The sequence below is a fragment of the Sorghum bicolor genome, chromosome 2 (genome assembly GCF_000003195.3).
Source record: "Sorghum bicolor cultivar BTx623 chromosome 2, Sorghum_bicolor_NCBIv3, whole genome shotgun sequence".
Taxonomy (NCBI): Eukaryota; Viridiplantae; Streptophyta; class Magnoliopsida; order Poales; family Poaceae; genus Sorghum; species Sorghum bicolor.
Window position 1 is genome coordinate 7,410,878 of NC_012871.2, and position 72,089 is coordinate 7,482,966.

At 40.5% G+C, this 72,089-nt stretch overlaps 3 long non-coding RNA genes across 9 annotated transcripts; 2 read left to right on the top strand and 1 right to left on the bottom strand.

Annotated features, from left to right (window-relative positions):
* On the top strand, positions 11,332–12,346 carry LOC110432245. The gene is made up of 2 exons (XR_002449655.1): positions 11,332–11,639; positions 11,810–12,346. It is a non-coding gene; the product is annotated as an uncharacterized LOC110432245 (long non-coding RNA).
* Positions 12,564–29,191, bottom strand: LOC110432244. 7 transcript variants are annotated; one of them, XR_002449650.1, is made up of 8 exons: positions 29,069–29,191; positions 22,803–22,845; positions 18,700–18,804; positions 17,626–17,763; positions 16,229–16,288; positions 16,028–16,086; positions 15,834–15,899; positions 12,564–12,792 (listed from the first exon to the last, which is right to left on the bottom strand). It is a non-coding gene; the product is annotated as an uncharacterized LOC110432244 (long non-coding RNA). The 7 variants fall into 7 exon arrangements; XR_002449654.1 differs by lacking the exon at positions 22,803–22,845; XR_002449651.1 differs by lacking the exon at positions 18,700–18,804 and having other exon boundaries at positions 17,626–17,752.
* LOC110433152 lies at positions 47,182–65,042 on the top strand. Its single transcript, XR_002450549.1, has 3 exons — positions 47,182–47,678; positions 48,923–48,975; positions 60,530–65,042. It is a non-coding gene; the product is annotated as an uncharacterized LOC110433152 (long non-coding RNA).

Below are 72,089 nucleotides of genomic sequence, written 5' to 3' on the forward strand. Positions count from 1 at the left end.
CACCAGCAGCTCCGCCTCGGCCTCGTGTGCACGCGTGCGAGCAACCGCTCAACCACGGCCTCGCTGGCGCGCGCGCGGAGCAGGCAGCCAGGCACAGGCTCGCGAGGAGCAGCTGCGAGGGTGGACCAGCAGTTTTTGACTTGGCGCCCTAGCCTGGGAGGTGAAGAAGAACCTGAGCCTGCGCAAGTCAACCAAGCAACTTCCGATGCCGATGCGTGGATGATGTGGAATCTGCTGGCGTGGTGGCCGGTGAAGCGTGGTCCACAGAAGCGTCGGGTGTCTCTCCTCAAGTCTTGACTGTTCCATGTTATATATGCCTTCTTTGAACGGAGGAGCACAGATACTAGATGCGCAAGGAGTCTAATACAATTTACAAACATGCTACTGCATAGGTCTTGCTGGCTTAAGAATGTTTCTTTTGCTATGCCTTTTACATCGCTGCTGGATCTAAAACTCCCGGTGCATCCCATCCCCACTAAGTTGTATGCTTTTGTGGCCGGGTCAGCACCAAATTCCCAGGGTCATGCTATATATATGCATGCCTATAATCTTGTGCTCATCAACACCTTCATCACTATTTTGGATACTGTGTTGAACCAGGAAGTATACAAGTGTGTTTTCGAACATACTCCCTTCGTAGGGTGTGCAGCTAGTTCTATATATATAGAGGCGTAAGAAGCAAGCTGAGATTCTACGCTCTCTTTTTGATTATTCTACCATCCACCAGCCAGTATATAACAATATTAAAGTGGGTACATCCTTTTTGATGATGCGAACAGGGCCATTTATCCTGTGCACATCTTTCTGTCGTTATTCTCATGCTCTGCTCAGCAGCACAACGTAGGGTAAAAAAATCTCCAAAAACTAAAATATCCACCTGTGATGATGATTCTCATGCTAGGTTCAGCAACACAATGAAAATCTCCAAAAACTAGAACATGTGGGGCTTTGAACACATAGGTCCCGTGAGCGAGAAAACAATTTGGAACCAGCATGGTAAGAGCATCTCCTGAATACTAATTAAGTAAAAAAGACTACCTATTGTCTGTTTAGGTACCTACTCATTTTAATACTACCCATATTTTGTTAGTTTCTCCAGCAAATCCATCTTAGTTGAGTATGAAGTGTGGGACCCACATGTCATCCTCTTTGTTCCCTTGTTGCCACTGAAAACTCGGCCATCGTCGGAGATGGGGAAGGAGATGCCCGGCCAAAGCCGGGGACGGGCTCCAGGGCACTGGTGAGCGTGGGAATGCTGCATCGGCCACTGGGGAACGCCTATAGCCCACCAAAGAATGTGGGAAAAAATCTCCAAAAACTAAAATCACCACCTGCAATGACGACTCTTATGCTATGTTCAGCAGCACAATGAGGCATAAAAATATCTCCTTTCTTCTCTTTCTATTGTACGATCGAACATCGCATGGATCTGCGGGATAGGCCTCGCTGCCACCTCCTGCCTACAAGGGCTCATTGGCGCCGGCTGCTTGTCCGAAGATCACCACCACCGTCTCCTCCCATCACTGATCTGCTGCTCCACCGAACTGTGACCTGCCTACCCTTCTTCAGCCATGCCATGCATAAATCCTAAGATGTGAAAATAGAAAATATTATTATACGATTCAAATTTTATTTTGAACTAGATCCTGGCCCCCAGATTTTAGTTTCGACCCACAACTTAAGTCCTCTGAATTGGCTCTTTACATTTTATAGCCAATAGATCTATATGAATGGATAACTGCTTCTTTTCAAACACCGTAAAGTTTCTCATGATATTATAGTTAAAACCTGATTAATCATGACATACTGTATTATAAAGTCTGACCATATTATTATTTTGCATATTAATAAAAATGTAGGATTAAACATTTACAATTACTATATATTTTTCAAATAGATCTAGCTCGAAGGCGAGATTGTGGGAGCGATCTGCCGCGGTGTTTAGACCCACTGGAGGAAGGATGACCTTGCAGAGGGGTTCGGTTCAGGGTTCTCCCAGAGAACTATGGCACAAGGAAATGGTGGATACCACAAGTAGTGCTGGGATGACATGTGCTCTCCATGCTAGTGGAGACATGTGCTCTCTATGCTGTTAAGGCTCAAGCTCCTGATGTATCACATTCCCAGCAGGAGCCGGCAATGTTGCTGTTCATCTGCTACTACAAAAATAATTATCATTCACTGTTTTTCTTTATCAATTCAATGGTGTAGTGCAGCTTTATTTATATATAGGCACATGTCTTGTATCGAACATTTATGCTCTCGCTGATTTACCCAACAAGAAATAGCTGCATTTAGAGCACACCACATGTGCACAAGAACTCTAGCTTTATAAAAAGAAACTTGGCATGCCTGGAACATTTTATTTGCTGCATCGATGACACTACTTTCTTTGTAGATGACAAGGAAAAGTTATTCACAATAATGCTACATGCATGATGAAGATCAGGCAAGCACCAGTGATCTCAGAAGTCAGTCACTAGTTCTCAAGCACTGTAATGTGACACAAAGCTACACATGTTTCAGGATCGAGGTCTGCAATGGTACAGTAAAATGACCGTCTCATATTATCTCGTATAGAAGGTAACGGAAAATTTGTATGTTTATATATTTTATAATATAAAAATTCAAAAAAATATGGAAGACCGTTGAAAAAAGTGATTACAGTTGCATCTACTAGATCTATCCTGCTGCATGCATGATGGCGTGAGTTTATTATGGATTGTTTTGGGCAACACGTAAGCATACAGCAGGTCGCCATGATGAACTATATCCTTCATGTTACGGTTAACGGTGATGGACGCACGGCATAAATTAAGTCCCAACCATACAACCAAGATATCAGAACCCAGCTAGAAGCTTCGACCATGTACATATCAAAGTAGTTCTCGGTGCGCGCGAGAGATCCACAACCGAGCGTGGGTATACAATCAAATGTGGGAAAATTCAGTTCAGGAAGCTGACACATCAATCCAGAGAAGTGGTCTGGGGGGTGATTCCATGCGACAAAGAGATCATACACATTTCTATGAGACGTGGGCGATTTGGGGCACATAGGCTTACCCCTGACTGGGGAATGAGTTAGAATGGACCCTAAACTCATTCTTCCGGTGGTGGTTGTTGTCACGGTGCCTGATTGGCCAAGCAGCCTATATGTCAGCAGGTGGGCGCTGAATGGCATGCTCCAGAGAACAGCGTGGGGATGATGAGGCGGGCCAAATAAGTAGAGGATTGGTCACGGACGGCGTGCTACCAGTGCTTGTGTTCAGCTTTCCAACCTTGAGGTGCAGATCATCGATGATGCCCTCATGATCAGTGAAAATTGTTAAAAGATCATATGCAACATAGATATGTATAGAATCAATTGTCAAATGTGCTGTTAGGATTGTTCTCCAGCCTCTCATAGGCTTCAAAATATGTAAAATTTAAGAATCGCTTCGCTGATATAATTCATGGCTGAAAGTATTGTTCGCTGATTTGTTGTGAGAGAAAAACATTGTTGACGTGCTGCTCCTCAAGTCTGACTGTTCCACTTTATGCATCCGTTAGATGGAGGAGCACCGAAACCAGGATGTGCAAGGGATCTGCTATGGAACAGGCCGGATACGGCAGAGGCCTTGCTGGCAGAAGGTGTAATTTTAGCTCTACCTTTTATCTCTCTCCTGTATCTAAAACTCCTGGTGCATCCCATCCCCACAAACTCAATCATCATAAGTGCGTTTTCACATACCCCCTTAGGGTGTGCGCACAGCTAGCTATATATAGAGGCATAAGAAGTAAACTGAGAGTTTACGCTCTCTTTGATTATTATATTCACCGGTCCATCAGGTAGTTACATTATTGAGCGCGTGTTGTATATCTATATACTCCATCCATACCTAAAAAACCTGGCGTTTAGACAGGAATTGTGGTAACCAAGAAGTGGTTAATTAGGAGTAATCTTCTAGCTTTACCCTTATTAAATAGCACTGCGAGTATCCTAAAATCAAGAAACTTTCATAGCTTGATTGGTTTGTCTTGAGTAGCAGGAGGCAGGTGGGCAGGGTTTGATTCCCCTGGCCTTCCATATTTTTTTCCTTCGCTCACGATTTTGCATGGCACACTGCGTTGAGGACGGTTGCCAGAGGTTAATGCGGAGAGAGAATCGAGGAGCCGCGCCGTATGGTCGCGAGAGGGAGGGGTAAATCCGTCCAAGACTTACCGGCATCGCGGTAGAACATCAGCTTTCGTAAAAAACGTGAAGAAGCCTAGAACATCCATTTTTATAGGTACGGAGGGAGTACCTGTTAAAAGAGCAAAAAATTCTCTCCCCCAGGTGTTAAAATTCACCCGTTCACATGTATAGCACTATATTGCTACCATAGCGCTCTGGTTTCAGCATCACTCTATTTTCATAAACATTCTTCTAGCCAGTATCTTCTGTGCATGTTTTTTACTACAAAACTGAAGGTGTTTGTGAAGTGCTTTCTACCATGCATACATGTCTTCCTATGCTTTGCGCTGGCTTCATCTCACATGGAGCATTGAAGTATCGATCCTATGTATTCCAAATTTGATGAACACACATACACAACATCCTACGGACATAGAACAACTAAACAGTGACTGGCCTGTCACATTTTGGACTAGAAGGTGATGGTCAGTGATGACCACACATTGGCTTGTTATTAGTTAAAATAATAAAAGGAGATGGAAACAGTATTAGCCCGGGACTATTTTCTAGCTAGTCTTTAGTGGCCTAGAAAGACCTTTGCCAAAAATTATAGCTACATTAGTGACTCACAATTCTCATAATCTAGTTGTTGTTGCACAATATAATATTTTATTGTATAAAGCTGGTAAAGAAAAGACACACTGCAGGAATGTGTGTTCGATTTATACTCGAGATTAACTCAGGAGTCATGTACAAGTTCAAGATTCAAGTCCTGAATTTTTGATGCAGATTTTGTGTCCATCAAAATCTCTTGCACACCGTCTCTTAATTGTTGTCTTTCTTACACTTGTACGGATTTTTGTTAGCTGCTTCATGTTTGGAGATATGAATTCTTCATGCCAAAATTGGCAAGCCAATGAATCGGGTCATTTGACTTGATCACGGTATCATCTTACAAATAAAAGATGTTGCAAATATGATGAATCAAATCTAATTCCTACATTTAAAGTCCAAATATTAGTTTTAGTACAAGAGAAATTTAATTATGGTTGGAGAAATGAGGACCATTGGGGATGAGTGATCGAGAGGCTAGAAAAATAGAGGTACTAAGAGGTACCAAGCTAGGGGAAAAGCACGGGTATATAGGAAATGCATACTAAATTAGTGGGATCAATACCAGTATTTTTTATAACTTCTATTATTTACTAAGGGTAAGATAGTAAATTCTTTTTTTTTGTGGCAGATATCCTGCCGTGTGCCATGTTGACAATCAACGCCAACACCACCTCCACGGCCAGCACGGCATCCCCGCTGCTCCCTGTAAGGCCGTACACGAACCATGACATGAACGGTCGGGCAGAACAATTCGGGCACAGATATCGCACGCATAACCATTTGGCCATGCAATCCAGCACCCGGCTAGAGGGATACAGTCACAATGTGCGCACATCCAGCCAGAACGTACCGTCGCAATATATCCCATGCGCTTGCTACGGACCATGACACCGACAGGACCCCAGGAAGCGGTTGACACCGCTGTACACATAGCTGTGACTCGCAGGAGGTATTTTGGCTCCTGATGCATCCGATCCCCACTAACTCAAATGCTTTCATGCATGTTATAGGCTTGCGCTCATCAACACCTTTCATGGCTATTTTGGATACTATTGTTTGAATCAGGAAGTATATATACAAGTTTGTTTTCACACACCCCCTTCGTAGGGTGTGCAGCTTGGAGGCAGAGAAGTAAACTGAGATTTTATGCTCTCTTTGATTATCCACCCATCCACCTGGTACTTATATTAATGTGAGCATCTTGTATATCTATATATCTATACCTAATATTTAGAGCAAAAATTTCTCTCCCACACCAGGTAGCTATATTATTCACCCGATCACTGGTACTGCTACTAGTGTGCCCTGGCTTCAGCATTGCTCTATCTTCATAAACATTCTTCTAATATCTTTGGTGCATCATTTTTACTACAAAACCGAAGGTGTATGTGGAGAGATTTCTCACACGGAGAACACATACTAAGACTCACTACTAGAAATACCCCCATAGTGTATGTGTGTATGCAAAATACTGATGTGGCAAGAGAGTAAGGCCTCCTTTGGAATGGAAGGAAAATTACAGAGTTGAACAATCCCAACGATTTTGTACTTTAGATATCTTTTTGAACACCAGGTCGCTCACACACTAAATATAGTCTAACACTCTAGTTAGAACAAGAACAAACATCGGATCGAAGAAAAAAGATCGATGCTGCGGATTTCTGGTCCACAGATAAGTGTCGTTCCTCTTTTTAATAATAAATATTAAATATACTTTTGTGCTTTTTTTCATTCAGAACGTAATAATAACACATTGTCCCACTATTATAGATCATATCCAAGAGTTTCCAAAATCCACTCAAGTTTAACAATGTGTTTTGAACCAAGAGCTTGATGAAATAAACTCCTTTTATCTAAAATCATCTCCTTGTTTAACAATGTGTTTTGGACCAGTTTTTGACATAGACATGTTCACGTCTATGAGTCCGCCGGATAGGTACATATGTGATAATGCTCATGTTCTGCTCCTTCCAATTGAATGATCTGGGGTCCTCTCCATGAAGCAACAGAACCTGCTCCCAATCTCAAAATTCCACACAGTGTGCCAAGATAGAAAACGGGCTCGCTAGCTTTCAGTACTCTCTGTGTTAATTGCCCATGTATTTTAGCTCCATCTTTCCATCACATTGATTCTCGCGCTAAAAGTCATCCTGATTAGAATCTCTCTCTAAGGCTCCCCACTGAACTACTAAAATGGTACTAGTCAGCAACTCAGCACACTCATTTGAGGTACCACACACAAGGCCTGACTTTTGGGTATGTGAGCAGATTAATGAAGGAACCCCATGAGGAGCATCTGGCAGCAGTGAAACATAATTTGAGGTTCATAGCTGGGACTAGAAGCTGGGGTCTCTTATTATAGCCCAGAAAGGAGGGAAGGTGCAGCACTACATGGGTTGAGTGATAGTCATCTTGGAAGGTACATTGATTACAGAAAGAGCACGAGTGGAGTACTCTTCTTCCTGAGACATCAATGCAAACGGTGGTGACGTTATCAAATTGTGACTTTTTGAGGATGAGTAATTGCTGCTGCTGCTACCTTTGCTTGTCAAGGAGTGTGGTTAGCATGTTACAAACGGACCCTACCAAGTCAGAACTAAGGGTGGACAACAAGTCCGCTATTTCCTTGATAAAAAAAGCCAGTGCATCATGACTAGAGTAAACACATAGACACAAGGTACCTCATCTGGGATTACACGCATGCATGATGGCCAAACCGAAGTTGTTCATTTTGACTGACTAAGAGTTGGGAGATATGCTGACAAAACCTCTATGCAAGGTCATGTTCCAGGAGCTTTTCAACAAGATCAGCCTCATCAAGATGATAAAGAAAATATTAAGAACAATAAAATTGGAGCTAGCAAAGAAAAGGGCGGGTGTGGTTTTGTTCGTGATCTGCGAAAACCGGCCTAGCTGGGTTCCGAAATCGGCTAGATTTTCTATGCATTGCCTGGTAAGCTGCCTGGCCACTAGAAAACTGGCCAGGCTGGTGTCCCTATCTTGGAAACTAGAAGATTGCATATTCAATAATATATTTTTTATTAGGATAAAACTACCGCTCTATAAAAAAGAGGATCATGGCCGATTGAGCCAGCTACCTTCACTCACCAAAAAACACATCTAATACGTCGTCTTATGTCCTCACTGTCTCTATCCTTGTTGTTTGTCACGTCTCTCGACTGCATTTGACAATCATTCTAGGTGGCCTTGCTAACCCTAGAGCAACCTCACTATGGTCCTCCCTCAAAGCATAAGTACAAAAATATTTTCATAAATGGAGCAGGTTAGCAAAACCGTTACCATACCATTGATTGTATAGATAAGTTATTTTCTCGGATAGTTTTAAAACTGTCCCTACTTTCATGGAACATTTTTTTATTAAATAAGTCCTTAAAAATGATTTTTAGGATCAGTTGACTTAAGTCAACTGTATGTAAAAATGATTTTAGACTTCTTTAAAGATCAATTAGGAGTCATAAAAATAAGAAATTCTTTTAATGTGGTGGGAAGCCCAGAGGAACAACCACCGCTCGTAAGATTTAATTTTTGCTAGTTCTGAACATATGAAGCCACCGAGATTGAGGCCTTGTTTAGTTCGCAAAAATTTTTGTTTTTAGCTACTGTAGCATTTCGTTTTTATTTAACAAACATTGTCCAATCACAGAGTAACTAGGTTCAAAAGATTCATCTCACAAATTACAGGTAAACTGTGCAGTTAGTTTTATTTTCATCTATATTTAATGCTTCATGCATGCGACCAAAGATTCGATGTGACGGGGAATCTTGAAAATTTTTGCGAACTAAACAAGCCCTGAAACCCACAACCTCATGCCTCGCACATTCTATCCCCTTCGACCACGCCATAGTCACTTTATGATTATATATATGATGGTACCTATTAATACCAATATGTAAAAGTCCATAAAATGACTCATAAGCAAACTTAAAATGTAAAACTTTAAACTTCAAAATTTTAGATCTCATCAACCACTATGACTTTGAAAAATAAAAAATGAAAATCTGAGAATTTAATATATATATATATATATATATATATATATATACGTACGGCAGCGCTATTCTACACCCTAGGTGTAGAATATTATTCTACACCGCAAGTCAAAACTGAGCAGAAAAAATACTGAGCAATACTAAACAGCGTTCAGTATCATCCAGTCGTACACCCAGGACCACTAAATACTGAACAATACTGAAACACGGGTACTGAACAATACTGAATTTTGTTCAGTATAACACTTTTGGTGTAGAATAGTATTCTACATCTAGGGTGTAGAATAGCACTTGTGTATATATATATATATATATATATATATATATATATATATATATGGTAAATTTTTCCTACTCCCTGAGAGTAGTTACTCCTATATGTAAGTATGCATCCTTCCAGCTAGTCCAGCGGATGTAAAGGTTAGCGGATATCGGAGGATCCAATTAGACATGCCGCATGAATCTAACAGATTTAGTTAATGAATAAATAAAATAATTTATACGGCTGTACAGTCATCGTAATTATCGCTGGCCGTGATTCACACCTATCTGTATTTAAACTTGCTGTTGTATGAGTACAGCTATAGATACTAATCCGTCAGGAATATGTATTTGTTATATCTAATGTAAGAGTACCTGTATATACTTTTTAGAATGGTGTACATACCTTTTTAGAATATTATTTATACATACTTTTTAAAATAAAGTATCTATACATACTTATTAGAATAAAGTATTTATACATACATTTTGAAATGGAGTATGCAGACATACGCCATAGTATAAGTGACCATACGATCAGAGTATATGTACATACATTCAAGTATGGAGTACATGTGTCATGAAAGTATATACATATACTCAATGCATATGGTCAGGAAAAGTACATAAATATACCCAGTATGAATGCATACGTCCTTCTAAAAACTAGTATGGACATATACATTAGTATGTATACATATACATACGACTCTAAAAGGTTATGTATATGAGCATACCCACTAGCGGTATTTGGAAGATGCAGAGCCACCAGCGGTATCTGGAAGATGCAGAGCCACAATGACGTATTTTTTAAGAAGTATTTGTCCATACTATTTTTATCATAAAGTATTGGCCATACTATTATGTTGGGCAAGTATTTGTTCATACTTTTTTAACAAGAGCATGTGTGCATACGTCTAGATTCTTTTTGTAGAAATATGCTAATGAGTGTCGCTAACCAAACCTGACCAGCTTGCATTGTTATTTAGATCAAACAAAGTATAAATAACATATCTATCCCTATATGAATTATCCATGCATACTTCTAAAATATTAGGTATATACACATACTAGTACTATTTAATGCACATATTTCTAAAAGATATATACCCAACTCCATACCAACCCAACGTCAAAACCTGATCCGTTTTTCACGTGAATTCATCAGCATGGGTCACGTACATATGCATGGTTCCCCGCACTGTCAACCCGTTAACCCGGCCGTTAGCTTCTCCTGATTGACCGGAGCCTGTACGGTGTGTATGTGGGAGACTGGGAGTAGCCATTTTAAGGGCACCTTTAAAAATCAACTTTAAGCCGTGGTTGACTTAAATTAACCGTCCATGGAAATAACCTATTCTCAGAGACGGTTGACATTAACAACCCTCCCTGAATTAAGCCAAACGTCCTTTAAAATAAATATATTGTCGGTGATAGTTTACTTATTAATAGAACCGTCCTTAAAATATTTTCAGGACCAGTTTATAAATTCCAAAGCTCCGGTAGCTAGTTACAATCCGTTTGCTAAGTAAACCATCCTTGAACCAAATAGAAGACATCAAAAAATCATTTCTATACTTGTCTTCTTGGGAGGTCGAGAAGACTATCTAGCAAGGAACAGATCCCGAGTCGGCCTTTTCGACATGCTAGTTGGTCTTGCTGGTTTTATCACATTCTTACAGCAGCATGTTAGGTCATATGCTACCTCGGGCGTGCTATTCCTTGTTGGTATGTAACCCGGTTCAACATAAAAAAAAATCATAGTTGCACAAAACTTAGGAAGAGATTCGTTGATTAATTCTTGTGCATTAGAAGCTTTATTTCTCCGTCCGTTATGTGTATATGGCCGAGTCTTCAGCTGTGCGCACATTGAGCTCTGGCATACACAACCTAGATTGTGGGGTCACACAACCAAGACTAAATAAAGCCCATCCTCAAGACAAGAAAATATTTATATCCTAGAAACCTCTCTAATGGTGCATAAGATTTGAACCTAGGACCTCTTGTCTTACGTGTAGCTTCCTTACCAACTCAATTGAATAACACATGTGACAAAGTCTTCGACACTCTCATTTTAAATTTACACGTGAGGGACCTTTATTCTCTAGTGAGAGACATTTAGTCTGTGTTGGTGACATCAACTAGGACTAATGTATACCCTTTAGTTCGGGTTGCTACCACCAACTAAGACTAAAGGTCTTATGACATGCTAATGCCCACAACCTGGAGAGTTTCTCAAATTCACTTGCTATCTCTATTTTTTGGGCAAAACATAAAATTCCTTCCTCCAACAGCTTGGTAAAAGAGGTTGCTATCTTTAGCAAGTTGCCAATTTTCTTTCTCGCACGCGCAAATATGCGCGCGCGGAGCTCGGTTGCCATCGCGAAAAGCTATATCGACGCTACTCTCGCACGCGCGAGAAGCCTTCCCCCGCGAGATTTCTATCGTTCGCGTGCAATAAAAGATCGGTCCAGTGCAAGCCGTCGTCCCTAGATAGCGACGTCGCCATTCCATTCATCTTCTTCAACGCGATTGGAGTCCAGGTCCAAAGAAGTTGCGCCGCCGTTGTTCGTCTCTTCGTCGCGAAGCCAGGAATCAGGTACGTTGGTCGCGGTGTCGTATTCCCCCGCCCCATCCTTGATCTTGAGACCTTCGTTCTTAATGCTCAGATAGGTAGGTAGACTGTAATTTGGTGATTTGGTATTTGCGATCAGGTAGCAATGACACCAATGTCGATCTCCATTAACAGCTTTCGATCTCCATGCACAGAATGTTATTTTCAAGTTGCTTGTGTGGTTTCATGCTCTTGTGAAGATGGGCGGCCAACTTGATGTCGCAGATGGGCGGCCGCAATGGAGGATGGCCACCAGCCGACGGAGACATGCACCAGCGGCCGAGAGTCGTGAGAAGACTCTTGCGCGACGGCACCGGCTATTCACGAGTTCGAGGACAGGAAAATTATCGGTCAAGTTGTGGGCCTAATATTTAATTTTAGCAAGTCTAAATAGCAAATATTGAAGAGACTCTATTTTTAAATTAACTTGTCATCTCTTTTAGCAAGTTGCCAAATCATAATATTTACCAAGTGGATTTTAGCAAACTCTTGGAGATGCTCGTCCCGGGTCTAATTCTAATCGGGACTAATATCGTAAACTGAAAGTCCTTTTTCTACTAGTGCCCATTCCATATTAAAGGAGGCGTGGAATTTCTGGTCCCGTATAGATGTCGTTCCTCTTTTTAGTAATTAATTGTTACATAAATAAACATGAGCTCTTTCACCATGGTTGGAAAAGTACCATGGATGCTTTCCAGGTACTTTTATTTTTTATTTACTGGCTATTTAATTAATAAAAAATATTTATAAAATTTAAAAATTATTCTTGAGGTTGTCGTGGTAATTGGGAGTAGAGATTTCATATAATCAAAGGAGTCGTTCGGCCTGCTGTACCCCTAAGAGGAATGAGAGAAGATTGTCATCCACACTGGGAAATCCAGAACTGGGGTGCACCGTGCACGGGAAAGATGGTCATGTCGAGGTGTCGCTAATTTTTTTCTGAACATAATAACACATTGTCATGCTATTACAAAGTATCTCCAAGAGTTTCCAATATCCACTCCTAATTTTGATTTTTTTTGGCAATATTGAAAGAAATCCAACCTCCAACAACTTCTTATCTTGACTCCCAATCTTTCTACACTCTGGAAAATCGATCCAGTCATATGGAAATATATGCACACGTCAACTAACCAATCTGGAGGTGGAAGGAATTGGAAAGAATAAAGAGTAAGGACAGGGTTCTCAATACAATTGTACAAGAGGACTGGGCATACATGTTGAAACAATGAACATAGTTTATTATTTGAACAACAGCTAGCTGTACGCTGTCCTGGTTGTTGCTACCCGTGCATCATACAATAGTCGTCACCAAGATAATTCCGATCCGCTCTCTATCCTTTCACGGCTGATAATCATAGAAACCAAGAGACACAAAGTGATGCAAATTATTAAAATTAAAGTTCATATGCAACAGAGATATGTATAAAATTAAGAGTCTTTTACCTATGTGCCATTATAAAAGACTGAAATGATCTGTATATTATTGGAAATTTTAAAAGTTCTCTTGTACCATCGTATAAAATTTCTTTTCCCTACGTGCCACTTCCTTCACTCTATCGTTTGATTTTAACAGAGCAGGGTGCCAACTAGATGCGAAATGACTTTTTTGCCCATCACTCAATCCTCATCTCGGGCTTCTTGTTCTGGTTAATTCCTGAGCTTTTTGTTCACCACCTAAAGGCAAACCCTAGAGCTAGTGGAGAAGGAAGGTGTGGGCGGCTAGGCGTGCGTGAAGGCAGATCCTCATCTCAGGTTTCAATTTTTTCTTTTATTATGTCTGTAATTGGTTCAAATTTTGAAAACCCATAACGAATAGTAGAAAAATACTAAAATAAAAAAGAGTAAATTGCACGGCCGGTCCTTAAAGTATTACGTGGTTTTCATCTAGGTCCCAAAACTATGAAATCGCTCGTCTGACTCCCTAATGTATTTAGGTGATCTCATCTAGGTCCCCAAACTACGAAATCGTACGTCTGACTCCCTAATGTATTTAAGTGATCTCATATAGGTCCAAAATACACATAAGGAGAGTTAGAAAGCTAACATGATCATCCACATGGATATGATTTAAGCACATGATCCCTGATTTAAGTCCACGGGTGCAGCCGCTGGCTCGTCCCTGCTCACCATCACAGCGCCCACGGCATACGATCTGGTCATGTAGACGGCAATGGTGGCTGGTCACACGAGTGAGCGTAACACCGGATAACCGCAAACCAAGCCCCTCTTCTCCCATATCTACCTTACCCCGCTCGGTAGTGTAACCGGCCGCCATTGCTGCCTATATGACCAGGTCGTATGCTGCGGGCGCTGTGATGGTGAGCAGGGACGAGCCAGTGGCCGCACACGTGGGCTTAAATCAGGGGTCGTGTGCTTAAATCATATCAATGTGGATGACCATGTCAGTTTCTAATCCTCTTTATGTATATTTTGGACCTATATGAGAGTACTTAAATATATTAGGGAGTCAGACGTGTGATTTCGTAGTTTGGGGACCTAGATGAGATCACTTAAATACATTAGGGAGTCAGACGTACGATTTTGTAGTTTGGGGACCTAGATGAAAACTATGTAATACTTTAAGGACCGGCCGTGTAATTTACTCAATAAAAAAAATCCAGTTTTGTTGAAAAATGAAAAAACTAGTTTTGGTAAAACAAAAAATGCATATCAATGATAAATTTGGACCTCTTTTATGTCTGAATGTATTTAATTTAAATACTTATTTTAGTTATCGCAATTGTTGATTTTTTTGGATGCATTGCAAATTTATTAGAACTTTTCATGTGTAGACATACAAAGCTGTTATGGTGATTGTTTAGTATATAGATGAAAAGTGATGTTTTTTGCAACACAATGGCTCTAGAGAAAAGAATTAAAATGTTTGTGCATTCTACAAGTGAGGGCAAAAGTGTCTTTTCCACTACCGTTTGCTGTTGTTACATGCAAAATAGATGGAAGTGGCACGTAGGACAAAGAAGTTTCATGCAAGGGTATTTTTGAAATTTTCAATGGTATATAGATAATTTTAATATTTTATAATGGCACACAGTAAAAGGCTCTAGAATCAATCGTCAGTTGCAAAACATGTATCATTGAATGCCTACAACCTGGGTCAGAGAAACAAGGCAAGTCAAGTCGTTCTGGTCCATGTGTTGACGTTTGGTGATCTATCATGTCTTGATTGTTACATAGTACTAGTAGGAATGGCGTGCCCTTGCACGCCAATTGGGAAAATACTACGGTAATGTAGAAAGGAAGTGGAATGTTGCTGTGTTGATGCATATATGTCATTGAGCAATTCATGTGAACCACGGCGACCATTGGGAAAATACTAAGGTGCTGTTGGGCACGAATACTTTGTGCACATATAAGTAAAAAGCGACCATGATGAGTGTGTCTGGTTCTATTAGGATACAAGTATAGAATCATATATGTCCTAGTCACGTAGGTATACACATAAGAGTTTCGACAGCTGGTTGATGCGTAAAGTTCTAGCAGTTGAGGAAATAAGAGACAATATTCTATAAACATTAATTCATGAGTAGGCCAATTAAAAGGCACAAAGTTCTTGAGGCATGACCCTTGTCATTCTGCAAAAGAAGATGACCCACGTTTAAGATGGTGGTGCACCCTGCGATAGCAAAGAAGATGAAATTGTTCAAGGAATTTTGTAACATATAAATTCATGGAAAATTTAAGAGACAAGGCGCATTTATGAGTATTACAAAACAATATTATTAGGAGCTAAAAATATCCGAGGTTGTAAAAATAGTGTATACAAATTAGATTGGAGGTGAGCAACTACAAATACAACTCACAAATAATGTGTGTACATGAAGTGGAACACTAAAATGATAAATTTGAGTGTTTGATATATTGTCTACTCTAAAAATAGACATGTTTTGTAGGTTCTAGGCACATATATATGTTTTTTTTGTTTATTTAGTAACAAAGGAAACTGGTAATATAGGCGTAAGCTATATTTTTTGTACCTATTTTGTTTTTTCGTTCAAGAAGACCTTTGAGCTCTAGGTTTTGGCTGGAGGCTAGATCCATCGATCTTGTGTCTAGCCATTGTTGTGAATAAATCATGGTAGAATGTAAGTCTGCTTAGTTGTGATATCAAGGTATCTTGAAATGCACAGCTTGAAGAAATGAAGCGACTTCACTTACATTTTAGCTTTCCGATTTGGTGGCAAGTGAAGTGGAATAGTTTCATCATTTTCAGGGAATGGAATCCTACAGTGTAAATGTAAATTAGATAGGGGATAAAGAGCTTGGTAGCCAAGATATTTGTAGCTCATATCAGCACTATGAAGCAAACTGAACCTACACACAAAGGTGAGAGCATATAGATTGTGAAAGACCTTATTTATGCCAATGTTGATAGCTGATGTAGTGGATAATATTCGCAGGGGTCTTGCTTCTGCAGTTTTAGACACGAGCGGTGATGCTGGTTATAGTAAATATATATATGAACAAAGCATTCTTGCTGACATACTTTTGAAGAGAATCAGTGACTAATGTCTCAGCAGGAAACATAGACCAAGAATGACAAGTAAACTTACCTCAATTCATTGACACCTAAGCGACTGCACGAGACCCTAGCACATGCATCCCTCGCTGATCTGAGAAAAAATGATTAGGCACAACAAAAAATGTGTTCAATCTTCACGGGGGAGACAAGACCAGAGAAAGGAGTTGAATATAGATTTGTCGCACAGAGTGATTACATAAGCTTAGCAATGTTTTCAAACATAGATAGAGGATATATGTTTCATTTATGGACTGAACTACATAGACATATGTTGCAGGTACTGATATAAATTTTGGAGTTTGGTAGTAACATAGAATTCGTCTTTGATTGGATCTTAAATAATCCCTAGGAAGATGTCATGCCTCGTATGGTCTAGGAACTTTGTGATGACAGTTTACTTTAGCTTCATGGCTCCAAGCACGGTGTTGTCATCTTCTTCAATAACTGTGAGACGGGTAGCGACAGACATTCCTCATTCTTGAGAAGGATTTTGTTCCTCTGTGGGAAAAGAGCCGTGCATAGGTCTAGTAAGAATAGGGTACCAAAAAGTTTCTGAGGTTGTGTGTACATATGCAACTTTATGGTCAGAAAAGAGGAATTTGTATCAGTTACCAAGTGGTAAGAGAACAAACCGCTAGCATAGCTCATTTTCAGGTTTGATGTCAAAACCAGCTCATTATGCCACCTTCCTGTTGTACACTTAAAGCGCTCTGGCGACTTTCCATAGTGCTGCTTTAGCATCTGGCTCGTCAACAACAACGAAATCTGATGCATGGTGTTTGGTGGCAGTTTTTTGAACCAAGAGAGCTTGCTCAGGAGCATACGCTTCTGGCTATTTGCAAGAAGATGTTGAGTTGTTTGACAAAGAAAATGAACTATGGATTCAAAGGAGTTTCTAATGAACTGTAGGGATAACAGACAACAATATTAAAATATTATGATAGAAAAATACTGAAAAATGGAACATGGCGTTTAGAAATCGCTCTGAAAATTAGCTTCAAATTAAAATATACTTTTCTCTATTGATTTTGTTGTCCTACATATCTGAATGAAACCTGCAGTTTTCCGCATGTGTGAATGAAGTCAACAGTTTAGAGAGATGGTTCTCAAGGATGTTTCAACAAAATAATATCATGGGATTTCCAAGAATAGATCATATTCTACGTATTCGTTTCTGGGTATTGCTTTCAGGTCGTAGAAGAAATCCAACAATATTATGTCTTGGATGTGGTTTTGCTTACATTGGCCAACAGCAGACAGTAAATGTCATGGGCAGTTAGGTATACATTACGGGCCAAATCGGAAGCATGAAAGGCTCATTAGGGTTAGGATTAGAGATAATGTTAACCAGCTTTGTTAGGAGTGAGGTAAATCTGTCTATATAAAAAAAAGGGGACTTGTATTGATTGTAAGTAAGCAAAACTTTACCACGAGAGGTCGTCATCTATCTCAGGCCCCGGGCCTTGAAATTGGTCACGGTCCCTGCTCGCCCAACCCAAGTGGTCGGTTCAGCATGTGTTCCTGGTATCAGGCTACCACACACATTTAGCCAACGCTGTGCACACCCTGCAAGCAGGGACATGAGCAGAACATAAAAAGATATATCAAATTTTAAGATAAGCCTAAATATTAACACCAAAATGAAGTATAACACATAGCAGCTAAAAATGCAGATCAATCAACAACATAATACTTTAGGAAACAACCTAACTGTGATGTGTAATTCTAACACATTACAAAGGAAAATTAAGATAAGCTCCTACTGGTGTACCTTCTAAGCTAGGCACAAAATAATAAATCTTGTAGGCGCACATTTTTTTTGGCTAAACTACGCTACCAAATATTTTTATAGAGGCCTGCACTGACTACACTGACATACTAACCCATTCAATTATGGCCATGAACTATTTATTTGTTTGGATAATGCAAATGTACCATATAGCAGAGAGATTAAAAAGCTACAGACTTTGAAAGGATGACGAGAAGATGGATGCCGATAACAAAATAAGCCTATTTAAATTGGGAAAGACTAACAAATAAGTGTGGTGTATTTAATTTTTCTGAATAATCTTAATAAGTAAATAAGTACAAACTGAATCTGAGCTATATCTAAAGAAAAAGTTTAAGTTAGCTAAAACAGTGAAGTAAAATAAATAATTAGCCGTGGAGGTATTGTAGACCAAGAAATGAGTGTAATCCTGAGCACAATAAAGCCCATCTAAATAGGGAAATCCTAACCAATAAGGCAGCAATGTTGTTATTGTTAACCTTTCAAAATAATCTCAATAGACAAATATTGAATATAGGTTTGTGAACCTAATCTGAGCACTCGAAGGCATATCTAAACAAAAGGTGACACATACGAAATCATGGGCGCCGCAGAAATACTGGTTTTTTTAAAATTTGTTGACATCATCACTAATCCATAGGCAAAAATTAGGAAACATGCAGTAACTGATTGACTGAACATGTTGAAGGCACTTGTCCAGACATTGTACATACAGAGCACAAATTGCTAGGCGTCAGATGCATGCAAGGCTGAGGGAAATGAAATGAGGAATGGAGGACATCACCAGCCGCAGACAACAAGGCGAAAAGTCCTTGAGCCTACACCATTCCAGTTCATAGTTTATCAAACCACATTGGAAATAAACCTAAGATTATATTAGATGAACTTCAAAAGCAAGGAAACAATGACCTTTGTTGTATTTCTGATTATATTAGATGAACTTCAAAAGCAAGGAAACAATGACCTTTGTTGTATCTATTCTTCAGGCATGTTTGAGTTCTCATAACAATGAACATGTACAATAACAATGACAGTGAAAGTATGATACAACAATAAAGAAGGCAATAATTTTTTTTTTGTGAATAAAGACCGTATTTTTAGAGGCCTCAGAAGCATAGCAATCATCATTTGTTCATCAACTTGGAGCCTCAAGGCATGCTGACAACTGGTTTACCCTCAACAACCGCATGATATAAGCAACAACCATGCCAAGTCCCTGACAAGCATGTAACACCCTAAATTTTTGCTTCTTTCAAAATAAAGCTAAAATAATTTATTTTGTATTTTTGTGCTCATGAAACATAGAAAAATAATATTTTTCATTAAAATAAAACTTATCATAGAATCTAGCATGGATGTGCATTTCATGCTGGAGCATTTATACTTTTGTACTGTGTGAATTTGAGCAAGGTCAAAATATTTTTTTTAAATTGATTTGAAACTGCTTTGAAAAGACTTTGAAATAAAAAAAATAAAAAGAAAACAAAAGAAAAGAAAAGAAAAAGGGAAATCTCCCCTTCTTCTGTTTTGGCCGAAGGCTCCAAACCCTCCCTCACATTTCCGCAGGCCCAGCAGCAGCTTAGCCCAGCACGCCATCCTCTCTTCTTGCTCTGGCCCAAGTGGAAAACCCCTCCCCCTTTCCTTCTCACCGCGGCCCAAGCCGCGAATCCTTTTCCCTAGCCACGGCCCAAGCTTCCGCAGTAGCCCACGAGTGCGCTCCTCTCCCTCCCCTTTTCTTTCTTCCACTGCCAGCCGGTCCCCACCTGTCAGCGATATCCTCATCTCCTACCTGGTGTCGGGGCGAGCAGGACTCTGCTTCGACCCAAAACACCGAGATCCGTTTCCAATCTTTCGTGGATTTTGGTTCTATAAATTGGATCGGGAATCACACCGCCTTCTTTTCCTCTCTGTTTGCATGGACGCGAGCTCCATCCTGCCCTATCCTAATTTGCAAGCGCCGCCGCCATCCTGCAGTTTGACACCAAGCGCGGATCAACGTTTCCTCCACGGTTGTGCCTCCGTAAGCTTGATGCCGGGCCTCGTAACGAACTTGCGAAGTCGCCCACACTCCTCTTTCTATTTTTCGTGCTCTATGTACCCAGCTAACCTTCGCCGAACTGCACAGGAGCCCCGCCGTCCGCCTTCCGCCGTCGTGAGCATTGTCCGGACACTCTCAGTTTCGATCTTCGCTCTGGGTGAGTCCGCTTCGAGCTCCTCTACGCTCTGGTGCTATCGGTTCGCTCCCTAGTGCCCTAAATCACCGTTTTGGTCATCGCTGGCCAACTCCGGCCATGGCGCCGCCGCGGGCACCCTCAGCTCCGGCCGGCTGCTCTCTCCCAACCCTGATTTAATCCTGACCGTGCAAATCTGATCAAACGGTTCAGATTGATCCATACCGTTTCGGCTGGAAGTTTTCCTAAAGAGCCCCTGCATTTTCTACGATTCAAACCCGCAGTCCTTTACGCCTTCGGAAAATACGCTTTGTCCGTTTGAAAGCGTAAATAGCTCGGTTCGGTTTCAAAATACGTTTTCCAGTATTCACAAGTTTGCCACTGATTTTAAAATGCTTATAAAATGTTCATTTTAATTCCGTTTTAACCCATTCAAATTGCATTAGATTCGTATTTAAAATATCTACATGTTAGTAAAATTGTTTACTCAGTTTGAATCTTTTTAATTTCATGACTTTATTTAATTAATTACTTTTCTACGTAAAATCTTAGAAAATCCATATCTTCTCCGTTTTAATTCTGATTTTCGTGAACTTTACGTTTGTGTGATCGTAGCGCTGCGTCGAATATTTTCATAAACTTTTATCTTTGATTTACCACTGTTTGGTGTAATGTTCTAATTACAGCTTGTTTGCTTTGTGTATGATTGTCTCCATTGGATTGTGTGTTGTTGATTGATGATCGAGTTTAGTCGGTGAGCATTACGTTGGTGATCAAGGTCAAGCTTTTGACGACCAGTAGCAGGCTCCAGAGAGCTTTGATCAAGGCAAGTATAACTGGGGATTATCCTTCTTACCTATACACAATTAATACAATATTTATCATATGCATGTGTCCACCTTGATGACCTTAGCAAAATCATAGATGATTGTTATCCTGAATTCTTTGATTACCTATTTGGATATGCATTTGGGTAGTTCTTGCTAGTGCTTGATTTTAATCCATGATCTTGTAACATGAATGTTTGGATAAACAATAAATAATAAAATAAGCTTTCTGGCAACTTGAACATAAAGGGTGGAAAGAACTCTAGCTTTTGCTAGATTGATCTTGACCCTCCATAAGGACTTATCCCTTGGCAAAAGCTGGGACAACTCGTACAACCATGAGGGCTACATGGCTCTGGCTTTGGCTCAGCAAGAGGACCTTTTTCTAGCTTGTTAGTGGTTACCTTAAATGGCGTAAGAATGGCTAGACACGTTGGGTATAGTGTGGCCTCTGTCCATGTGTATAGGCTGCGGGTTATGTGCCATGGAAGGGGGGCTCTATATCTGCCTGCCGAGTAAATCTAATGGCCCTAACTTGTTAGACGAAACCTTTGAAAGGCTTCATAGTGATCCCTGCCGACCTCCCTAGGAAGGGGGTTAAGAGACTCATGACCTCGGGCGAAAGGGTAAATCACGACTCATGGGTAAAGATGTACAACCTCTGCAGAGTGTTAAGTCTGGTATACTAGCCGTGCCCACGGATACGGGCGGCCCGAAAAACTGACGGAATAGATGGACACTGATGAACATGATTAATGATGATAAATGATGGTTTATTATGTTGTTTATTTGTGTTATTCTTAATTCTTGTATACATTGATCATGTGGTTATGGGATTTAATATGCTACCTTGATATTTGCTATCCAATAATTAAATATGTTATCGACACATAAAAGCTAAATGCAGTCAAACCAATGTCAGCTAATTGAGCCTCATGAACCCCTGGTTATACTTGTTGAGTATGATATGTGCTCACTCTTGCAATTTCCCCCACATCTCAGGAGAAGTTTTGGGCTTGTGATCAACCAGTCAGTCGGATCCTGTAGAGAAAAGTTAATACCCGAAGTTTGGAGTTGTCTATCTGCTGTTTGTTATCAAAGGTTATCTCTTTTATATTAAGTACGCTATATATTTATGTATTGTCTTTTGATATTACACCTTATTTGTAGCTATATGTGAGATTTGGCTTTTAAAACTCACATGTGGTGTATATCTGGTTTTGTCCTTAAAATCGGGTATTACAAAGCAGCTGAACATCAGATCATATCATTGCGCAACAGATATAAAATTTTAATCACAGGCTGAAGAGAGGAAAATGACTAATGGCAAACTAAAACCCTTTGGCAACATCTTCTGAGTTATCACTTCATGACAACAAAACATCCATGCCAAGTACGTCACAGGCGGCGGAACATCAGGGCTAGCGTTCGTGTGGCAGCTATGTTGCCGCCGCCATCACACCGCCTGTGTGAGGAGGGAGAGCGGGGGAGAAGGAGAGAGAGGAAGCAGAGAGAGGAGGCAGAAGTGGAGGTGCCGACATGGCCGGTGGTCTCCCGAGATGGCGCGGCATCGGGAGAGATAGAGGTGGAGACCTCCCGATGGCGTGGCATCGGAAAGAGATGGAGAGAGCAAGAGAAGCTTGTGGTTCCTGTTTTTCACTCTCTTTTTTTTGCTGATGCGAAGGGGGCAGCTAGTTATATTTGGATCTAGCCTTGCTGAGGTGGACCAATGAAACAAGCCGAAAATAACATGACGCCTAGCCGGACCTATCAAAAAAATTCGGGCGATGTGCACAGCTTCCCTGTGCAGGGAGCAACCTGCGTTTGTAGAGGGCGGAACCAGGAGCTATGGAGGTCGAGCCTGCAATTAGAGAATATATAGTTAAGTTCAGTGCATATAACACGTTTAGTAATGCAGATATTTAGCAAAGGTTAAGCAATAGACATGTCTAGTAGCATGATTAAAAAAGCACAAGCGGTAGGTATCATCTTAGCAAGTGAACGTAGGACCATCATGGTAGAACTCAAATTTGAAAGAGTGCTAAGCCCAGAATGTGATGATAAATATTAGGCAGTGGCAAATGTGGTTTGATTCTAATCAAATCAGGTCAATTGTGATGATAATCAAATCATCAAAGAGCTAGAAGTGTCTGTACACTAAGCCATGATTCAAGCAAGGAATTTGTGGAGAAGTAAATGAAAAGAAAATATGTAAATACCAGTTTGGCAACCTCTTTTGTGAGGGCATTGTTACAATAAACAAATAGACAATCACACACTGGTATTATAAACTACACTAAATTAATAGGCAATCCCATGGCGATATTGTTGTTGACAGAATTTAAATTTGTAATTACTGGGCAAAATACTAAAATAATATTATAGTTCACACATAACCATATAAAAAGCTTTATTTTTCTGAACTGCTAAGAGAAATTTGCAAACTCCTTACTCAAATTATATTACAGTTCACACATAACCATAGAAAAGCTTTATTTGTCTAAATGGATACCAAAATATTACCTTGAAGAGAAAGTTGCAAACTCCTTTTTTAGTAGGCCAATCCAATCAGAAGTTTAGAATGGATTTTGAACACCTAAATTACCATCAAATGGGATCACGGCTTGAATAGGCATTTAATCAAACACTTAATCTGCTACCAGCACGCCGTGGCCACATCTGTACGGTGCCCGTGCCGTCGCCGTTGCACCGCCCGCGTGAGGAGGGAGAGAAGAAGAGAGAGAGGAAGTGGGGAGGGGAGCGCCATCTTCTCCCGCTGCGCCGACACGCCAAGTTTAGGGTTTGGCCAGCTAGGGTTTCGGCCATAGGAGGAGCGCAGGCGTCCCGGCTAGAGGAGCCATCGAGGAGGCCGCACTGAGGATGTGGGAGAAGGAGGAGGTCGTCGGGCCTCACCTGCGTCACCGCGCCGCCGCGTCGTCGCCTGGTGCCCCCGCCACTGCTGCCGGAGGGAAGGGGAGGGAGGGAGGGAGGAGGAGGAGGAGGAGGCGGAGGCAGTGGCGGAGCCAGGATTTTACGTCTGGGTATTCCATGTACAATTTTTTTAATGCAAATGTGCAATAGTAATAATCAAAATGCAAGGTCTGAACATAGCGGCATAGTGCCATTGTCTATAACAATTAAAAAAGATTACAAAACATCGAAATCTCAAAGCTACTAAAATTGAACTCTACGATCTCCTTTTTGAAATTCATTAATGATATCATCATCTTTCACTTGACTGAAGAATTCTCTCTCGATAAATGTGACCAAGCAATTGTTCAAATACTCATCACCCATTTTATTCCTTTGCTTGTTCTTCACATAATTCATCGTGGAAAACACTCTCTCAACACTAGCAGTGGCTACGGGAAGAATTAGCACCAACTTAAGAAGCTTGTAGACAACATAATATTGCTCATGTCTTTTTGTGCTAACAAGCATGACTGAAAGCTCACATAGATTCTTCAAATTTTTAAACCTTTCATCTCTACGCACATGAGAAATGTACACAGTAAGCTGATATGGAAGTTTTGACAATTCATTAGTTGTGAAATCCTTAGGATAAAACTTTGTAGCAAGCCTAACCAACTTCTCTTGATCATAAGCAGCAAATAAATCAATTGGACTGAAAGCTGCCATACAAGAAAGTAGTTCTGTGTTTACCTCATCAAATCTGTCGTTCAGCTCTCGAAGTTGCCTATCAATGATACTCACAAACATATCAGCATGGTAGCGATGATAATTCATTGCACCATTATAGAACCCTCTTTTAGGTCTCCCAACAGGATAATAAGGACCCTCCATGTCAACAATTTTGATCTTGTTCTTTATACAAAAAGATGTCACTCTTCTAAGAAAATCAGTCCAGCCAACATCTTCCCGCAAGCACTGCAAATGAAACTTTGTAATATCAACAAGCTCCATAGCATTGACAATATCCTGATCTTTCTTTTGCAAAGCTCTATTCAAGTCCTCAGTATAACCAAATATTTCTTGCATCAAGTGTGCCATGAATACAAACTCAAATGACCGAAATGATGTCAACATAGTTAGAGCTGTTTGGGCCTCCACTGTAGTATACTCTTTTCCAATTTTGATCAGAACACGCCTTATTGCTGAATACATAGAGATAACATGAATCACAGTTTTGTAGTGAGAGCCCCACCGAGTATCACATGGCCTACCCAAACCCATTTCTTGATTCAAACCCCTCCCAGTTGCTACTTCCTCTAAGTCTAGTGCATCAATTAGTTCCTCAGCTTGCGCTATTCTAAGCATTCTCATCTTTTTACATGAATTGCCAAGAACATTTAACAAGATATTAAGTTGTCCAAAAAACCAAGTGCAGTCCCCACTCTCCTTAGCAACAGCAACAAGAGTTAATTGTAGCTGATGAGCAAAGCAATGAACGTAATAAGCATATGGAGACTCATCCATAATTACTTTCTTTAGCCCATTAGCATTACCTTTCATATTGCTAGCTCCATCGTATCCTTGCCCACGAACCATTGCAAAGGTCAAATTGTACTTCATAAGCATATGCTCTATTGCAGCTTTAAGTGTCATAGCAGTAGTATCTTCAACATGGGCAATTCCAAAAAATCTCACAACCGCCCGTCCTTTCTTATCAACATAACGCAAGCAAACAGCTAGTTGTTCATTTTGGTACACATCAGCAGACTCATCGGCAAGTATTGCAAACTGTGAGCCATCAAGTTCCTCAATGACTAGCTTAGTAGTTTGTTGGGCACAACATTTGATGAGCTCATGTTGTATTTCATGGCATGTCATCTTGCAGTTTTGTGGAGCATTCTTTAGAACCACCCTATCAACCTCTTCAAAATTTCCTGCCAGCCAGTTTAAAAGCTCAAGAAAATTTCCTTTGTTTAGTGACTCTTCACTTTCATCATGCCCTCTAAATGCCAAGCCTTGGCGCAATAGAAACCTCAAGCACTTGAGTGTCCATGTCAAACGAAGCTTATATAGTGCTTTGTACTGTGTGCTATTTGAAGCAATAGATTCTCGAATTGATGTTGTAGGTGTAGTGAACCTATCATATTTTCCTTGAGCTTCAGCATGAGCACTATTGATAGCTCCCATGTGTTTTTTGAATCTTGATTTAAGGTTCCAATTTCGCCACCCACCAATCACAAATTTATCTCCACCGGGGCATTTTGTTCTATCCTTAAACAAATAGCAGACTAAGCAGAAAGCAGCATCTTTTTCTACACTATACTCAAGCCAAGGATATTCCTTAAACCAAATAGAGCAAAAGCGACGTGGATGACCACTTATATCACTAGATGGAAAATCATGATTCTTAGGTTGACATGGCCCCAACTCAATGTACCTCCTTCTAACTCTATCCTGGTCATTAACAGCATACCTTGAGATGGGTATTCGCTTCCCGGGATCATGCTCAAGTGCTTCCAAATCTGCTCTGAACTGACCCTCTTCTTCAGTAGCATAATCTTCACCAATTGGAGTTGGGGAGCTCGAGCTTCATCATTTGCTTCACCATTATCCTGTGCTTCCACAATTGCTAGCTGCAGATTGCTCTCAGCAGGGGAGAGGCTCTCCACCTCAACAGAAGGAGGATTTGGTGTGGATGTGGAAGCTGTTTTCTTTGCCTTTGCAGCTTTCTCCCACAATGCAAATATACTAGCACCCTTTTTCTTCATCTACGTTGCAAGAATCCAATGCAAAAAAATGAATCTTAAATGCCAAACTCTGAAGAATGAATCTGACACTGTTGTGCTAGTGTAGTAGTGTGCTCACCTTGCCCCAATGAAAGGTCCAAATGGCTAGAGGGGGGGTGAATAGCCTATTTAAAATTTCTACAAACTTCACTAAGCAAGTGAGTTAGTAAAACAAATGGCGAAGCAATTCTAGCACTAGCTAAACTAAGCTATGCAAGCCACCTATACAAACTAGTACGAGGCTAAACACTAAAGTACAACAACAAGAGAAGGCTAGTTACACTCCTAAACAAGAAGACTAAACTAAACAAGCTAAACAACTAGCAAGGTATACAAGTAAGTAAAGGAGTGGAGAGTGATTGTTATACCAACGTTGTAGAGTAGAGATATATCCAACCAATCACTCACAATCACAAGAGAATCCTCGACAAGAGATGACACAAGATTTTTACCGAGGTTCACTTGCTTCCCGGCAAGCTACTCCTCGTTGTGGCGATACACCCACTTGATGGATCACGAGCTAATTGGCAATCCAAAGCCAAACCCTCAGCGGGTGCCGCACATCCACTCACAAGATGGGGATCCTCCAAGCCACGAGCAATCCACTATAGTAGCCAATTGCGATCTCCCGCGGGGAAGGCTCAAGAACCCCTCACAAATCACTTGGTGAGGCTCGAAACAATCTCCAATCACGAGCTCAACACCACCGCTGCTCCAAGCCGTCTAGGGCGTCGGGAAACACCCAAGAGTAACAAGAAATCCGCAGCAAACTCAAGAATCAAGTGCCACTAAATGCAACTCTCAAAGCAATGCACTTGAATCTCACTCAATCTCACTAGGATTAGCAATCAAGCAAGGAGAGGAGTGGAGGGAGTGTTCTCTAGCTCAAAGTATGCATCAAGTATTCAAAAGTGCAAGAGAGAGCCTCCCAAAGCCGGCCACCTTCTATTTATAAGCCCCTCAAAGAAACTAGCCGTTGGCCACTTTCACTCGGCGGAAAACGGGGTCACCGGACGCTACTAAGTGAGCACCGGACGCTCGACCCCCTGCGTCCGGTGCTCAGGGGTTGGCCACGTGTCCTTCTTGAATCTCTCGTGTCAGTTTCTAACGGCTACCTGCAACACACCGGACGCTCTGCAAGTCCACACCGGACTCATGCGCAGAGAGTTTGTCAAACCCGCGACCTCACCGGACGCTGGGCACCGGACGGTCCAGTGCTCACCGGACTCGTGCGCAGAGAGGGTTGCAAAAACCCTCACACCGGACGCTAACCACCGGACGCTACCAGAGTGCGTCCGGTGCTCAACCCTAGCAGAGTCAAGCTCTGACAGCACACCGGACGCTCGGGCCAGCGTCCGGTGAGTGTTTCCAACTGAGAAACACTCCCGCGACTTCTCCAAATTTCCCACCGGCGCAATAGAAAATATACACTTATTTTTCTCAAAAGCGCCGAAAATATACACTTAGGAAGAGAGGAACCCACACCCCTCTCAACCCTAGGAACTCCACCTCCTTTGTAAAAGTGCTAACACCAACAAGTGTCCACCACCAAAGTGCATGTGTGTTAGCTTTTCACAAACATTTTCCCAAAGGAGTTAAGTTAGCACTTTACTAGATCCTAATGCATATGCTCAAGAAGTAGACCTAGTAGCACTTGATTCGAGAGATGACAGTGATTTCCCCTCTTGATAGTCGGCTATTTATCCTGAACCCGGTCAATCACTTCTCTACTCATCTTAGACCGGCAAAAGTAAAACCCTATGTTTATACCTTTGCCTTGATAACTTTGCTCCTCATCTATCACCATGATCTCCACTTCATGCTTCATCCCTTTGTGATTATGTGGCCACCTTTCCATGCCACCATGTACCTTCATCACATGTGTTGCTATGCCTAACTTAAATCACTTAAACACAAGGCATTAGCAACTTGGTGTCATTAATTACCAAAACCAAACTTGGGCTTTCACCCAAGCAGCAAGTTGGAGGTCGAAGCCGAACCGTGGCCGTCGCGGACTCGCGGTGGCCGTCGCAGCGTCGCCGGCCGGCGGCCGCCAGTCGCTGGAGCCAGGAAGCTAGGGTTGGCCGGTTGGGAGTTGTTGCGATGCGCCGATGCGGAATTGCGGAGAGATACAATACGATGCGAGTTGGGAGCAGCAGCCAGGAAAAGATGCGATCATTTTTTGTTTGGTGGGCTGTTCGCTGCTTTTTGTTGGGCTTTGGGCCAGTCGATCAAATTTGCAACATGTAGCAAATATACCAGTGTATACATATATATGTATTTGTATTTGTATTTGTTTGTAAAATCTTGGGTATTCCATAGCATACAGGGGAATACCCCTGGCGCCGCCCCTGGGCGGAGGAGGGGCTGCCGGTGTGGACTCACCCGCGAGGGGAACAGAGAGGGAGGGAGAGGGGGCGGCCGTCCGGTGTGCTGCGCCTCGCCCCTGGTGGCGGCGTCGGGAGGACGGAGGAAGAGAGAAGCTTCTGGTTTCTCGTCCTCTCTTTTTTTTTTCCAACGTGAGGAGGCAGCTGCTTATATTTGGAGTTGGCGTTGCTGAGGTGGACCAATGACAGAAGCCGAAGATGACATGGCTCCGAGCTGTACCAATCAGAGAATTCGGGGTGACGTGTATAGCCTCCCTGCGCGGGAGCAAACATCGCTTTGTAGAGGTTAATTCCTTCTTTGAATGGAGGAGCACCGAACCTTGATGTGCATCAGGTCTGCAACAAACAAGCTACCACAAGCCTTGCTGGCAGAAGAATGTTTCTTTTCTATACCTGCTGGATCTAGCTAAAACTCCCGTTGCATCCCATCCCCACTAACTTGAATGCTTTTGCAGCTGGGACGTCACCAAATTCCCATTGCCATATGCCTACATTCTTGTGCTCATCAACACCTTCGTCGCTATTTTGGATACTATTGTCTGTGCTGAATCAGGAAGTCTACAAGTGTGTTTTCAAAACATACCCCCTCGTAGGGTCTGCAGATAGCTCTATATATAGAGGTGTAAGAACTAAGAAGTAATAAACAGAGATTTACGCTCTCTTTATTGATTATCCAACCATCCACCAGCCTATATAACAATCTTAAAGTGCGGTACATCCTTTTTGATGCGAATAAGGGCACCATAATCAGTATTCTGACTTACGCTCTATAGGCTCTTTTCTACTGTGCATGTCCTCCTGTTGTTACTCTCATGCTTGCTCAGCAGCATAACACAGGGTAAAAAAAACTCCAAAAACTAAAATACCCACCTGCGATGATGATTCAGCTGCTATGTTCAACAGCACACCAAGCAGTAAAAAAATTCTCGAAAAACCAAAACATGTGGAGCCTCGAACACACAGGTCCCCCTGAGCGAGCGAGAAAACAATTGGAATAAGCATGTTTTAGTTTTTTAACAAACTATCTACTTGTCTGTTTGGGTAGCTATCCATTTTGATACTACTCATATTTTGTTGCTTTCTTCACCAATACTACTTAAAATAGATCTCTCAAATCCAAGCTAGTAGAGGATAACATGTGAAACCCACGTGCCATCCCCTTCGTTCCCTTGTTGCTGTTGAAAACTCGGTCATTGTCAGAGACAGGGAAGGTGAAGGGCCAGCCATAATCGTAGTACCTTCAACCAAAGTTGCACTTCTAAATTCCATCTACAAGTTTCTAGTTAACAAATTGGGTAAGTACTTTAGATTCCTAAATACTTATTTTCTGTTCTAAGATTTCAAAATTCAAAATTTAGAAATTCCAAATGAATACGGATGTAGACATGATGTTTACCAAAGTTGTGTACAGATGTGGATGCAATCTGCAACTTCTCACTTGACAAGCTTCTTATTTTTTTAGAAAAAATGGAGTCCTAAAAATTCAGAACTTCAGAATTTTTAAACTATCTCAAATGGAGACACAGCGTATACCAAAACTGTAGAGCTTGAAAAGACTCAATTTTGTAGCTAAAACTTTTTTTTTCATTTGAAGTATTTCTTTTAGGGTCTGAAATATTCACTACAAAATTTGTAAAACTTAAAAATATTAAATGATAGAGAAAAGATAATAGCTTTCTATTGAAGTCCCTGTGTGGATTGGTAGTTTGCAAATACATGTGAGTTAAGGTACTACGGCAAATGGTCTATTGACATAAACCACCTCGCAGTTGTAGTCGGCTGTGCTGGCACTGACGTGGTGCGGTGGAGTTGCTGATGCTAGAATTTCCATTTTGATGCTTGCTACCTTCCAACTGGCAGTGTCATACATTTTGGTACTTGCTTCTACCTCGATCAATTGACTTGATAAAAAAAATCCTGATGTATCCTACTCTCACTTCAAACTGAAAATCTCTCCATCTATAACCATCGAAATATATAACCACTGCTATGCCTTATTCAACATATAGTCGTCACTCTCAGGCGCTTTTGTGATTCCAGATGGCAAGCTCCATTCTATATACTAAAGGAGGTGTGGATCTGATTTATTTTTTTGATGTATCACTGTTGCACATGGAGGCAAGTGATTTTATAGGCATGTCTAGTGGGGTTTTACTTATTTTATTTTACCTACCGGGTATGCATGTGTGTGTATATATGTGTATGCATATATACATGAGTTATTAAGTAAGAGTTGGTGATATGTCAAAAACACCAATTAAGTCTCGGTCACTGAGGTCAACAAAGAGTAATTTATAGGGTAGAAATATTCAATACAAAATTTGTAAATTTAATATTGAAAGATAATATATAGCTTGCTATTCAAGTCACGTGTGTAGTGGTAGTGAGCAAATCCGTGTGATTGAAGGTACTACGGCAATAATCCATGGTCTATTATACTAACACAAAGCATCTCAAAGAGGCAGGCATCTGCACTGGCACTGGCATGATCCGGTGGAGCTGTGATGCTGGAATTTCCATTTACGGATGCTTGCCTGATTGCTTCCTTCCAGCTTGCAGTGTATCCTATTCTGATACTTGCTTCTGTCTCCATTGACCTACTTTTCATATCTGGACTCGATAAAAAATTCCTGATGTATCCTATTTCTCACGTAAAAGCGAAATCTATTCACATGTATCACCGTCGAAATATGTACCATTGCCATGCGCTATTCAACATACATATATAGTGTCGTCACTCTCGCTGGCTCTCTGTGGTTTTAGATGGCAAGCTCCATTCTAATTAATGCAAAGGAGGTGTTGTTATGATTTATTTTTTTTTGATGTTATCTGTTGCAGATGGAGGAAGGTGGACTTTATAGACGTGTCTAGTGGTATTTTATTAATTCTATTTTACTTACTGGGTATGTGTTAATGAAGAGCCGTTGTCCATGTGCGTGTGTATGTATATGAGTTATGAGATCTTTTACAATGGTTGGAAAAGTACCATGGTACCTCTAGGTACTTTCATCTTTTTTCTATTTTTAAGTAATTAATTGAAAAATATATTACGAAGGGTATTTTAGTAATTGTGGTTGTGCCTGACACGATAGTGGGATTTCGATTGACCAAAGTATAATTGGATATTTTCTTCATGCACTACCTTGATTGGTGGATTTGTTTTTAGTTGGATAATGCCTGGATTTAAAACCCATGCACGATTAAGATTCTGCATATCCAGCACAAAAAGTACAAACTTCATCCATTGCTCCATGACTCGGTCACCGTGCTGCAGTGCAAGCACGTCGACTGAGCGTTCCTCTCAGGCCTCCTCATACTAGTCGGCAGCATATATGTGGCGATCAGGGAGCCGAGAGGGCGCGAAGCTGCGCGGTGTGCCTAATACCGGCCTGAGCCATGCACCGTGCTATACATCATACAAAATGACCGATTTACCCTTATTTAAAAGTAAAATTTCAAATAAAATAAATATTGCCCCCACATATTTTGGTACTGGTCCCACCTAATTTAGTACTATCCCTACATATTTGGTACCTTCAAGTAGGTACCTTCTATTTTTTCTACCATCCGATCTCATTCAATAAGAGCAACTCCAGCAGGGCCCCTACTTAAGCCCCAATAGCTAAATATGGGTGTCCATGCTAAAAACATTACTCCAGCAGGGCCCCTACTCCAGACCCCATGTTTGGCTGGGCACCCATATTTCTCCCCAGACCCCATTCCTGTTGGCCCAACAGGGCAGCCCCCATCCTCCATCGTGTGTTCTAGCCCCAGCGCATGCTCCCTCTCTCTTTACCCTTGCATGTGCATGACACCCTACGGTAACCGGCTCGATGCTCTAGTTGTGTCCATGTCCAAAGAAAGAAGAAAGAGGAAGAAGAAAAAGACACTGACGAGTGGGTCCCTTCTGTCATTCTCTCTGGAATAGGTTTGGGGGCTCAAATTTGGGTGCTACTGTTGGAGTTGAAGCAAAAAAGTAGAGCCCCAAGAAGTAGGGGGAGCACCCAAATTAAAAATAGAGGCTTAGTTTTGGGTGCTACTGCTGTAGTTGCTCTTATGATCTGTGTTTTTTTCCAACCATTGTAAATCTCTTGAAATTAAGGGTAGTTTAGTGATTTTACTGGGACATCCTCCTACCTTCTCTTTTTGTCATATGATTGAACATCACAAGGATCTGCAGGCCGGAAGGGCCTCGTCGCCACCTCCTGCCTGCAAGAACTCACTGGCGCTGGCTGGCTATCCGAAGACAGCCACCATCGCCTTCTCGATCCTATCGCCAGAACTCCTAAGATATGAAATATCATTATACCCTTCAAGTTTATTAATTTGGAACTAGATCTTGGTCCATAGATTTTAAGTTTTGGTTACAACTTAAGTTCTTCTCAATTGGTTCTTTCTATTTTATATAGCCATTAGATCTATCTAAATATGAAAAGCTCCTTTTTTTTCAAAAACCATAAAAATTTACATAATATTATAATTTTACATAATTATTACAATTAAAACCTGATTAATCATGACGTACTGTATTGTAAAGCCTGATCAATACTATTATTTTTCATATTAATAACAATATAGGATGAAACATTTACAAATTACTACATACTTATTTATCACTACATAATTATTTATCAAACAAATCTAGCTGGAAGGCAAGTTTGGAGGAGCAAGCAGGTCCACACTTCCTTGCAACTGCTGAAGGGAGAAATATGGCAGAGGAAGTAGGACAGACGGAACAACTGCTGATCGTTCTTGATTGAGGAGGCACAATGAAATGGAGGTATTTGTACCACTAGTAGTGCTGGATGATAGTGCCGGATGCTAATCCTTGATGATATGTGCTCTCCCATGATGGTGGATGACATGTGCTCTCCATGCTGATAAGGCTCAAGCTCCTGATGTATCACATTCCCACTGGGAGCCTCGCAATGTTGCCGTTGATCTGTTACTACAAAAATAATTACCATTCACTGATTTCATTATCAATTCGATGGTGTGTAGCTTTATTTATAGGTGCATCTCTTGTGTCGGACATTTATTCTCTCATTATTTTACCGAAAAACAAATAGCTGCATTTAGAGCACACCACATTTCCAAAGAACTCTACCTTTATAAAAAGAAACTTGCCATGCCCAGAACAATTTTTTTGTTGCATCGTTCGCACTTCCTTTGTAGATGACATGGAAAAGTTAGATTTTTTTGTAGTGTAGATGCTTTATGTTAGGGACCTTTTGGAGATATATGTATGGATGATTATGAACTGCAAAGTAAATATTCTTTGTATTGTTTCTTTTAAAATATTTCTTTTATTTTGTTCTTGCGTGAAACTTCCATTTTAATTGCCAAAGTCCCAATATTTACATGAGACAATTGCCCCTTTGCTTTGGTTAAGACTTAAGAGGGGTCACCAAGGACACTGGCAGAAAATTTTCATCCAAAACCATGCATTTGAAGTGGTTTTTCTTTGAAATATGCTCTCTCCGTTTTAAAAATTATAAGTTATTCTTATTGTTTAGTTTCTATTATGAGACATAGTATAGATTTAAGTGCATAATTGTTTTATTATGTATTTTCCATTTCAAATCTAAATCATTATAGTTATTTTATAGTTTCTGTCTAGACATAAGATAGATGCATGTTTTTACTGTGTTTAGATATAATATAAATCTTAATATATAACAAAAAATATGTATATCTTAGTCAAGATAATTTATAGTTTGGAACGGACCAACCAACCAAGTAGCATTTTTTTTGAGGAATCAGGAGGAGCCAAGGGCTCCAACTGCAGATTTATTAAAAAAAAAGAAAAGTAATAGTGTAATACAAAGGTTGAAAGGTACAAATCCTGGAAGCCCAAAGCCACAACTCTAAAGAGCTAGCGAAAGGGGATCAGGGTACAACAAAGGAAAGAAAGAAAATAAAAAAAAAGTACAGGTTTTCGTTGATCCATGAACTTAGGGAAGGCGCTAAACTGCTCTTAATCCTAGTAAGAGCTTCGTTTCTTCTGTCACATATCTTCTGCAATCTTGTAGAAGAGGATTTCTGTTTCTGAAGATGACATCGTTCCTCACCATCCAAATACCCCAGCAGAAAAGGATGAAGAGATCAAGGGCAAATTCCACCTTTACTAGTGCTTTTCAAGCTTGAAAATTTTGAGAAACGGAAAGATGGTCAGCCAAATGGAAATTCAACAGTCCCCAACAATCTTTAGAGAAGGGACAGTAGAAAAGGAGGTGAATTAGAGTTTCTTCCTCAGAAAGCTGACAGAGAACACATTGGTATTCCTCAAGGAACATCCCTCTTCTTCTAATCATGTTCCTAGTACTTAATCTATCCCTTAGATTTAACCAGAAGAAAATTTTGTGCTTCCCTTGACATGAGGTCTTCCACAACCATTTGAAGATTGGTTCACACTGAGAATGCCCAGACAAAGCTTTGTAGGATCTGGAAGCTGAGAAAGAGGGTGAACCCCAAATATAAGTCCATCCACCTATCTTGGTTTGCCAATGGGTCTAACCAGACCAAAAGTGGATGACTTCTTGCCATTAATAAGTAAATGTGAGAGAAGGTTAAATTACCTATCCCCTTTCCTCAATCAAGCTGGTAGGCTAGAGCTCATTAACTCTGTCTTATCAGCCCTGCCAACTTGTACAATGTGCTAGATGTTGTTGCCAAGTAAGAAAGTTGGCCTTCCCTGAACTGCATTCTTTTGCAAAACGTTTATTGGAACTATCAACTTGGAATCCAAAGGTCGTGGCCAAATGATTGATTCTGTCATTGCAAACGTTTATTGGAACCATACTTGGAGAAGTTGATCTTTAAACCTGAATCACTGAATGATTGCAGAACCCGCTTAAGGAAGAGAAGTTGGGAGGTTGAGGCTTCCAAAATGGTCAACGTGTCTTCTGCATATTGAATTATGGGGAAATCTTGTGTTGGTGCTGAAATTGCAGGTTGAGGAGATTTAGTTGAGCTGCTTTGTTTAAGATGGCTTGCAATAAATCAGCAGCAAGGACAAACAGTAAAGGAGAGAGTGGATCTCCTTTTTTTGACAGAAAGTGGAGGGGCAAAGAGCCCTGCAAGAGAGTGGATCTCCTCATTGGTAGCATTGCAGTGTAGTTTCATAGTTTTGAATTTGATCGGCAACCTGGTTAATTTCTGTTGAACGAATTTTATATTGAATACAAAAATCTTCCACCTGTGTGAAAAAGGGCGAAAATTCCCTCCTGACAGGCACCGATGATCTGTCTGGAAACCCAGTTATTACTAGCTCTCGACCACTTTAATTTAACTTAATGCTACCAGCATTTCAGTATTGAGTTTTGCTATGGTAATCTAGAATGACCGTCCCATATTACCTCATATAGAAGCCAATGGAAACTATTTTTGAAGTTAGAAACTCAGGAAAAGAAAGTTAGATAAAAATATTTCAGTTGCATCTAATAGATCTCCTGCTGCATGCGAGATGGTATGAGTATGAGTTTATCGCGGATTGTTTTGGGCAACACAAGCATACAGCAGGTTGGCATGATGAAATCATGTATGTTCCGGTTAACGGTGATGTACTTGGCATATATTCTCAACCATACAGGATGACTGGGCATACATGGCATGATGAAATTAGTTTATTATTAGAACAACAGTTAATTATCTGTGTGCTGTCCTGGTTGTGACCCATCGTGGAGTAATCATCCCCTAAGACAATTCCGGTCTGTTTTCACCACTTTGGTTATGATGAGCGCTGTTATGGACACGTTTCTGCTCAGGTTTGACTGTTGCAAGCTAGGTCTTCATTGAACGGAGGAAGCCGAATTTGTAATCTCGACGAAAGACCACCAAACACACATGCGCATGGTGTCTGACTTTTTTCTAGAGCGGGTGTTTAGCCCGTTTTTCATTAAGAGGGAAAATAACCAAGTGTTACAAGGATCTTGGTGCAGCGGCGAGGAGCCAAATGCGAATCAAGAAACACCTACCCTACTGGAATGTCATATAAGTTTTATTACATAATGGGAATTTGGAACGACCAGAGAGCCGACGGCACAGCAAGGCACCTATAGCCCGCAGCATGGTGTCTGACACTCATACTAGGTGCCACAAAGGCTTTTCATACAGGATGTATTTTGGCTCTACTTTCGACATTTGTGCTGGACTGGATCATCTAAAACTCTCGATATCCCATATTATCCACTACTTAGAATTCTTTGACGGCCGGCCAGTTCGCCACTGAATTCTCATTGCCATGCTATATTCCTCGTCTTCATCAACACCTTCATTATTGTTATTTTGGATGTTAGTATTTCTGTTGAACTATGAAGCAAGTGATTTCAGATCACACCACACCTTCAAAGTGATGTTATTAATCGTCTGATTCTAGTCAAATTTGTTGCTTCGCTAACAGATGTTGGGTGTTGGCTCTGTGTCCTCTGTACTGTGCGGCAAGGCCATGCATCGCCATGTGAACGTGAATGGTGGCATAAAGGCTTTGCTGGCTCGGAGAGATGACTCTAATGACACGACCGGCCAAGACTGAAGCTCCTGATGTATCGCATTCCTAACAGGAATGAACCTCATCAGCAATAGTACCCATTGATTTAACTCTTTGCTGCCATAGCAATAGTAATAACCTCATGAGCCATCAGTGGTCATGAGCATGAGCCATTCTTTCTACACAAAAACGTAGCAGTATTTTTTTCCCTCTAGCAGGTGTTGCCACTTTTGCTTCAGGAATCATGTGACTTCTTTGTATCCCTTTGGGGGTGTACCTGGCTTTATAGGCGCCTGGACGTCTTATGTATATATCTTTTTCATTGTTTCAAACCCACCAAATAGTCACTAGTGCACAGATACTCTAATAATACAATAAAGATTCTTTTTTAATTTGAAGACTCAGGAGTCGGATCCCCTACTGCAAGCTTATACAGAAATAGTAAAATAAAAACTGCAAAGTTTGAACTTCGGAGTTTAAGCGACAAATGACACAACGACATCTGTAGTAAGCCACAGAAACACGTAGATCTAAACGTCTAAACCTGTGGCCTTGTTTAGTTCCGAATTTTTTTTTCTTTTCGGGACTGTAGCACTTTTGTTTTTATTTGACAAATATTGTTCAATTATGGAGTAACTAGGCTTAAAAAATTCATCTCACGATTTACAGTGTGCAACTAAATTTTATTTTCGTCTATATTTAGTACTCTATGCATGTGTCGCAAGATTCGATGTGACGGGAAATCTTGAAAAGTTTTTGGTTTTTTGGGTCAACTAAACAAGGCCTGTGTGGGTTCAGCTAAGGTATATAATCCACAGAAACACGTAGATATAAACGTCTAAACCTGTGTACGTACACGGTAGCCAATTTCTTTAAGGACATACACGGGAGCTTGCATGGACGACACACTTGCTAACTTCCCTTCCCCTCAAACGAACGTGACCAAAAGGAGGAGCACTATGCGTTGCTCCACTACGGGAAACAAGAGCTTTGCCGAGAGCTAGACTCTCGGCAAAGCTCCTTTTGCCGAGAGCTAGGGTGGACCGTAGGCAAAGACTCTTTGCCGACAGCTAAGCTCTCGGCAAAGCCGAGCACTCGGCAAAGGCCAGCTTTGCCGAAAGCCTAACTCTCGGCAAAGGAAGGCTCTCGGCAAAGGTGCCGCGCCGTGAACTGCTCCCATAGCCGTCACCTTTGCCGAGAGCCACCCCGTTAGGCTCTCGGCAAAGAGCTTCTTTGCCGAGGGCCAGCAGTGGCCCTCGGCAAAGAGAGAAGATTTTTTTTGAATTTTGGACCTAAACTTTTTCTGTAGCCCTTGCATATTGTATACAAGCACATGTTCAAATTTTAAAGATTTTTATAACATTTTGTTATATTTTATCAATTAATTTATTTTCTTTGCGTTTTTCTCGAAAAAGTAAATTTGAACTGGAGGTGCATGAAATAGTAAAATATAGCCATTGCGTTTAGAAGGCTCTCGGCAAAGATTTTTTTTAAAAAAAAATAAAAAGCCTTTGCCGAGAGCCGGCCTTGCCGGCTCTCAGCAAAGACAACGTCAACTTTGACGTTTCTCGACGGCGCCGTGGGCTTTGCCGAGGGCTTTTGGGCCTTTACCGAGGGTTTCCGGCTCTCGGCAAAGAAGGCAAATCCAGTAGTGCTCGTCACAGTCCAGCCATAATGCAATTTGCTTCTTATTTTTCTTTGTTATTCTTCTCAATAGCCTAGTACAAACATACTTGCAAACTAAAAAAATGTAAAAAAATCTCATCAAACAGAGGTGGTTTTCTTTACTCCACCGTCAGTGTAAATACATGATTTATACTGGCGGTGTATGACTAATTATTCTAAGACAAGTTTGGTCTATGCTGATTGGAATGACCCTGCTGAAGTCATCATGCGTGACTGTTCCTAGCTCAGCCTTGGTTGAATGTCGAAACCTGGATTGTAATATGGAAGGACCACCAAACACAAATGTTTGAAACAAAGCACAAAGCACCTCCACAAAGCTCGCTTAAAGATATCTTATGACACTCTCATCCACATTTCGTCTCGATCTGAAACTCCAGATGTATCCCATCCCCAACAACAGAACCCTTTTGTGGCTCGGTCGTCGCCACTCAATTTCCACTGCCATGCTATATTCTTGTGCTCATCAACACCTTCGTTACTTGGGATACTATTGTCTCTGTTGATTTCACGTACACCCCCGGCCCTTGGCCCTTTCCAAGAGTTTGCAGCCAGCTATCTATGTATATAGGCGCCGTAGGGAGTAAATTGAGAATTCAAGCTCTCATTTATTCAGAAGGCCACTACAAAGTTTTGACAGAGCATGTTGCTGCAATGGTCATTATATAACCTCCAACCTGGTGCATCTACATTTTTGACAGAGGAAGTATTATAGAACTCAGAAGACACGAGAATAGGGATATGATACAGGGAGTACATGAAGGGCTTCTAACACTAGTTTTTTTCCTTACTTAAAGTTCACTACAAATTGGAAGAAATTAGAGTTTGAAATACCACCAACAAAAGTTGGTGGTAATAGTTTTATTTTATTATAAATGTACGTAGGGATACGTAATATTTTAAGATTTCTATACCAGGAGATTATTACTAAAGGTTATTTTCAAAAATCACCAAAGTGTATGATTATATGCAAATTTTTGGGATTTCATTGTTATTTTTGTTATTATTATTATTTTCATTGTCTTTATAATCAAATACAATTCAATGCCCAATAAATCCATGTGGCCCCACTGCATTTTGAATGGGTGAAGATTGACTTTGATCACTAAATGAGTATGGGCCTATGGGGTTTTGCTGGTTCGCAAATCCTCAATACGGAGCAAATCCTCAGTCTGAGCTCTGCTGATCGAGACTACAAAGATAGTTGCCAATGTTTTACTCCTTCTGTTGTTCCTCTCTCTGGAGCTGCTCAAGCTCCTGGAAATCGGATTGAAGTTGCTGCCTCTCCCATGACCACGTACCTGAGCAAATAAAGCATTGGTCTGGGTCAGTAATATGCATTTGCAGTCACTTGACTTCGAGCACAATTTGATACTAGTTGATTGGCGGTTACATCACAGGAACGTAAGTAAAATGGTAAAGCCTCAAACCGAGAGCCAAGATTACTGTTTTGACCCTACATACTTACACACTCTTTTTATATCTGAGGCCCACTGCAAATAATTTTGCTCTCAACAGCTAGCATGCAACTAATTAGCCAATGAATCCTACTGCGTTCAGTGGTCTCTTAGTCTTAGGGGCAACAGCTGTACGTTCTAGCTGTCCTGGTTACTACCCTTGTCCCTTGGACTAATCGTAGTCCCCGACACAGTTGTGATCCATTCATTGTTTATTTCCACGCTTGATAACCTCAGAAACGGTGAGGCAAGTGGTGGAAACTGTTAAAAGATGAGATACAACAACAAAGATAGAATATCGGTTGTTAAACATTCAATTATAGTTGATTTCCCAACCTACATCATCTTGACTTCAAAACCCAGAGGAAGGAGGTCAAGTCAAGTGCTCCATGCTCCTTATGAGGCAATACGCAGGGATTTCCAGAAATATGTTCAATTGTCGACAACCCTGAGGAAGGAGTCCAGTTAAGTCAAGTTTGGTCCACATGCTGATTGTCAAGACCCTGCTATTGATTGTTCCATGCTAGGCCTTAATTAAACGGAGGAAACCAGGATCTCTAATCTCGAAAAACCAAACCGAGATGCTCATGGTACCTAACACAAACAAGCTACCATACGGGCCTTGCTGGCACAATGACATAGTCAGGCTCTACTATCAATGGCTCTGCTGTGTGTAAAACTCCTGATGTATCCCAATCCCACGTATTATAGAATCCTTTCCCAGCAAGGCCGTCTCCACTGAATTCATTCCCTTTGCCATGCTATATATATTCCTGTCCTCGATCAACAGGTTGGTTGTTTTGGGTATATACAGTTGTCTCTGTTGAACCAGGAAGTAAGTGATTTCGCATAAGCGGTAGGCCTCAAATGTGTGCAGCTAGCTATATATAGGTGCAACAAGTAAACTGACATTTATTTTGTGTTCTCATTGATTCACCCGGCCACCAGGTAGTAGGTTATATACTTTCAGAGCACATTATTGCAAATGGAGTGCTTACTTACACATCGGCTACCGTGAGCATGTTGCTAGAATGGTCGTTATTACCTGAACCTAATGCATCTAAATTCCTAGATATATAGGCATTAATAGACAGAGGGAATATTTGACACAATTGCTGCTCCGTTGACAGATGGTCTGTCTATACACTGTAGTGAGCGGCAAGAGGCTCCAACTCTGCGTGTGATGGCACACAAAGAACAAAGATGGCCTGAATGCCTTGCTGGCACAGAGAGATGGGACTCAAGCTCTTGATGTATCTTCCCAACATGAACCAACCTCACCATTAGTTGCCATTGATTTAACTTCTTACTGCCATGATATATAAAATCACAGACCAGAATCCCAAATTGTCTTGAGGGCCGAAACCACCAAGACCAAGGAAATGATCTACACCTGATCAAACCAAGATGCGCACAGTGTCTGTGCGAATTTGCCCAAAGTGTCATCACGAATTTGCACAGTGCTGGATGTTTGTGCTCAAGTCTGGCCGTCTGGGTTGTTCCATGCTAAAACCTTAGTTGAACAGAGGAACCCGAATCTTTAATCTTGAGGAACCATCAAACACAAATGCACATGGAGTCTGCCACACAAACAAGCTACCGTACAGGTCTTGCTCGCATGCACATGGATATATTCAGGCTCTATCTTCTAAGTCTGTGCTGGTCTGCAGTGATAGGTAGCCTATCATTGCCGGTTCATGGCTTGAACCGGCAGTGATGGGCTTTGCTGTCGTACTCTCAAGTAACTGTGAATCGTTAATCTAATTAGATCGGATGGTTAGAATCATCTATTACTTCGTACGAGGTAGTATGTGAAGTAAGGAAAGTTTTAGATATAGCGAATCTAATTGATATGTACATGATCTATTAGATATATCGAATCTTTTTATTTTTGCAACTTTAGATATAACGTAACTTAACTAGAATAAACTAATTACATGAACGTATTTCAAAATTTATATGTACGTATTTCAAAACAAAGTACATGCATATATATATGAAACTTAGCACTAATTATTATAAATTTTTTAGATCACCTTTAAGACAAAAAAATTCATCAAACTTTATACATCATGATCCCCGCCCCAAAATAAAAAATAAAAAATGTGGCGTACATAGCCCAACAAACATTTTCATCCTCCATAAAAAAAATACATGTTTATAATATATGTAAGTACGTGACAATTTCATTTTATTTCAAAGCCTTCTTAATTTTATAATATAATTTTATTCGAGTTAGCACAATGAACTTACTAATTATTTTACGGTGATATACGCATGCATGTATGCATGCATGCATCCGTCAGGCTGTGTCTGTGTGTGCGATGAATAAGGGAAGGGCAAGCCGCCGCCGGCCTGTTTGGGTTTCTCCCGTGCATGCAGAGATTTGAAAATATAATTATTTCCTTTTTTTGTTTTCCTATGTTAATTAATTGGTTTTAAAATTTTTAAAAATCAATGGCTCAGATTTATTTAAAATATTACCTCCTAGAAGGTAAAGAGTGTACCATAGCATTGCCCGGCAGTGATAGTACCATGCCTATCACTGCCGGTTACTGCTGGTTCCAAAATAATCGGTAGTGATAGTCTATCAACCTTTGTCGAGTAAGCTTTCCTTGATGTGAGCGAAGGTAGCTTAATGGACCTGACCTGTTGCCTTGCCACTCTGTTATGGGTTGCACAACTGTGTTAGTTTCAAATTTCTATGTTGGTCATCTTGCTCTTCTGTTGGATGTGAAGAAAAAACTATCCTGGACACTGATGTTTCTTTTTACAATGGAATGTGCTAGCTTTGATTTCTTCACACATCTTCCACCTCTATTGACACATGAGCAGTATGTGATTTAATTTGTTATTGTCCACCAATACCGTGATGGAATTGTCTCATTCTATTCTAGCCAAATGCACTATAATATGCGGCATGCCATCGCAGGTGGTCGCTCTCTGATCTGTAGCACATGGCTGATAGATCTAAACACATAATAAATCATGAACAACTCATGCACAGGATCTTATTCTTAGATCACTAATTATCTATTGAGAAAACTGAGAGAATTAGTGCTAGACCAACCAGAGTCCAATGATGCCATCTGTGTTGCTGGAGACTTGAACGCGAGTCGCCGAAATAGCGACGGCCTTCCGGATGCCGTCGAGGATAGCTGCGTAGGGATGAACGTGGGTGACGGTCTTCCCGAACCCTCCAGCGCCTTAGTGATCGGTTTGGATATGAATGGATTGAATGAATTGGCATGGAGGTGCCAGGGGCGCCTCCTCTTATATAGTGCGCTGGGGCAGGGGGCCGAAAACCCTAGACGATCTAAGGGCTGCCGCCGATCGCGGCAATCTGATTTGTTGGATATATATGGCAGGTGAGACCATAAATTATTAATTAATTAATTTCGTGATTAATCTCAGAATTAGCTGAGATCACATTCCAACAATGGCAAGCCATCGCTGGCCAAGAGAATAATAAATTTCTAACGAAACACAAATTTCATCGCGGCCTTGCTAGAGCAGATGTGACATCATAGACCAGACCCGATGAGACTCAAGATCCTGAAGTATCACATTCCGAATGAATCTCACCATGATGTATTTCGATCAGCATACTCATAATCAGTCAGCACCACGAGAGTTTGAGCATGAAAAAAGTAGTATAATTTTTAGTCTGGATGTTGCCACTGTTGCTTCGGGAAGCAAGTGATTTCTTCTATACTTTCGGGGTGTAGCTTTATAGGCACATGTCTTTATTATTGTTCCGCCCACCGAATAGCTATATCTGGAGCAAACTATGACACATATGCACAAGTAAACCTTATAATATAAATTCTTCTTTGTAGACTCAGGAGTTCCACACAACTGCTTATACATATAAATAGTAGAGTAACAGCTGCAAAGTCTAAACTCCAGAGATTATAAGGGAAATAAGGAAGGTTACAACAGTAACTAGCGATTGTTCAGTCAAAGAAAAATATTTGTCAGTAAATGTTCCACCATTATTAACACAGCAATAGGCGTTTTGGTGCAATCAATGAAGGTTCCACCTTTAATAACAGGTAAGTTTAATCTAGATAAATGTTAATTGCTACTGCAACTATCAATTTAGATATTGAAGTCGAAGTTTACACGTAAATGAAATGGATATTTGCTTGTCACCTATTTATGTCAGAGCAACCAGTAGGGCAAGTTTATTCAGCTTGATCGATCAGTGTGTTACTGAGATGCGGCCACAGCTACATGCTGGTATAAAACCAGCACAAATCAGTTTCCAGTTTGCAGCCACGGCCCACAGCTACAGATGCAAAAATCTGAAGCGACCACTCCATTTTTTCCCTTAGTCTATGCATGCACTGCGTGAACCACAAAGAAAACCTGGAATTGTCACTAGCATATCATCTGACAATTTTTTACAACCAACCGGCCATACACATAGTGAGGGAAATAGTGAATTAGAATTTCTAAAGTATCATGCCAATTGCAAATTTGCATTGGCCTCCATCCGTCCATCGTTGCAAAAAGAGTGAATGAGAAATACGCTGCTCAAGTCTTGACTGTTTCCCCTTCGAAGGAATCCGAATTTTTGTAATCTCGAAAGACCACTAAATCCAATGATGCGCTACTAGCCAAGTGTCTTTCTAAGGCCTTGTTTAGTTGGCAAAAAATTTCAAGATTCTCCGTCACATCGAATCTTTGGTCGTATGTATGGAGCATTAAATATAGATGAAAATAAAAACTAATTGCACAATTTACTTGTAATTTATGAGATGAATTTTTTGAGCCTAGTTACTTCTTGTTTGGACAATGTTTGTCAAATAAAAACGAAAGTGCTACAGTAGCCAGAAGCGAAAAATTTTGCGAACTAAACAAGACCTAGATTCGTAATTCCAGCAATGGCAACATGCACACATTGGTTACCCTTGGCACTGCCAGCAGCACGGCAACTCGATATTTAACTGTTGATGCATCCCATTCCCATCCCTATTGTTAGACATCTCTTCAATGGTCACCATTGAATTCCTAGTCTTAGCCCAAAAAGAAAAAAACTCATCGCCCTCTCGGGTTTCAGACTATTCCATTAATTCCATATATATGTGCGGTGTCTGAATTATATTTTTTCTTGTGTGTTTCCACTTTGCACCAGGAAGCGGCAAATGTGCTTTTGCTGCCCTGGAAATGCTGCAGCTATATATAGAATGTTGCCCTTGGGGCCGTTTGAAGGACAAACTAAAGGCCCTCAAATATTACCAGAATATCATTGTTGAGTCGAGAGCATGATGTATTTCAGACTATGAGTGTTTGCCTTACCTGCTGCCTTACCTAGGCTATAAATAAGATGGCATTTGTATATGACTTGACATCTTAGAGAATAAAACACTATAGGAAACTGGAATTGCCTTGGCGGCTCTGAATTTCCTTGGGGGCCAAAATCAAACCGCCAAGAAAATAACAATTTCTTTGGCGGTGCTACTCCACACTCAAGGAAACATGTATTCCTTGGAGGTTTAAGTAAACTGCCAAGGAATATGGGTGTTTCCTTGGCAGTTTCCAATCACCTCCAAAGAAATTACTCATTTTCTTGAGTGTTATTCTTAACCGCCAAGAAAAATACCTATTTTCTTGGGTGTTATTTTAAGCCGTCAAGTAAATTATCATTTTCTTGGGGGTTGTTGAGTTTTCTTGGAGGTTGACAGCCAAGTAAATGCTTACAAGTATTTTGGTGCCTTTGACCGAAAAAACAATAATATCTTAAACGTGTCTGAAAATCCTAAAATTTTACAGGAGAGCATAATATGGTTGTATTATCTTGCCATAAAATTTTCAAATTATATTAACTTGGCTACAAGTACCATTTGTTTAAATCATTTGATTTTTTATGCAAATATATACACAAAAACATGTTATCATACAAGTTTGCAGAATTCTTTAGCCAAGTTTAGATATTATTATAATTATCTTCTGGTAATTTGGAGATAGAACTATGAACTATTCCCAGCAAACAAATGATTTTTTTGTCGAACTCCAAGATATGGAGCCAGAGTAAAATGTATGAGAAAAATATATTGCTATGATCTTTTAATCTTTATAGACGTATGGATAGATCAATTTACAATTACTAAATAAACACATATAAATCCATTTAAAAGATAGAAAAATAGAAAACCTATTAAAAATTATTAAAACTCTTCCACAACAACTTATATACAGTATATAACATTTGGAAATATATTAGGGTATACCAGATATGTTTTTTTAATGTTACTTTAGAAGTATTTTTCTACTTATTTAAAATTTGTACAAAACAAATTAATTAACTATGTATAATTGACAGTCTCACAATATTCAACCTAAAAATGAAGCCCATGTCTGAATGCAGCCCACCTCAGCCCAACTTAAAGTATGTTTCGATCATCACCGTTGGATCAAACTTAGATGGCTAGATATGCCAGGCCGATTACAAACCCTAGTTCTAAGCCCTCAACTCCCTCAACCACCTCTCTCAGACGTCGCCGCCCCTAGCCACTCTCTCTCGGTTTCATCTCTCCCCCAAGTCTCGAACCTATCCAAACGGCTCAAGCTACCAGGGGTGAGCCCCGGCATGGCGAGACCCTCCGGCGGTGCACGGCAGGGCGCGGCCCCTCCGGCTGTGCATGCGGGTTAGGGTCTCCGGCGGCGTGTGCGGGTTAAGGTATCCAGCGGCACGTGCGGCTCAAGGGCGAGCGCTTCCGGCGGCTTGCAGGTAGGCCGCGGCCCCCTCCGGTGGCACTCTCCTCCACGGCGCACCCCTCCCACAGTACAGGCAGTCCCCATGCGCATCGCCAGTCACGACCCCAGCCTGCGTCCTCCGCGGAGCAGGCACCAACAGGCGCAGATCTGAGGATGCCGCCTCCTCTGGTGCTCTGCAGCCACCTTCCCCACTAAGAGGAGCCGCCTCCTCAAGTCTTCCGTTGAGCTGAGCATCCCTCCCTCGACCAGGACAGCAGGTACCTAATTGATTCCTCAACTGTGTATTTTTCTACTTGCTTCTATTCTACAATATTATTGAGAATGGAGTTGATGTCGAGGTGAAACTAAAACAAAGCCGATAATGGTATTCCATAGCACGTACTGTTGTATTTCTTTTTTTTTTGTGTATGTTGAACTTCAGAGTTCAAAGTATTAGTTGATTGATGCACAAATGTGTTTAACTCATACACAACTGAAATTTGGGGCGAGCTCAGCATTAAACCTTGAAATGCAGAAGTGAACAAAATCAGTTACCTATTGAAAAGCTATTACAACTTCTTTCCGAGTCAATTTGGGACATGTGTTTTTGAATGTGTACATAGTATAGATTATTTTGCCAACGAGAAAGTACTACTGTTTGTGTAGCCTCTTTTCACTTCCATGGTCATTCATGCATGTGTATATATATATGTTTTCCTGGTGCTTTCATTACCTTCTTACAGTATTGCTCAACTAAATTGACTTAACCGTGGCTGTGCTTTTATTAGCTTCTTGCATCTTCCATGTTTCCTACCTATCCACTCAATTAAGATGTCTCTTAGTTTAGTTCAGTCTCAATAAAACCTGCCTGTACTTACACTGATATTGCTTGGCTATGTAAAAATTTTATTTCCTAGCAATTCCGGAAATCCTCACAAATTAGCAATTCAAGTGTGATAATTATTGATATATGTTTGCAAAAGACAAACTTGCACATCTGTATGTACAAGCTGAGCTGTGCTAGTTAGATAGATTTCCTCCAAATCTAATTGTAGTTGATTTTATATTAATGTGTGGGCAGGAGGCAAGGAGATATATAGAACTTTTTTGCCGTAAGATTGTCTATGCATTCATGCAATTTTGGTTTGTTCGTCTGCTACTGGATGTAAGATGACATTGTTTTTCCTTTTTTGTAGTTTACAGCTTATGCTGTTGTTAGTGAAATACTGAAATCGCCATTCCACATTTTTGGTTTGATGGAATGGTTATGAACTCTGGAATATATGCGATGGACTCTAAAAATGTAACAATTATCGATTTACATATTCTGATTGTGCATGGTCCATTTCTATTCATTAGTTCTATGCTACAGCTTATCATTTCCTCCATCTTTGGTTGTACGTGTGTACATAGCATAAGCCTTAACATTTTGGAACTGACTGGAGTGGACATGTGTGAATTATCTATCCTTATGCTTATTAAAATTTGTGTGTGATATAACTCATATCTTTCCTATATCCAGTGCTGAATTCTGAAGGTGTTGCTCAGAACACAGGAGAGGCACAACAGTTGCTGGTATGAAATCTAAACATGGTACCCTCATGCTTTTGGTTTCTTTTAATCCAAACTTATGCTGTCAGCACTACTTACACTACTGCACGTTCGGGCATTAGCACCGGTCGGGAAGGGCCTGTTGCCCCGGTTCCCGAGCCGGTGCTGCCCTTCCGGGACTAAAGGCCCACCCTTTAGTCCCGGTTCGGGCAACCGGGGCTAAAGCCTCCCCCTTTAACACCGGTTGGTAAGGGTCCTGCCAGAGCTGCCACGTTGCAGGACTCTTTAACACCGGTTGGTATTACCAACCGGTGTTAAAGGTTTTTTTTTTGTTTACTTCTTCGGTTTTGTTTATTGTTTTTATATAATATATAATAATAGGTTTTTGCTGATACAATAATATATTTATATTACACGCATATTAAGCATATATAAATGAAAATTATAGGCTTAGCTTAATAATTAAGCTTTGCCTATAATAAAATGAATAGACCACATCAAAAATTAAATAGATATGTAAAAAGCTTTATATATATATAGTTTTATATGTACAAAATTCGTAACACATATATACATAGAGTTTTTTCTCCCAATGTCTACAAACGATACAAATGATCATCGTTGTTTGGAATAAGAGTTTCGTTGCCGTTGAAGTGAAACTCGCCGTTTGGATTGATCACTTGGTCGCGGAGAAATCCTGCTATCGTCTCTTGGATAGCTTTGATTCGGTCTTGTTGTAGGACCTTTTTCCTCAGCCATTCCGTCTTTAATTTGAAATAAATTAAAAAGGTATTAGTTATCTAAGTTATTCAGTATAATTCAGGAGATAATGAAAAGAGACATGTAACGTACTCTGAGCGTCTATATGGGTGTTTGATTGACTTGTGCCATCATGAATTTGCACACGTAATATGCACATAGATTGTTCCCCCCTTCTTGTCTTAAACACCACTGTACGATATATATATAAAAATATTCACGACCACGACAATAGGAAGGCTAAAAGTTAGCGAAAGTTTGTTAGCTAGTAGAACTTACTTGTGGATGTATTATGTTAAGCGGCGCTTTACATCCACTGAGATGTTCACGGTCAATGAATCTTTCCCAAACCCTATACACAGCCATTGTGGATCGTGAACTAATAATTACAGAGTCATATTATGATATTTTTGTAGCTGAGGTCGACATTACGTACCTTTGAATAATGTTTACCATTTGTTGATAATTTTCTTGTGGTTTTCTCATTGAGTCAAAGATTATCAACCGGTTCTTGGGAATTTCAATGACCATGAGTATCTAGTGAAAGCTGTTTACACACATATATATAGTCAGTCCTATAATGTAAAATAAAATATGCATGCACTTAATAACTATATAACTCACTCGAAGTTGAAGGGGAAGAGTATTTTTTGTTTTTCTTTTTGGTTCACAAAGAACCTCATAAGATTGGTGCAAACTTCTGTCTCATGATCTGCTGTCCACACTGCCTGCAGAGCCCTTGAAAACAATATAAGGGTCAACGAACCCAATACTATTGTCATTTCTCATTCTGAGCTCTCTCATTTGGTGCCTGCATATATACATACAAATCCTAAGTGTGTAAGGATTATATACATGTAATTAAAGAAGTTAAAAGTATAATAAAAAGGAAAAATACTTACAGACAAAAGCAGCTGACAAGAGATTTGTCAAGAGCGTCGAGGTGACATAATTGGTGCAATTCTTCGAACTGCACGTATATGAGGTCATCTCCACGGAAGTAGTGATGTTGTCTAATACGAACAGAAATCCAATTCTCTCCCCTTTTAGACGCCTCAATGCACCATTTGTTTATTGCAAACATTTGTGTGCCGAGCTCGTGTAAACGCTTAGGGTCGAATAGACTCCTGCCCGGTTCATATCTTGCCCTCCATTGATCAACTACCTCGGCTTTTTCAAATGTTTGGCATTCAAGAATGGCGGCAATTTTTTCCATATTTAAACCGCTCTGTCTAAAGTAACGCTCAAGCGAGTCTAGCTCAGACAACGCTAAGGATTTTTTTGGCATCAAGTCTTCATTTGAGCCGTATTGATTTGGCACAATCAAAGGGGGCACCGGTTTTGATACTTCTCCGAGCTGTGGGACCCCCTTTCCTACTCTCTTCTTAGGCTGTGAAGACTTGACCAGAGACCGCTCATAGTCCGAAAGTGCTGGCTTTTTTCTGAGCTTCGCGTTGCTTCTTTTGATAGTCCGCCATCTTCTGCCTCAGTTCCGATGGCTTCACATAAAAGTACGGCTTTTCTGGGTTAAGCCGTTTTTTCCTATCCTCCTTTATTTTATCAAAAAATTGTTGGACCTCAGCTTTGGATGTAGCAATTACCTCCACTTCACTCTTTTCGTAAGGTAATTTTTCTAGCGTCTTAGCTCTCTTTGCTGAGGCAGCCTTCTTTGGAGGTGGGACCGATGACTTCGGTCCTTCTTGGGCGGACCGCTTCTTACTACCTCGCTTTGGAGGTGAAGGGACCGACCGTGCACTATTTGGAGAGGGAGGTGCAGGCGGTGGAGGTGGTGGGGCCGATCTTTTTGGCGTTGGAGAACGCGGTGGAGGAGTTGGAGACCTCGGTGGAGGAGTTGGAGACCTCGGTGGAGGAGGTGGAGACCGTGGTGGAGGCGGTGGCGGGGTCGGTGTGGCCGCCGCAGGTGTTGGAGGAGATCCAGCATTGTCACTGTCCGCAGCACTATGATGCGCTGGGGAGAGAACTAGACTTAGGTTGGAGGAGTCCCTGCAAAGAAAACAATTACAAGTTTTGTGAGCAAACTTTTTTTAATTTCAATACATAATAAATAATATAAGAAGTAAAATCATACACAAACCTATGTTGAGGAATAATTATGAAGCGCTTGCGCCAACAAATAAATGTCTTCTCAGCTTCACCTAAGGTCTTCTCTTCGTCTCCCCCTTCTATGTCTAGTGGCACATTGCCACAACCTTTCTCAACCCTATCAACCGAGACGCTAGCATATCCACCAGGTACTGGTCGATTATGGATTCTTGGAGTTCTCGTTCGGTCGATAGGGTTGACAACAGCGATAGCCACCTTTTTGCTTGCATTCTCATCTGGTACATGCAGCTCATAGGTAGTAAAAGCCTCTGTGACATCATCCACGGGGAAGTGTAGCTTCATGTCATCCTGAATGGTTGGTACTTCCGTGGATGCGTAGCTGCTTTTCAACAGGCCTGGGAGGCTAACATTGACCTCAGGCTATGATGTACCTTGCCCTTTCGTCATTTGACTAAGTGCTGCTTGCACTTGCCTTTGAATCTCTGCCTGCATCCATTCTTCACGAGCTTTCCAAACTAACTTCTTGTCATGATCAGAGACAAAACTGAAGCACCTCGCTTCTCTCTCCATTCACGAGCACTGATCGGTATTTGATCTCTCACAAGATATCCACAGTGACTAACATATTTATTTGCATGCTCACCAAGTGGTCTGCCTGTAGCTATCTCAAACTCAGAGATTACATAGCGGCCCTCCAACAGCTTCTTTGGCCCTCGTGGAGGTACGCTTCTCCCCGTAGAGGTCGATCCAGAAGGCTACACATAGATATAGAAATAAAAATACTAAATTAATAACCAAGTAATAAGTCTAAAACCTAATGTAAGAGATGCATTAATTATATATGTTTACATTTACATATACCTCGCCAGTATTTTCTTCTTGTTGCACGACAAGTTGTTGCTCAGGCGCATTGCCCTCTTGTTGCTCAGGGGCATTGCCCTCTTGTTGCTCAGTCGGATTGCCTTGCATGATCTCATGGTAATCAATAAAGTACTGACTACCGTCGTCGATCATATTTTGAATGGCAGCTTCCATATAATCAGGATCAGCATGAGGACGGTTAGCCATTTCTATGTCTGCAACCATACATATATATATATTCTATATAAGATAAGAAATACACTAGAATAATATATAAAAAACAATACTAGAATAATAGTACAAACAATAATATATACAAAACACTACTAGAATAAATTTGGTGGGTAAACACTACTGGAATATATATTAGAGACTTATATACTACTACTAGTACTACTACAAATGAAAGTGTTGGAGTGCTCTAAAAATAATACTAGGATCTTTTAAGCCAAGTAATACATTAGAATAAAAAACAATACTAAAATAATATATAGTACAAACAATAATATATACAAAACCCTACTAGAATAAATTTGGTGGCTAAACACTACTAGAACATATATTAGAGACTTATATACTACTACTAGTACTGCTACAAATGAAAGTGTTGGAGTGCTCTAAAAATAATACTAGAATCTTTTAAGCCAAGTAATATACTAGAATAAAAAACAATACTAGAATAATATATAGTACAAACAATAATATATACAAAACCCTACTAGAATAAATTTGGTGGCTAAACACTACTAGAACATATATTAGAGACTTATATACTACTACTAGTACTACTACAAATGAAAGTGTTGGAGTGCTCTAAAAATAATACTAGAATCTTTTAAGCCAAATAATACACTAGAATAAAAAACAATACTAGAATAATATAGTACAAACAATAATATATACAAAACACTAGAAAATAAAATATGATACAAGAATAATATACAATAAATATATACTAAAAAGTACTACTACAAATAATATATTAAATAATACATACATACATACAAACAATTATAATTCATACATACAAACTATATATATGTATGTATATATGTACAAAAAATAATATACATACATACAAAAAATAATACATACATACAAAAAATAAAACATACATACTATATATATATATATACTAGAATAATATATTAAAAAAATAATACATACATACATACAAACAATTATAATTCATACATACAAACTATATATATGTGTATATATGTACAAAAAATAATATACATACATACAAAAAATAATACATACATACAAAAAATAAAACATACATACATACTATATATATATACTAAAATAATATATTAAAAAAATAATACTACAAATCAAAACACCATATATATATATGTGTGTATATATATATATTTCTAGTCTAGTGTATATAAATATTTAATTAATCAATGGAGAGATGCATGGCGTTCTCGATCTATACATATTGCTTAGCACACAGCGGCCGGGAGAAGAGATCGATGAGACGACGTTGGCCGGCGCTGCAGGTGCCCCCCGGCGGCGGCGCTGATGGAGGGCCGCGGCGGAGCTGGTGGAGGGCCGCGGCGACGCTGGTGGAGGCCGCGGCGGCGCTGGAAGAAGGACGCGGCGGCGCTGGGAGTTGAAACGGCGCGACGGCGGCGGTGAAGACGACGAACGTCGCGGCGCTGGAGACGAAGACGCAGGTAACTGCTCTGATCTAGGGCGGGCTCCTGAAATTTTCAGGACCCTTCAGCACCGGTTCCCACTATGGGCCGGTGCTAAAGGCCCTGTTTTTTAGTTTAGGGTTTTTTAATTGTTTATATATACAGTTTATATTATAAATTGTATAGTAAATTAAATATTTTGCATAATGTTTTTTAAACAGTGACATATATTGTAATATGTTTTAATGTACACATGAAAATTTTTAAACTTAAATATCTTATTGTATTTTTATAATTTGCAATGATTTTGTAAGAAATGTTTAGTATTTTGTTAATGCAAAAATATATTATTCCAATAAATTTAAAAAACTATATCCAATCAACTGGAAATTTATTTTCACATCATATTGACGTAAAACTTTTTATTTTTGTTATTTATTACTAGGAATGCTAGTTGGGTATAGTTTTCATCAAATAAAAAATCATATAAAAATATATATCTTGATGAACACACCCTTTGACCGAACCCTAGATTGTCCCAAATGGAAAATTCATGAATACAAAGTTTGCCACACTCATCAAGTTCTACATTTTGTCTAATGGTCAACTTTTTCATTTGGAAAAGTTTGAACCACTGAATTTTGAATTTTCATAGAACTCATAGCCACGCAGCGGTTTCGGAACCCTAGATGGTCTCGAATGGAAAAGTCATGAATACCAATATTGTTCCACTCATCAAAATCTACATTTCATATATAGACCATTTTTGTATTTGACAAAGTTTTGGGAAGGTGTAGTTGAAAATCCACAATTGACACATATAGTTTCATATAGTTTGTGTGAGATTCAAGAATTGGTGGGTATTGTTAACTTAGACTTTCTCAAATGGAAAAGTTGTGTATATAAAAAGTTTAGATCTTGAAGATATCTAACAACTTGGTATTCAAAATATTTTCATTTGAAGTAATTTAGTTTGTCATTTGACCAAGTTTGACCAAAACCCGTCTTGGATTTTATAGAAATGTAATTAGGATTGGCTCAAAATTATCCAAATGCAAAAATGGACAATATATAAAATATAGATCTTGATGATCTCTAACAACTTTGTATTCAAACTTTTTTCATTTGAAGTCATCAAATGGGTCATTTGACCAAGTTTGACCAAAGTCAAAGCATTGGTTTTTACAAACACACCCTTTGACCGAACCCTAGATTGTCCCAAATGGAAAAGTCATGAATACAAATTTGCTACACTCATCAAGTTCTACATTTTGTCTAATGGTCAACTTTTCATTTGGAAAAGTTTGAACCACTGAATTTTGAATTTTCATAGAACTCATAGCCACGCAGCGGTTTCGGAACCCTAGATGGTCTCGAATGGAAAAGTCATGAATACCAATATTGTTCCACTCATCAAAATCTACATTTCATATATAGACCATTTTTGTATTTGACAAAGTTTTGGGAAGGTGTAGTTGAAAATCCACAATTGACACATATAGTCATGACAATTTTTGCATTTGATGATCTCTAACAATTGGAAAAGTCATGAATAAAAAGTTTGTTACACATCAAAATTCACAATTCTCAAATATAGTTTCATACAAAGTCAAGCCGACACAACAGTGAACTTCTTCTTGACGTATGACCTTTGGTTATGATCCTGCCGTAACCATGGAGTATCCTCATTGTTTAACAGAATGCTTGGGTCTTTGTTCACTATGAAGGGCGGAATTCGATCATCCCTTTCGTAATCGCCTGACATGTCTGACTTGTCCTCAATTCCGACAATGTTTCTTTTCCCAGAAAGGACAATGTGGCGCTTTGGCTCATTGATGATTGAGTGGTCATCATTTTTTCCTCTCTTTGGTTTCGTAGACATATCTTTGACATAAAACACCTGACTCACGTCTGCAGCAAGGACGAATGGTTCGTCTTTGAACCCACTATTGTTAAGGTCCACAGTTGTCATCCCATACTCCTTGTCGACTGTTACCCCACCTCCGGTCATCTTCACCCATTGGCACCGGAACAAATGAACTTTAAAATTAGCTGCATAGACTAGTTCTCATATGTCTTCTATGCGTCCATAATATGTTTGTCTGTTCCCATTTGGATCCGTGGCATCCACGCGTACACCACTATTTTGGTTGGTGCTCCTTTTATCTTGGCCAACTGTGTAAAATGTGTTACCATTTATCTCGTACCCTTTGTATGTGAGGACATGCCATGATGGTTGCCTGGCCAACAAATAAAGCTGCTCATCAATGTTTTCATCACCTTGACATTTTTTGCGCAACCAATCGCCAAAAGTTTCCATGTGCTGATGCATTATCCAAGCTTCATTCTTCCCGGGCCACTGGGACCGTAGAAAATCTTTGTGTACCTCAACATATGGTTCCACCAATGAGGAGTTCTGGAGAACTGTGTAGTGTGCTTTATTGAAGTAATCGTCTCTCGTACCAATATATGTTTTCTTCCCAAGTGTTCCCTTTCCGCTGAGTCTGCCCTCGTGTCGAGATTCAGGAATGCCAATTGGGTCAAGGTCTGGAATAAAGTCAACACAGAACTCTATGACCTCCTCTGTTCCGTAGCCCTTGGCAATGCTTCCTTCTGGCCGGGAACGACTATGGACATATTTCTTTAGGACACCCATGAATCTCTCGAAGGGGAACATGTTGTGTAGGAACACAGGACTGAGAATACGAATCTCTTTGACCAGATGAACTAGGAGGTGTGTCATGATATCGAAGAAGGATGGAGGGAACACCAACTCAAAGCTTACGAGACATTGAACGACATCATTCTGCAGAGTAGCTAGTTGCTCTGGATTGATTGCCTTCTGAGAAATTGCATTGAGGAATGCACATAGCTTTACGGTGGCTAGACGTACGTGTGGAGGTAGAATTCCTCTTAAAACGAACGGCAGCAATTGCGTCATTAGAACGTGACAGTCATGAGACTTCAAGTTCAGGAATTTCTTCTCTGGCACATTAATTATTCCCTTGATATTGGAGGGGAATTCAGATGAGACCTTGATGCTGCTAAGATATTCAAACATGCTTTTCTTCTCTTCTTTGCTCAGAGTGTAGCTAGCAGGGCTTAAGTAATGATGTCCATCATCTGTCTTTTCTGGATGCAGGTTGTCTCGTTCTTTCATGCGCTGCAAGTCTTGTCGTGCTTCAAGTGAATCCTTAGACTTCCCGTAAACACCCATGAATCCGAGCAAGTTCACACAAAGATTCTTTGTCAGGTGCATCATGTCGATCGCGTTGCGGACCTCTAGGACATTCCAGTAAGGTAGCTCCCAAAATATAGATTTCTTCTTCCACATGGGTACGTATCCCTTAGCATCCTTGGGAATAGGTTCGCTGCCTCGTCCCTTTCCAAATACCACTTTTATATCCTTGACCATTTCGAGTACAACATCCCCGGTTCGATTGAGAGGTTTGGTCCGGTGGTCTGCCTTGCCTTTAAAATGCTTGCCTTTCTTTCGTACTGGGTCGTTCACAGGAAGAAACCGACGGTGGCCAAGGTACATGACCTTTCGACATTTTTTCAAAAATACACAGTCAAGGTCTTCATAACAATGTGTGCATGCATTATATCCCTTGTTTGAGTGGCCTGAAAGATTACTCAGAGCTGGCCAATCATTGATTGTTACAAACAGCAATGCTCGCAGGTCAAAGTGCTCTTGTTTGTACTCATCCCACACGTGAACTCCTGGTTTGCTCCATAAAAGTTGAAGTTCCTCAACTAATGGCCTTAGGTAGACATCTATGTCATTGCCAGGTTGCTTCGGTCCTTGGATAAGCACCAGCATCATAATAAACTTCCGCTTCATGCATAGCCATGGAGGAAGGTTGTAGATACATAGAGTAACTGGCCAAGTGCTGTGACTACTGCTCTGCTCACCGAAAGGATTCATACCATCTGTACTTAAGGCGAACCGCAAGTTTCTAGCATCATCTGCAAAATATGGGAATTCTCTGTCTATCGCTCTCCACTGGGATCCATCGGCAGGGTGTCTCAGCATATTGTCTATCTTACGGTCTTCTTTATGCCACCGCAACAACTTTGCATTGTCCTTATTTCTGAACAGACGTTTTAATCGTGGTATTATAGGAGCATACCACATAACCTTGGCAGGAATTTTCTTCCTATGACGTTCTTCACCCTCAACATCGCCAGGATCATCTCGTCTAATCTTATACCGTGATGCCTTACATACTGGACACGCATCCAAATTCTCGTATTCCTCCCCACGGTAGAGGATGCAGTCATTAGGACATGCGTGTATCTTCTGGATTTCTAATCCTAAAGGACAGACAACCTGTTTTGCTTCATACGTAGTGGTGGGAAATTCGTTGCCTTTCGAAAGCATCTTTTTTGTGATCTTCAATAACTGCCCAAATGCCTTGTTAGATGTACCATTCTTTGCCTTCCATTGCAGCAATTCTAGTGTGGTACCCAGCTTTTTTTGCCCCTCTTCAGCGGTGGGATATAGCGATTTCCTGTGGTCCTCTAGCATGCGCTCGAACTTGGCTTTCTCTTTATCACTTTCACATTCTCTTTGTGCATCACGGATGGCGTCACCAAAAGCATCATCGCCCCGATCATCTTCTGCCGCCACCTCTTCTTCATTATGTCCCTCCATTGCAACATCATTGAAGCCACCGTACTGAGCAATAATATTGGCATGGTCCAATTCTTCTTCTTCTTCTTCTTCTTCTTCACCTTCATCCATTATAATCCCGCTTTCTCCATGTTTGGTCCAACAAATATAGTTTGGTACGAAACCAGACTTTAATAAGTGTGAATGAAGAGTTCTTGAGTTAGAATATTCCGTCAAATTCTTACACACGGCACATGGACAGCACATGAAACCGTCCCTCTTATTTGACTCGGCCACACTTAAGAAATAGTGCACGCCATTAATGAACTCTTCGGAGCGCCGATCGGCATTATACATCCAATTACGTGTTACTATCTGCATTAAATATAACATATATATTATGAAAACCATACACACATATAGTTTCTCATCTTATTGCACAACATGTCTAAGATACATAGTTGATTAATTTAGGAAAGCTTGGCTACAACAAATACAATCGCAACTAGCACTAAAAAAACCAAAACTAAAAATATGCACATATATAAGCAAATGTCTGGAAATAACTCACATTACGATCTGGACACTTGTAGAATATACGACCCTTGTTTACTCCCTCTTTCGACACTTTGTACTCCATCAAAATCTTCTGCCCACACTTGCCACAAGTAACGAGAGGGAGTTCCGGACGGTATCGCTTTTGAACCCGTTGAGAGACCGAAGACCCGGTCACGGTTGCCATCTACTATCCATACTCAATTTTTAAACAATTATAAATTCCACATTTACTAGTAAACATGTATGATACAATGGACATTATATGTAGTAATAAAAATAAATCAAGTGATATTAACAAACCAATTAATTTGAACTATCCTACTTTCTAAAATCATAAAAATATACTATAATTCATTGTTGCAAACTACATTAATACTAGGTCAACCATGAAATATGATATATATATATATGGATACTAATTCATGTGAATGATTCAAAATAACAACGTGGATTTGAGCTAAAAATAATGCGAACATCACAAGCCAAAAACAACATGAAAAAGACAAGAAAGACAAAAGTTAGTCACCTCCAAATACGAAGAAATGATGACGGAGTCGAAGAAGATCAACAATGGGCGTCGGAGACGAAGAACAAATGAGGAAGAAGAAGCTCCAAGAACAATAATAGTGAATGGTGCTCTCGGTTTCAAATGGGCAGAGAGAAGGAGTGATCCGGCCTATAAACCGGAGCTTTAGAACCGGTTCATAAACAAAACCGGTGCTAAAGGGTCACCCTTTAGCACCGGTTTTTAACACAAACCGGTGCTAAAGGCTTTGCCTCGGCCCGTGGCGCTGGCCGGTGCTAAAGGGGACCCTTTAGCACCGGTTGGTAACACGAACCGGTTCTAAAGGGTCTCTGCCCCGACAGCACCTGTCACTAGCCGTTGGGCAGGACCCTTTAGCACCGGTTCGTGTTACGAACCGGTGTTAAAGGGGTCTTTAACCCTGGGCCGCAAAATGGCCGAGGTTTTTGGCCATTTTGGACATCGACCAATGCCTCATTCTGTAGTAGTGTTATGACAATGCATAAAACTAGAAGTAGTGACTAGAGACTCACTAAAAACTTTCTCATGTAGGTATGCAATCAGCAAATCTCTACGACTAAGGCCAAAAGATAGTATGGCGTGGACGGCTTGATATAGGAGTTAGTAATATCCAAACTATTATTGATGTATGGGCTTCATGTAAAGATGAATGATAAATACACTTGTAATGTTTGTATGGATACTTTACGTCAATATAATGGTTGAGGACCATCGTAAAATATCCATGTGCATGTCATCTTGTGTCACTTGAATATAGTTACTAGAATATTAGAATATATTGATTACTGTAATTATTTTTTTTATTGTTAGTATAGATTTCCTTAGGGGTTGGCGCTCAAGGAAATCAAAATTAACTTGACGGTTAGGGACAGTCAAGGAAAACTTTAATTTCCTTGGAGGTGAAGAGCAGCCAAGGAAACAACAATTACCTTGGCGGTTTAGAGTGTTTCCTTGAAGGTTATTGACCCTCAAGAAAATTAATTTACTTGGCGACTTTGGACCCTCAAGAAAACTACTTTCCTTGGCGGTTGCAGTATTTCCTTGGCGCTTTAGCAAATTAAGTCTGGTTGTAATTTCCTTAGCAGCTAGCCTTCAAGGAAATCATCCTTGAGTGTCAGAACCGCCAAGGAAACTAATTTCCCTTAGCTTCTATTCTTGAGTCCGTTTGCTTGACGGTTTATGGTCAAGGATCATTTTCTTGGCGGTTTAACCCCTTTTCTTGGCGGTTTTTGGCACTCAAGGCAATTCGAGATTGTGGTAGTGAAACCCTTATTTCCATGTCTCATTTTACTTGGTTGATATTTAAATCATGTAGTCCTCTTGTTGGACATTGAAGCCGGATATTTCTTTCCATTATGTAAAAAGAAAAGAAAAAATGTATGAAGATAAGATTAATCAGAGGTATAATATATGTATATTTTTGCCTCTGTGAAGAAAAATTGTATAAAGATAAGTTTAATCTAGACAATTGTTCATTGCTACTGCAACATGTAATCAAATTAGATATTTGTAGTTGAAGGTCACAAATAAAAGAAAAGGATATTTTTCCTATCACCAGAATATGTAATCTGTTTTGGTCAGAGTAACACGTCCTCAGTAGGGCAAATTATTCAGCCTATTTGGTTGTGATTTTTTCTGAGCTGCGGCTACAGCGCTAGCGGCATGCTGTTATAGAAACAGTACAAATCCGTTTGCTGTTTGTAGACACAGTTGCAACTGTAAAAATCTGCAGGGACCACATCCATTATTAAGTAGTATCACACTCATTATTTTCATAGTCTATGCATGTACTACGTGACAGCAAAGAACCAATTAAAGACTGACAAATACCAGAAACTTGGAAACGCGTCACTAGTAGCAATGTAGCATATCATCTGAACGCATGCATTCATCTGGCCATGCATGCACAGTCGCGGAAAGAGTGAACAAGAATTTCTGAAGCATCATAACAATTGCTAACTTGGCATCCTTCATCGAAAAAGTTCTAAATTGTGACCTTGGCCCCATTGCGTACGCTAGCTGGGCATGTCTCCCAACTAGTTTGGCCTTTTTTTACAAAAAAAAAAAAAAAATCCCAAAATGACAACATCCTTCCTCGAAAATAGAAGCAGAGGCAAAAACATATTACGTGCAGCAAGAAATGAAAGTTAAGAGTTAAGACCAAGACATAAAAATCCATTGTTAACATCATCCTTCCATGTTCTTTATGATGAGGCTCAATGGTCAGCAGATCAGGCGATCACAGGTGTGCAACAGCCGCCCACTAGCATCGACCATAACCCTCCTCAGTGGGTGTTATATTGGTTGGAACAGATCGTGCACGAAATTGTTGCATACTCAAGGAAGGGGAGGTCGTGTAGAGCCATGCTGGAATCAACCAGCCATGCCAACATGCAACAAACGGAACACAGGTGCAAGCTAGCCAAGGCAAGGCCGAAACAGATGAATACAGAACGTGCACCTGTTTTCTAGATTGTTCCATCAAATTAATTAAGCATTTGACATGTCGTTGGGCTAATTGCCTAATTTGCAGCTACTATAGCCTGGTTGTTCCACCCTGGATGCAACTTACTCATATTAATTATTTACCTCAATCCTCATACCGCTGAAGTTATTTCAATGTTCTCTCTTTTTCGAACAATAGATCTCTGTACGCCGAGTAATTGCAGGAAAAACAACAAATGTATTGCTAGGCAAAGATCAATCGATCAATAGATCATACAGAAGTGATCAATAGATTATGCTGTCACACAGTGCAGTTGCCAGGCAAAAGAGCAAATGGAAGATGCACAGTGCTGCACGAATAACTCTACTTCCTCTGGCGGAACCCATGACCCCAGCTGTTTTGTGTTGCTTCGCTGGATGACGGAAACCAAATTCCCAGCTTCGAAATTCCAGCAATGCCAACATGCGAACATTGGGCAGCACTGGCACTCCACTACCGGAGATACGCTCTTTGTCAAGTGTCGCACGCTTTGCCTAGCGTAATGTATCGGGCACTCGGCAAAGGAGTGATTTGCCGAGTGTCACCCTCGGCAAAGAGAAGCACATGGCAAATCGATGGTTTGCCTAGTGTTCGGCACTAGGCAAACCTTGACACTCGGCAAATTGGATGTTTGCCTAGTGTCTGGCACTAGGCACTTAGCAAAGCTTCCGTGACGGCAGATGCTACCCAACTCGTCGTTAGGTTTTGTTGAGCGTCTCGTTAAACACTCAACAAAGTTATATTTTGCCTAGTGTTTGTTACTAACACTAGGCAAAGTTAATAATTTGTCTAGTGTTTTATCCTGACACTAGGCAAAGTTACCATTTTGCCTAGTGTTTTGCTTGGACACTCGGCAATTTTTTTATTTTTAATTTCTGGCCTCCAAACTTTTTTTGCTAACGCCATTAAGTAATCTTGACTCCATGTGAAAGTTTAATGCCATTCTCAATCTATTTGCTATATTGAGTTAATTTACCTCATTTAATTGAATTTTCAGGGATAACTCAAATTTAAACTATAGATGGTTTGAATAATTTAGAAAAAATGGAAAAATGATATTCATGTTATTTCAAATCGAATAAAGTTCAAATGTAGGAAGTTACATCAAATTTCAATCATCTTGTTTTATGAAACAAGAGCACGATGTTGTGGCCTAGTCATTTTTAAATTTTATAAAAACCAAACGAAATCTGAAAATCACGAGATTTCTCAAAATGTCATGATATCATATGTTGAGGCTGTGACAAAAATTTAAGAATGTTTCACGGAAGTTGTCATGTACGATGCTTACAAATCGGAACATCTTCGAAGAAGTTTCATATTAGTTGAGTAGGATCTGGTAAGATTCCATGTCAAATTTAGTGTCCAGTTAGAGTTTCACTTCAAAACTTTTTGTATAATGAATAGACGATAGAGATTATTTCTTGTGAAATTTTAGTATTTTTTCGGGTCTGTTTGCTAATTTTAATTTGTAACCGCAATTATAGAATTTTATAATTCCGGTAAATAGAATTAAAGCTATATATAATCGTGTGAAATAATGGCCAAATATTCATACAAGCTTTGAATATATATTATAGGGCGCATTTAACAAGTTATTTTAAAAGTTAATTAATCGAAACAAATTAGTTAAATATAGTTCTGAAAAAAAATAAAGAAAATGAACAAATAAAATAACATGTGGCCTTTGCTGAGTGTGTGCAGCTCGGCACTCGGCAAACTCTCCGGGACAGCCAAAAAACAGAACCACGCGCTCTAAGCCTGTGGCATGCATGGCCCACGTCTTAGAGAGAGGGGGCGATAAGAATGGCGTGGATAGAGGTGCACCGCCGCGCGAAAAATTCCGCATCCTTATCCTTTCACCGGACGGACTCTCCCTATCTCCCCAGTTTCTTCCCCATCTCCCTACTCTCTCTCGGCAGAAGGCAATGGAGCACGGTGCAGCACAGGCAAGAGGACACCGCCGCTGCGCGTCTTTGGGATCCGGTGACAAAAGCCACCTTGTTCCCCCTCTCTCTATCCCCTCCCACGGCTTCTCCCTCTGCTTCCCACACAGTGCCAGTCATGGGTGAGGATTCCGGACTTGGTAGATCCAGCAGCCATGAGCCGGCGAGATCTTAACGAAGGGTGGCCCAACGCAGGCAGGGTCAACACCGCCTTTGCTTCCTCGAGATACAGCGAGTTGCTTCACTTCCCCGAGATCCAGTGCTAAAAGCCCCTGCTCCTCCCCACGCAGGTCCATGGTGTTGCAGCCAGCCCAAACGTACTTGATGCCCATGAAGAAGCCAGGATCCGGCAGAACTTGATCTTTAACTGCTGATGCATCCCATTCCCATCCCTATAATTAGACATCTCTTCAATGGTCACCATGGAATTCATTCCCATGTCAGCCCATGTCTGAATTATAGTTTTTCTTGTGTGTTCCTACTTTGCACCAGGAAGTGGCAAATGTGTTTTGCTGCCCTCGAAATGGTGCAGCTATAAATAGAGTGTTGCCCTCGAGGACGTGTAAAGGCCAAAAGGTCCTCGAATATTCTTGCAATATGATTGTTGAGTCAAGACTCAAGAGCATGATGTTCTGGCTTCTTTAACTACGGGCGGCCTTACCTGACTTACCTTAGCTATAAACATGACTTGACATCTGAGAAAATAAAACCCTTATTTGCAATAATGTCTCATTTACTTGTTATATATCTATGCGTTTCTTAACTTTGGTTGATTTTTATATTTAACTCATGTACTCAATTCCACCTCCTCTGAACATCATGATCACATGGGTTTGAGTATCTGAATCTGCACATACGATGGCATATATATTAGGCTAATTAGTATTCCAATGTTATTAGATGATATCTCTAGAGGCAACAAGGTGCCTAGACACACTACATCAGAACGGCTAATAAGCAGATGAACAACACTATAAAGTGATAGGCACCACGCCAATCATCCAGGAGTTGTCACTGATGACTGGTTAAAACTGATAACCAATCCTTAATCTCATTTTATAATAAAACGTGATGAGATTGAAATGAAGACCGTCACTTTTTTGCTGTGTCAAAAGTGACAGATTCGAATACAGTACATATTTTCAGAGACGGGTCAGGTGAGAAAGGTTTCTAGAGGCAAGTTGATCATCACTACTACACAAATGATTTTGCAAGACGGTGCCATTTTATTAACAGAGGTGGTCACAAAATTCGACTGCCACGATTAATGACTATGATTAATGGAGGTGGGAAATTTTTTTCCAAGGCAGGGACTTTTGCCTCCTCTGAATATCGATTTACGGAGGCAGGCACCTTAAGACGACCACCTCCATAAATCGATTTATGGAGGCGGGAGCACTATAAGACCCGCCTTCCAAAAAGACCAAGGCCCAAAGAAGCCCAAATCACCTGTTACCAGGGTTTCATATATATAGCTAAGTCAGGGTTTAGGGGTGAAATCATCCGAACTCTCTATCTCTCACTCTCTTGTCTCACACACACACACACACACACACACACACTCTCTCTCTCTCTCTCTCTCTCTCTCTCTCTCTCGTCTCCTCCCCATCCTGTGCCACTCTCACATGTGGAGGCGTAGAGGCCCGCAGGAGCATGGGCTCTCATGCACCACTCCCTTCCTCCTGTCCCCATCCCACGCCGGCCCTCTCCCCTGTCGTGCCGGTAGTAACCCCCTCATCTTCTCCTCCTAATAGCACCCCCCATCCTAGCGGTGCCCCATCCTCTTCTTCTCCTGGCAGCGCACCCTCCCTATCCTGGCGAAGGCAATAGATCTAGCAACATCGAGCACCACCGAGCATGGATCGGGTCATGGCGAGCCAAAGCACCTCCACAATTGCTGGCGAGCCAGAGCTCTCCCTTTCTACCGACAAATCTGGTGCCCCTCCTCCTTCCTATCAATGGCAATGGATCCAGTTGCGGTAGGGGCCAATCAAGTCATAGTAATGGTGGTTCGATGCACGACTGGAGCGGATTGGGGCGTGGTGGCAGAAGATTGAGGCACGGCAGATCTACAAGGACCACCTCCAGTGCACCTCCGATGATGGCAGAGGGAGGAGCGGCAGATACAGTCACGGCACAGGGTGGGGCCTTCTCCCCCATCTGCGATAGCATGTGCAGACACCCCTTTTAGCAACGTATATAAGCGTTGATAAAAGTCTAATTAAGCGTTGGTAGGGTTTATACCAACGCATCTAGTATGCGTTGCTAGAGGTGGCGTTGCTAGGGATTATAGCAACAGATACATATGCGTTGGTAACAAGTACCATAGAGCGTTGCAAGCAAGCAACGGAAATCTCCTCATGCTTCCAACGCTTGTATGTGTTGCTGCCTAGAATTAGGAACATATGCTTTATTCATTTTTTTTATTTCTTAGTATTTATTATTTTTTCAGAGGCAAAGAAAATTCAATCATCATGTAAGTAATACAATAACAGATCACAGTGCGAACACATCATAAACATCTCTTGAATGGCCATTTCATTAATAAATATTATATCATGGCCATACATATTTTGCTACTACAATCAACTAAGTTGGAACCATCTAAATATATTGTACAATACATAACGATTGTCGATTAAACATGTCTGATTTTGCAATCTTCTCTCTCAAGGCTCATTCAACAGAATCTTGTTACGTCCTTCCTCACTTCTCATCTCCATCCTTTCAGCCAAGCAAGAGTTGAATTACATCTCAACATTAACACACTAGTAGACAGTCACGCTGCTATCTGTAAAGATGTATAGAAGGAAGCCCATTAATTGAACTTCAAGATAGCACTGAATAAATTCAGTATGCATAATTGAATTTAACACATAAAACAAAAGTTCAGCTTACCATTTATGCATCAATGAATATACTCACATTAACCAGATAGTTTAATCCTTCTGCAGTATAAGGATACAGTTAAAAGCTTATTTAAGCATGAAAAGCACTAAAGAACTTATACATCTCGTGCAAAGAAGTGCCAAATTGCCAATGAAACATCAAAGTTATATCTCTACGAAAGAAAAATACTGACAAGTCTAGAAAAACACTAGTGACACTAGTATTAGTTGCAGTAGGTAGACCAGGCTTAAAAAAATTATATACATACCATTTCAGGTTAGAGTTCATAGGCTGATTACCAAACGATAAGTCCAAAGCTTAAAGAGCAGTAGGTCTTCAAACTAAATTGTCAAGCAATCCTGTAAGGATTGGAGAGTGAGTTCAAATGCAAAGTATTTTCACTGATTTTAGAAAAAGTATATATTAATTATGTATCAGAGTCATGCATTTTGGTTTTTATAATTTCTGTCACAGATCGAAACACATCATTTGAATATCACCATGATTGGATTAATTGATCTGATACAAAAAAAACATTTAATTTAAATGGAGTATTATATTAAATCAAATAGATTACAGAAGAACGACACCACAATTGTTGCTGTCATATAGATTATCCATATTTATATTTTACCAAACACATTACAGCTGAGGAAAAACCCATTGGGGATCTGAATAAAGTGCACCAAATTTCACAGATCAATCTAGTCTCATATACATGGAAACAAAGGGGATGGAGATAATACCTCACGGATGTGATGCAGAGAGGCGAAGTGCATGCCTGGGAATATATAATAGACGGCACTGTTTCGTGGGCGTTCACATTGCATATGGGATGAGAATGCGATTATCCTCCATCGGATCCAACCACCTCCTCCTCGGACCTCCTCGCGATTCTGAGATTGGAGGGGAGTGCCACTGCAGGGAAGATGATGATGCAGACTGGATCAAGATCGAGGCCGGATTGCAGGCTCTAGATCCGAAGCTCACGAAGTAGGGGCCAGGCATCGGGACGGTTGACGATGAGTCCTTCAGTCCGTCACCCCTGCAAGACGGAGATGAAAAGTTGGGCAGGGATGTTGAAACCACAGCTTGCTGGTGGCGACTTCTCGAGCTGCTCGTCCTTGATAGCGCATCGGCATTGTGAGCGCGGACAGACGATTGCGGTGGGATGCGTGTTGGGACTGGAGATGCAGACAGCGGAGGAGGCCATGTGCAGATAGTGGCGCGGTGGTGGGTGCCGGCGCATCCCAAAGATGAGGCGGGGCGGCGGCGGCGGACATGCGCGTGATGTGTGGGAAGAATCGGTCTTGAGATCTTGCGCATTGACTGGGGGTAGTTTTTCTAAGCTGGATGTGTGAAGTGGGCGGTGTGATGCGAGAGACAGCAATGCATCTTATTTCCGATCCTAGCCATGCGTCGCTAAAAGGGGGTTTGTGTTGTAGCGGAGCCTGCTCCCTCGGCGGTAGCCAGATCCACCTAGTAAGAGGTCTACAATTAATAAAATAACACAAGTGGTTGAGCATGCCTGTGTCTGTGTAAATCAAAATGAATTAATGAAAAACCTATTGTTGTGGTCGTCCTTTAAGCCCACTACTGAGCCCACAACCCACCCAGGCCCTCCTAGCCACCTGCCACCATTGTGGAATCTACACCTCCAAGACCAGCTTTTGGAAGCCCTGCTGTTGAGTCTATTGTGGATGATAGTGCAAAGGTTGTCGGCTAGGAATTGTCATGCCAATCAAAATGTTGGTGAGGGAAGACCCCTCGTGGGATTAGGTCATCCTTGGAAAGGGGTCCAAGTGGAACTAGATATTACACTGACGGAGTGCATGCAACCCACATAGATCATCCATACCCAATGATGGAGGTGCTAGTCCATGGACAAGCCATTAGCAACTTCATCATTTAAAAATGGAGCTTAAGGAAACAGATAGATGAGTTTGTTAGTATGTGGGTCAAGTAAAATGTTAGGAAACAAAAGATGAAATAACTACTTATTAAGTAAAAGGTGTCTCTCATTTATATAGGCAGTGACATATGGGCCTTACTCGGGCACTGACCTGAAGGATGTAAGGGTAACTTGCTTTGTTTACTCTCCATCTGATTCTGACGGTCTCTAAATGATTCAACAAATGATGGAATTGACATATACACTTGCAATATATTTATTTTACCAAAAATGCCGAGACTTGTGACTTCGACGGAGAGAGTAGGCGGCGCTGGCCGGTGGAGGCCTGCCTAGATTAAAAAAAATGCTATTTTTTTTGGGGTTTTTTGTTCAAATTTTGCCGAGGGTCAACTCAGCACTCGGCAAAGGCTTTGCCGAGTGGCCGACAAAAAGCACACATCAAAGAGCTGTTTGCCATCTAAATTTAAGTCGAGTGAGCTCCGCCGAGGGTGGCACTCGGCAAAGCTTTTGCCGAATGTTTTTTGGGCTCTGTCGAGTGCCTCCGACACTCGGCAAACTAGCTATGTCCGATAGTGTAACCTTAATTACTGAAATTATTCCATCATTTCATGTTTCACGAACAAGAGAGGAACATTGTGCACAGATAAGGCTGGATAATGAGCCAAGCAGCTTGGCTCGGCTCTCAGCTCGCTACGAGCTCGAGCTGGCTCGTTAAGCTCACGAGCCAGGTATAAAAAGTATATAAAGTATAATATTTGTATTTATCTAAAGCTTAAATATAGTAATAATACAAAAATAATATATCTAATAGTCTTAAGTTGAACAAAATATTCATATGAGATAACATATTAACCATTTATAAAGTGTAAGACATGAAGTAATACAAAACTAATATAATTTATGATGACTTTTTTCCTAAAACTGTAGCTCATTTGGCTCATGAGCGGCTCGCGAACTAACTCGAATTGGCTCGTTATAGCTAACAAGCTAAAATCTTGACTCGGCTCAGCTCGTTATGATAACGAGCCAAGCCTAGCGAGCTAACGAGCTTCGAGTTTTTCTTCGTGCCTTAAGCGCAGATCGAGCAATTGAAGGCCGGAACTAATGCGAAATAGAGCATGCCATCAACCAGTCCTATTGCCAGCCAATGAAAAAAATGGAAGACGCACAGTGATACATGAATAGATGATATATATGGAAGAACACAACGACCATTGTCTAACTTGTTTATCTTCCTCTTCACACTAGTACACAGCGAACCTTTCTACAGGCGGTTTGGTGAACCTCCTGTGCTTGTGGCTTATGGAAATAAATTTTTTCACAGGCGGACCCACCTGTGGAAATCTATTTTCACAAGTGGTTTGCTAAGACAACCGCCAGTAGAAACAGTTTTCTAGAAAAATATGAAATCAGCTTTTTAAAAATAGAAAAAAAATAATCCTAGGGAAGGCCTAGGCTAGTCGCAGATCTCGCAACTTTTCGCGTATAAAATCGCACGCTACGCGGCCGGTGGGATTCGAGCCCGAGACCTCGCCCTCGCGCGTAACCTCCTCTACCACTCCACCCATCACTTAGTTGAGTCTATATTATAGTTTAGTTTTCCACGTATTATCCTAAATCGAACATACATTGATTGTTTGAGGCCCTAAATGAATTCAAATGGAAAAGTTATCAACTATAAAGTTTCATAACTTTTCAAAATCTAAAACTTTTATATTGGTAGTTTCTCCATCCGAAGTCATTTACAAAATTTGAATTTCAAATTTAAGAAATACAAACGTAGTTTTCGACGACAAGATGATATCAAATGAAAAAAATTATCAACCACAAAGTTTTTTAACTTTTCGAGATCTACAACTTTCATTTTGGTGGTTTTTTAAATGAGATCATTTGAAAAGATCAGAAAATTCAATTTCAAAGTATTCTACAGACGGTTTCTTAATAAACCGCCTGTAAAAATATGATTTTTAGTGGCAGTTTCTTAGGAAAACCGCCTATAGAAATACAAATTAATCACATTTCACTCGTCTTAAGAAAACAACACTTAAGAAAACCGCCAGTGAAAATTGATTTTCACAAGCGGTTTTTGAGTCAGGGAAGCCGATTTCTTTCCACAAACGTTCTTTAATTAAAACCGCCTGTAAAAATTATACTCCACCGCCAGTGTAGAGCTCTTTTGTACTAGTGTCAGTTAGCTGAGAAAAATATTATCCTTGACACTAATGTTTTTTTAACAATAGGATGTGCTAACTTTGATTTCTATGCATATGTTCCAGTTATTACTAAACTAGTGAAATGTGATTAATTTGTTCTTGATATCAGAATTGTGAACCAATGCCATGATGGAATTGTCTGATTCTTGCCAAATGCGTTCCTTCGCTGACAGATATGATGTTGACAGAAAAGTTTAGTAATTTCGCAGTCTTGTTTTGTATATCTTAGGCTCTTCAAACTCCAAATGTTATAACACAAAAGTTGTATAATTTTTGTTAAGATTTTCATATTCGTAAATTTTATTGAACCAAGTAACCCTATTTTTTTGTTAGGTTGTTCTTCAATTCTAGTTTCGTGCTTATTTGGTTATCTATATATCTTGCTTCCGTGTTGTTTATGAATACAAGGAGATGCTGCCAAAATCTTTATTTCTTATGTGCAGTTGATGTTTTTGTGAAGCTTATTAGCACCCCAGGGGTGTTTGTGGATTCTGGGGTGTTATAGAAGTGGTTTACTTTTGAAATAAAAAGAGGTGAAGGCTCAATGAACAAATTCCTTGCATCACTGTCCCACATGGGGAACTCACAATAATAATATCAATCAAACTTCCACTAATCAAAAGAGCCATGCTGGACCATGTAGCTT